This window comes from Carex rostrata, chromosome 15, assembly GCF_964058835.1.
Source record: "Carex rostrata chromosome 15, lpCarRost1.2, whole genome shotgun sequence".
Taxonomy (NCBI): Eukaryota; Viridiplantae; Streptophyta; class Magnoliopsida; order Poales; family Cyperaceae; genus Carex; species Carex rostrata.
This window is the reverse complement of record NC_135932.1, coordinates 1455957-1528045: the sequence shown is the minus strand read 5'-3', so window position 1 is coordinate 1528045 and position 72089 is coordinate 1455957. Positions and strand designations below refer to the sequence as shown.

At 34.5% G+C, this 72089-nt stretch overlaps 4 protein-coding genes and 1 long non-coding RNA gene across 17 annotated transcripts in view; 4 read left to right on the top strand and 1 right to left on the bottom strand.

Moving 5' to 3' along the window:
* The window catches only part of LOC144566319 (putative pectin methyltransferase QUA2), a 5345-nt gene extending 38 nt beyond the window's left edge, over nucleotides 1-5307 (top strand). Inside the window, exons 1-9 of the mRNA XM_078316320.1 lie at nucleotides 1-126; nucleotides 410-1044; nucleotides 1129-1258; nucleotides 1695-1935; nucleotides 2256-2481; nucleotides 3272-3441; nucleotides 3975-4278; nucleotides 4561-4687; nucleotides 4771-5307. The exon at nucleotides 1-126 is cut by the window's left edge and continues 38 nt beyond it. Coding sequence (XP_078172446.1) covers nucleotides 443-1044; nucleotides 1129-1258; nucleotides 1695-1935; nucleotides 2256-2481; nucleotides 3272-3441; nucleotides 3975-4278; nucleotides 4561-4687; nucleotides 4771-4932 — 1962 coding nt within the window. The 5' untranslated portion in view covers nucleotides 1-126; nucleotides 410-442 and the 3' untranslated portion in view covers nucleotides 4933-5307. The remainder of the gene's footprint in view (nucleotides 127-409; nucleotides 1045-1128; nucleotides 1259-1694; nucleotides 1936-2255; nucleotides 2482-3271; nucleotides 3442-3974; nucleotides 4279-4560; nucleotides 4688-4770) is intronic.
* An 8693-nt stretch (nucleotides 5308-14000) lies between these two features.
* APRL4 (APR-like 4) lies at nucleotides 14001-16839 on the top strand. Its single transcript, XM_078316337.1, has 4 exons — nucleotides 14001-14388; nucleotides 15187-15374; nucleotides 15458-15582; nucleotides 16098-16839. Exons 1-4 carry the CDS (start codon nucleotides 14215-14217, stop codon nucleotides 16538-16540), a joined length of 930 nt encoding a protein of 309 aa, XP_078172463.1. The 5' UTR covers nucleotides 14001-14214; the 3' UTR covers nucleotides 16541-16839.
* Nucleotides 16840-18116: 1277 nt separating this feature from the next.
* Nucleotides 18117-21472, bottom strand: LOC144566325 (1,8-cineole synthase). The gene is made up of 2 exons (XM_078316336.1): nucleotides 20742-21472; nucleotides 18117-18584 (listed from the first exon to the last, which is right to left on the bottom strand). The coding sequence occupies exons 1-2, from the start codon at nucleotides 21433-21435 to the stop codon at nucleotides 18235-18237; spliced, it is 1044 nt and encodes a 347-aa protein (XP_078172462.1). The 5' UTR covers nucleotides 21436-21472; the 3' UTR covers nucleotides 18117-18234.
* Nucleotides 21473-31998: 10526 nt separating this feature from the next.
* Nucleotides 31999-41060, top strand: LOC144566321 (LRR receptor kinase SERK2-like). 13 transcript variants are annotated; one of them, XM_078316327.1, is made up of 13 exons: nucleotides 32004-32258; nucleotides 32991-33127; nucleotides 33767-33896; nucleotides 33999-34070; nucleotides 34283-34426; nucleotides 34582-34653; nucleotides 34774-34839; nucleotides 34974-35050; nucleotides 35146-35289; nucleotides 35389-35736; nucleotides 39448-39671; nucleotides 40152-40313; nucleotides 40575-41060. In XM_078316327.1, exons 2-13 carry the CDS (start codon nucleotides 33061-33063, stop codon nucleotides 40899-40901), a joined length of 1833 nt encoding a protein of 610 aa, XP_078172453.1. In that variant the 5' UTR covers nucleotides 32004-32258; nucleotides 32991-33060; the 3' UTR covers nucleotides 40902-41060. The 13 variants fall into 13 exon arrangements, with proteins under 13 accessions (XP_078172459.1, XP_078172453.1, XP_078172452.1 ...); XM_078316326.1 differs by having other exon boundaries at nucleotides 39448-39674; XM_078316325.1 differs by having other exon boundaries at nucleotides 35128-35289.
* Nucleotides 41061-60858: 19798 nt separating this feature from the next.
* LOC144566329 (uncharacterized) lies at nucleotides 60859-62461 on the top strand. Its single transcript, XR_013515173.1, has 2 exons — nucleotides 60859-61826; nucleotides 61937-62461. It is a non-coding gene; the product is annotated as an uncharacterized LOC144566329 (long non-coding RNA).
* Nucleotides 62462-72089: the final 9628 nt, after the last annotated feature.

Below are 72089 nucleotides of genomic sequence, written 5' to 3'. Positions count from 1 at the left end.
AGAGAGGTGGTGTTCTTGTGGAGTTCTTCCTCTGAGAATTTCTTCCTACCAGAGAAATTTGTCTTTCAGGTGGTGTTGCTCATGAGAACAATTATTTGAACTAGAATAATTTTAGAAAATTTTCAGGTACTTTTAGAAAATATACCTCCTTCCTTTGCTTTATCTGCCTCCTTTTTCTTCTCCTTATAACTTCAAATGATGCATTTGCTTGTCAATTGTCAGATGTGCATGTTTGCTTAGTTAATATATGTACCCAATTTGGATTTGAAAAGCGAATAGTTTTCAAATTTTACCAAACATGCAAAAGGAGAAACCAGTAATGCACCGCTTCTTAGTCTAGTTACAAGGACATCATTTAACTCCTCCATTAATGCTCAATTTATTATCTTCAATTCTCATATATTTTCAGAAAGAAAAGAAAATAAAATAAAATAAAAAGGAAATGTCAAGACCGCTCTATAGGGGCATCTCTGGTGGCTCCAGCTTCACCAATGGTGGACATAACCTATTCGATCGGTGTCAAGGAGATAACGGGCATGAACTCTCAAACCCAATTGGCATTACCCGGACCCGGAAAGGCCTCCCCGTTCTTTTTCTTAAATTCAGTCTAGTTCTCACCTTACTGACACTCATGGGCTCACTCTATTGGTCAATCTCAATCTCTCTCTCCAACACATCCTCACAAAATCGCATTTTGCAAATGCGGCACCGTCGTCTCCAAGAACAACTGATAGATAATTTGCTAGACATTGGCCAAATCTCTGTTCACAACGGAAAATCGGGTATGTCGGAATTTTGTTTGCAAGACTATGAAAATTATGTGCCATGCTACTACAATGTAACGGAGATTTTGGAAGCAGAAGAATTGGGGTTAACACTTGAACTTGAGAGAAATTGCGGCAAAGCAAAGAAAATTGATTGCCTAATTTTGCCACCAAGGAACTACCGAATTCCTCTAAGGTGGCCAAGAGGGAGAGATGTTATATGGAAAGAGAATGTTAAAATAACTGGACAAGATTTCTCATCTGGTAGCTTGACCAAAAGGTAGATGATTTACAAAATCTAGTTTGGATTATGTTTTAATCTAATTTTGGGAATTTAATGCCCACTTTTTTGGTATTTTGGAAGGATGATGGTAGAAGAAGAACAAATTTCTTTCAAATCCGACTCGTTGATGGTTGATGGAATAGAAGATTATTCCCACCAAATAGCAGAAATGATTTGTTTAAGAAATGAGTCTAATTTCAATGAAGCTGGGGTACACGCCCTTTCTATTTTTTTAGAGCAAATTACATAAAAGTATTATCTGTTTCTTATTTTGGTTCCTGAAATTCTAAAATTCTATTTTTTGTTCTTAAAAATTGTAATGTATAACATTTTGGCCATTACCATTATTTCCTAAATAAAAGCTGGATTGGAAATTTTAGTCAGCATTCATGTTTTTTGGGTCTGAAATTGGGTAATTAGGTTCAAAGCAAACCAAAACATAATTTGTAATATGGAAAACTGAATTTGAAGATCATTTGAGATATTTGGTAATGTTTTCTTATCCAAACTAATATTTCAGTATTTGAGGCCATATCTTGACTACTACCAGTGAAATGTAAACCTGTACTGCTTTCAATATGGCTGTATTACAATAATTGCTTTGATTTTTATACATAAATCCATATCGAAAATGCATGTTGTGTCAGATCAGGACAGTTTTAGACATTGGCTGTGGATATGGCAGCTTTGGGGCTCACCTTTTCTCCAAAGAAGTTATTACGATGTGTATTGCCAATTACGAGGCATCAGGTAGCCAGGTCCAGTTAACTCTTGAGAGAGGCATCCCTGCCATGATTGGTTCCTTCGCAAAAATGCAACTACCTATCCCCTTCCTTTCTTTTGATATGGTGCATTGTGCCTTCTGTGGCATCAACTGGGCCAAAGAAGGTATGATTCCGTTTTGAGATTTGGTTTAGTAATTTCAGTTCATATGTTTGTTCTTTAGGAAAGTTTGTTTTTGTAATTATATAGCTTTCTGAGGTTAAAACTGTAAAAGTTAGCTTGGATGCTTTAGATTGTAATTCTGTTGGCTGGTACCGATTTGTAAGACTTCATAGTTTCTAATGGAAACTGGTCAGCATTTTACCTCACTTTAATCAAGAAAGAAAAAGTGTTTGTTCTTGATTTGCATAATTAGAAAAAATTGAAAAAGGAACAGAAATCTTTTAGGGTTCAAATTGCTTATATTTTTTGTGACCTGTTTTTAGATGGACTTTTTCTCTTGGTTGAAGTCGACCGGCTTCTTAGACCCGGTGGTTATTTTGTCTACACATCCCCCATGAATACACATAAATCTCTCCGTGATAAAGAAAATATGAAGAAATGGGAGCTGATTCGTGGATTTACTGAAAAGCTTTGTTGGGAGATGCTTTCCCAGCAGGATGAAACAGTTGTCTGGAAAAAAACAATCGAAAAGAAATGCTACCATTCTAGGTACACAACAAAAATCAACTTTTTTTAATTCTGTGTGAAAATTTGAAGGTTTTTTTAATTTAAAAATAAGGTGGTATGGTGTACCAGTGTACCAAAGCATTTTATACCCAACAATTTGCTTTTTCACCTTCCTCATTTAGCATGTCATTATTCACATACAAACACACAGACATAATCAGTAAAACATTATATGCAGCACTATCCTCTCTGTAAACCATAATGCAAATACAATTTTACCAATCAACCCCTGTAAAATTCCAATTTTATGTTATCTTCACCCTCTCCTGATTCCCCTGAAAAGAACAAGACCCCTTATCTCCGTTCTTCTGATGTACTATTCTGGTACTTGTACTAAAATAATCAGATTTGAAACCAGTGCATCTGCAGCATCGTACTGAATATTCCAAATCCTAATCTGGGTATCTCTCCTCTTTATATTTAATAAACAAAATGTATAAGCTGAAAATGGTTAGATGATTTGTAATTATTTGAGGGATCCAATCCATCCCCTAATAAATCCTATGAAATGTTTCTAGAAAATTTTGAAGTCAAAGAAACTGAGATATTCTAATTCAAGAAAAATCAAATTGAAAAATGCTATTACCAATTTCATGTACAATCCTATGAAATTTCTATAAAATTTTCAAATCAAAGAAACTGAGATATTATAATTCAAGAAAAATCAAATTGAAAAATGCTATGCCAATTTCAAGTATGAGGCAAACAACCTGACCAATATATAACTTGTTGTGCAAGCAAGACATGAATCAGAATACTGCTTTTATTGTAGGAAGGACGGCCTGGATGTATGTGGCAAAAGCCATGATATGGAGTCCCCATACTATCGACTTCTCAATCCATGCATAGCAGGCACGAGAAGCAAGCGTTGGGTCCCACTTGAAAGCCGCAGATCTTGGCCTCCTTTGGCTCGACTTAATTCTGCAGAGCTAGAGATGCATGGTAAAGTAAATACAGTATGCTTTCTTATTGGTCCAATGTTTTCTCACTTTCACATGTAATGTGGAAATAAAACTATTTGCTTGGGTATACTTGAAAAAGAATACACATTATTTGAATTTGGATGCAGAAACCATTAATTCCAACATATTTGCAATTAGCATTGAATACTTTATTTAGTATTGGATTTTTCTTTCCTTTTTTGATCAAAATTAGTATTGGATTTTTCCGTTACATATCCAATTATTTTGGATATTTCATTGAAAGTTAGCATAGTTGTTCCTATCTCTAATAATTTTTATATTAATGCCTAAAAGAAAACTAAAAAAACCCAACACAGATTTGGATGTTGGGCATCAATTTTACATAAACTAACTATGGCAAAAGATCACGGACAAGTTACACATGCTTCGCTTAACTTTGATTGCCATCCACTAATCCACTTGCATAACATGCTAGGTCTTACTTGCAATATGCAGAGTATTTGGTGCCTTTTTTAATGATCTTTTAAAAATAATATATTTTCTTGCAAATAGGTGTTCACCCAGATGATTTTTCTGAAGATGCCGACAGTTGGCACTTGGCGGTACAAAACTACTGGTCACTTCTCTCTCCTCTTATTTTTTCAGACCATCCAAAGAGACCTGGTGACGACGATCCGCATCCGCCTTATAACATGCTAAGGAATGTTCTAGATATGAATGCCAGATTTGGTGGGTTTAACAATGCTTTGTTAGAAACCAGGAAATCTGTGTGGGTGATGAATGTTGTGCCCACAGTTGGGGATAATTATCTGCCTCTAATCTTTGATCGTGGATTCATTGGCGTGCTACATAACTGGTAAGTACATGTCTTAGGATATTTGATGTTCTAATTTGGTATAATAATACTGCGGTACTATTTATACTCTCAACGGTCCCATCAAATTGAGGAAATTGTCAATTAGTCCAACAGAATTTAAAATGATGGGAGAAAATTATTTCACAAGAAAAAATCAAGTTAAATGGGAACTTAAAACTTCAAGCATTTGAACATATGGACAGGTAATTTTCTATCTTCCAAAATTTTGAATGTATATTGTGTTATATTTTGTTTTACTAAGCTTCAATTTGATAAACTTAGGTGTGAAGCATTTCCAACTTACCCGAGAACGTACGATATGGTACATGCCTCAGGGTTGCTATCTGTCAAGCACAGATGCTCAACCCTCGATATATTCCTGGAAGTCGATCGAATTCTTAGACCTGAGGTAATTATTACTTCAAAAGAATTGTTTACAAATTTTAAAATAAAAATCGGAGTAAAGTTGTTTTCTACATTTTATGAATGTAGGGGTGGATAATATTACATGATAAAGCCCCATTAATTGAAGCCGTTAGATCAATCACAGCACAGCTCAAATGGGATGCACGAATGATGGATGTGGATTTGAACAGCGATGAGAAGCTTCTAATTTGCCAAAAACCCTCTTTCAGAAAACCTCAATTGTGGTAACTTATTTAAAATTTGGGACCTGATCTGCTAATTGAAATTATTTTTTTGAAGGTCACTAATTGGAAATTTAATTATGTCATATTGTTATACATTGATCATGGAAGCATCTTACTGAGGTGGTTTTCTAATTATGAAAATTACCCCAATAATGATCATATATGGAGTTTTGAAACCACTTAAAAGTTAAGTGGATATTTTGATTAATTTTGTTTCTGCATTCCTCTGAAGCTGCAATGCTTAAATGGAGATGTAATTAGGTACACTCGAAATCAAAATGTAATATGATCCTCGTTAGGATATGTAATATCTAAAAGAGATGATATGTATATAGGCATGAATCATGAATGCCTTATTAATTCTTTTCTTTGTTCCTAATTATTTTTCCCTATATGGATAACTAGTAAATGTAATCCTGGTCATCAGACAATTCTATTTAAAAAAAGAAAAAAAAGTTAAAACAAATATATAATTATTGCAAAAGGAAGCGTCTAATTGTCCACAGCCTTTTGTCCACCATTTGTCCACAGCTTTGACTTGTGCGAATACTATAAAATTACTTCTACATGCTCTATAATTATACAATATATCACATAAAATATATCAGTTAATCACAAAATATTCAGCAACTATTTGAAGTGGTCTCATGATAGTTAGAAAAAGATTGCAACGAGAAAAGAAATGTACTTTCAAACTGTACTTTCGAAAATTACAGTTATAGGAAAATATTGGCAGTTAGAGTTAGTTATTAGCGGTTATTAGCGGTTATTGGCAGTTAGAGTTAGTTATTAGCGTCTGCACTGGGTTGAATCTTGTATACTGTAAAATTGAATCTTGTATATAGTAAAATTGTCGATTGAATCTTGTATACTGTAAAATTGAATCTTGTATACAGTAAAATTGTTGATTGAATCTTGTATACTGTAAAATTGAATCTTGTATACAGTAAAATTTTCAATTGAATCTTGTATACTGTAAAATTTTCCAATAATACTGTAAATTTTCAATTGAATCTTGTATACTGTAAAATTTCTAAATCTAAACCATAAAATAATACCATGTATACTGTAAGATAAAATGTAAAAAATGCTACATTTCAGCTTAAACTACAACCTGCAAAGAATCATGTATACTGTAAAATTTCAAAATATAAACCATAAAATAGTACCATGTATACTGTAAAATTTCTAAATCTACACATTCATCCATCATCTATTCAACAAAAATCTGTTCACCACACACAAAATCTGTTCACCACAATGTTTGACTCTGCTGATTCTTCAATTCCTACATCTCCCACAATATCGGGTTTGGCATTTAAATTGATTTCTACAATCCTAATTTCTGCAACACTATTCACGCTTGAATTTTCACTTGTCAAATATTCATTCAAATCAAAAGTCATTGGGGCAAAACTGTAAAAATCAATACTAAAGAATGTTAGACACAAAAAAAAAATATAATGATGTACATCAAAATGTATTCATAACACTGTCTTTGTATGTCTTATATACTGTAAATTATTTAATATAAAATGTAACATACACATATCATAAAAAAAAAATACAAAGTGCATATCAAAACATTACTTATATACTGTAAAATTTTTCACCTATACCGTAAACCAAACCCATTTATAACATAAAATGATATATATAACATTTAAAAAATAACAATATATATCATGTAAAACTAACTTGCGCCAATCCTGTAAAATTTATAATTCAAAACTGTAACCTATGTAAAATAATCTAATAACAATTTTCAAACATAAAGAAAAAGTGTTATTTCACTTGCACCAATCCTGTAAAATTCATCATTCAATGCTATAACTTAAATAACAAATCTTATAAAAAATGTCATTCAAATTTTCAAACATCCAGAAACTTTCATAACTGATTGCAAAATGCACAATTTCACAAAACTAACAGTACAATATTAAAACATTTCAATATGCACCAATACTGTAAAATTCATCATTCAATGTTGTAACTTAAATAACAAATCCTATAAAAAATGTAATTCACATTTTTAAAATATCAAAATCACAAATCTAAACTGGAAAATCACAAAATCGTAACATTTCAGAAAGAAAATTTTCAAAATATCATAAATCTACAGAAAATTATAAAAATAAGTGTAACCTTGAGTATTTTTCTAATTAATTTTTGTTCAAAAGGATTTGAAATCACTCTTAGTTGATCCACCGGTTCAGCGATGACACGGTTACCTGATCAAACAATGGCACAGAGATGACACGATTGCCTGATCAAACATTAAATCTGGACTAACCAATTTACTGGTCCATTGCTCACTTCGCTCTTCAATGCTTCCAACCTTAAAAACTTGTTCTTGTTGCCAACTTAATATTAAATGGAGAAATTTCTAACAACCTAGGAACTAGGATCATTGGATTGATAATCTAAACCTTGATTTACAACCTTAAAAAAAACTGATTTAGGTTGGAACAAATTTGAATCCGGTGAATGAAGTTTTCTGTCTTCCCTGGCCAATTGCAAAAGATTACGGTTTCTCTATTTATTGGGTAATTACCAACCGCCTCATTGGAATTTACCGAATACTATTGAAATCTCACCACAGAGCTTGAAATTTTATTGAAGGAGCTTGTGACTGCAGACATGGCAGTGGAGGTTGGAGTTGTAACCGGAGAGGTGCTTGAGAGTGGCAAGAGGGGATCGATGGGGAGTGGGAAGTCAGCAAGTGTTGATTCTAATTTACGAAAGATGAAGGATATCAAACGATGAAAGAAATCGGTTTGAAAATCAGTCTCCAATCAATCTCTCTCTCTCTCGATCAATCTGATAAGTATTGCGATCTCTCGAGATCAATTTCTGATCGGATTCAAAGAGAAGAGAAGATGAGGCGATTAGTTTTGAGAATTATAGTTTGAGGGATCGAGTGTTTAAATAGCAAGACGAAGTCGTTAGAAGAAAGTGGGGACCGACAGTTAGAGCGGGAGTTGGATAAGGTTGTGGACAGATGGTGGACAAAATCCAGTGGACAGAAACCTTTTCTCATTGCAAAATTACTATCAAGTTTAATAATTTTGTCTGCACTAATTAATTATTACACAGCTTTTTTACCTTCTGGATCTATTTATATTTTATAGCGCTTGTGGTAAAATTTGAAGCATGGCATTTCATACGATTTAACTAATTTAGCAATCTCACATAAAACGGAAGAATAAATGTCACTCTCACATCTAAACAATTTATTTGCTTTAATATATTCCCTTTAATCATTAAGTGTCTGCGTCAGTATGCACTTTCATTAAAACTTAAAATTTATTTTTTCATCAAAACGAAAGAAAAATTGAATTGATACCTCTTTAGTGGCGGTCCCTCTTGTTACAAGTTTAAAAAAACCTGAAATGCGTTTGCTCATATCATATCCAGACAGACCCAGGTTTAAATGTTTTCATTTTTTATGTAGATTTGGGTCAGTAAGAATAGTGAGTTAACATAATTTTTAGTTATGTTAAAAGAATAATATGCTAATCTACAAAAAAAGAAAAACAAAACAAAGAATAGTCTATTTTTGTTAATTTAAACACATCCAAATACATAATAGTAGTTCAAAATAGCCGTTAATCCAAATTAGCACTATTCTTTGCATTGTCCAAATACACCCTATGTCTTCATTTTTATAACTTTAATAAATTATAATTTAAAAATAAAATATCAAAATAAAATCATTTGATATGATTTATATCATTTTCTTTGCATACATTTAAAAGCTAAAGACGTGTAACTTTATGTTGATTGTTATCAATAACTTGTAAAATTAAATTAATGTGGAAAATCTAAATTAACGTATTGATTCATATAAAAAAAAACTTTATTTTTTTATATGAATATAGAGAAATATATATCACATTTAATGATTCTATTTTGACATAAACTTAAAAAATTTGTTAATTAAAAATTTGAAAATAATAACATGATGAAAACGAAAAAGAATAAAGCATTTGAATTAGCTAACAGAATTTAGATTAGAATAATTATTTTAGTACCCACGCTACAGTACCTGCACTGTACTCACGCTACAGTATTCGTACTTAGAGGAATAATGTATTATGGTCCCCATTAATTATATTGTGTCCACTAATTATTATTCTAGAAAAATATTATATAGTCTCAACTAATTATTATTCTAAAATCCTAGCAGCACCCTTTCTCTATGGTCCTCACTTATTATATGCACCCCTTTCAAAGTCCCGCCACTAATTTCACGTCAATCTTTCTTTAACAAAAATAGTCGACTTCATAAAAATAAATATTTCAGTACATAGATATAAATACTTTCAATCTTAGATATTAATACTTTCAGTGTCATATGTAAAAAAATACTTAGATATTTATACCTTCGTAAATATAAATACTTAGAAGATAAGATATTAGCACTTAAAAAAATAAGATATTAATACTTTGATGCATAACTTGTTATGATAATCTCTTTTCGAGTACCCTAATCATTTTCGTGTCAATCTTCCTCTAACAAACATAGTTGACCTCATAGATATAAACACTTCAGTGTATAAGTATAAATACTTTCAATACTTAGATACTAATACTTTCAGTGGCATATGTAAAAAATACTTGCAAGTGTAGGTATAAATACTTATACGGCGAGGTATAAACATTTGCGTGATGACGAGCCTGAAAGTACGTCATTATAGATCTCATTTGAAAGAGGAAATTGCATAGATTTTAATATGTTAGAAAAAATTCAAATTGTGGAGTTTTTACGGTTTCCGTAGAAAGTTATATTTATGCATTTACTTTTTGGTGGTCCCCGAGTACTTTAGCACAGTACAGTGCGGATACTGTAGCGCGGGTATTGTTATCTTCACGCTTTAAGAATCCACACAATAAATAATTATTCACATCATAAGTATAAATACTTCCTTTCATAGGTACTAATACTTTAGGAAAAACAATTCAAATTGTACATTTTTTTGTGATCCCTACAAAAATTATATTTTTTACATTTAATTTTCGATGGTCCCCTAAAGATACAGTGAATATTCAGTTGTCCCGTGAAGATACAGTGCGAGTATTGTAGTGCACGTACTATCAGCTAAATTATTGCAACGCCAGGTCGGTCATATTCAAAGTTAAACAATGATCAACATAACAACATTAGTACATTACTATACATGCAAATAAACCCAGTTCCAAGTTGGTCTTACAATGATGAATTGATGATGCGGATCTCCTGCACTGAAGGGCACAAGAGTCAAGACAACTATACAAACGTACGAGTACGTATCCTCTGAGATATCTCATAATTTGCGTGACCAACGTATCCGGTGCCTATTTGGAGTGACGTAGGGGGGGCACTGGGGCAGTATTATTTGAGCTTTGAGATTCGCGCAGAACGTATTGCAACGGTTTAGATTTTCCAAAAAAGTCACGCAAAATATGAGATATCACAGAGGATACGAATTCCAAACGTACTAATTACCCTTTATTGCGTTGCTGGACACTGGGGCCCACCTCTATTGTCTATTGCATAATTCGTCGAACGGTCGAACCAAAATCAGTAACGTATTTATTATTTTCTCAATCATGATATTGCAGCTCTACAAAGACACTCCTTAAGTCCTTGTGCCTTTTTTTTTTTTTTAATTGTGTATTCGAATCTTATGTAATGTTCCTTTGCCTACGGGCTTTGAAAAAGAAAAACCTAGTGGATTGCTCTCGGATAGGGTATAGGTACCTCGGGTAAATCCGGGACGGGTAACGGATAGGGCGGGTACGGGTAGTCGGGTAGAACGGGTACGGGTAAGTCGGGTAATTTTTTAAAAGGGTGTATCCTACTCGTTTCATACCCGTGCCCGTCTCGGGTAACGGGTTCGGGTACCTCGGGTACGGGTAACGGGTACCTCGGGTAGGGTACGGGTATTTTTTTTTTTTAGTTTTTTTCGTTTTTTAATACTGTTTTTTCTGTTTTTTAGTTTTTTTTTCTGTTTTTAATATTATTTTTTCCGGCAACAAAATAATTTTGAATTTTGAATTTAAAAAAAACGGGTAAACGGGTAAAATTGTTCGGGTAAATGGGTGCGGGTACGGGTACAACGGGTGCGGGTAGGCAGGTTTTGGGTACGGATTGAACGGATTTTTTTCTCAAATATTGGTACCCTACCCGTCTCAAACCCGTACCCGTGTACCCGTTTACCTGCCTATACCCGGGCACGGGTACGTACGGGTACCTCGGGTAATGGATACGAGCCGGGCAAAACGGGTAATACCCGTTCGGGTAAAAGCAAACCTCTATGAAAAACCAAACAAAAAAGGTTCTATATACAGAGACGATTGACTGCACACCATCATGCACCATTTCTGTTCGCATAGAATTTGACGCACTTACGTATTTTCTCCGTAGTTAGATTAAAAAATTTTGAGTTTGTTGTTAGAAGATCGACCAAACTAATTAAAATAAAAAAAATATAATGATTGAGTTTGACTGACTAATTAAAATAATATTTATTTAATTCTAGTTTTATGTTAGAAGATCGGGTTTTCGGATTTAACGGATTTCATTAAAAAAAACTTGTTTAAAAAGAAAAACACAAGTAATAATAAGTTATAATTTAAAAAGTTTCAAGTTAAAGTATGATATATCCTAACTAACATTAACTTAATGAAAGTATTACATAAAAAAATAAAATTAACAATATCCACGTTATTTTGTAATGAAACTAATATCATGAATTATGTTACGGTGTTTTATAAAGTAGACACACTTCACTATTTTGACTTCAAATTTAATTTCCGGAGTTTGACGATCGATTTGAGTCGCTCAATGCGAGTATAAATCTTGTAGGATATCAACTTTTATTATTTTAAGCTTTCTTACTTTTTTTAAGATTTTAAAATATTACTCTAAATTATAAAATTAAAAATATTCCTAACAGGATATCTGTCAAGTCTGATTTGAATTGCATATCAAATATGATCATTTTCAAAAGTGAAAGAGTTCTAAAAATAATAAAAATTGTATCCTATAAAATTTTCATATCTACGCCGTATGAGTGACACCCTATTTGAACTTCGTGTTTTTTTTTAATATCCAGCGATTTAAATCTGTCACTAGTCACTTCCAAGTTCCAACCAGTGTAGGTACCGTTGCACAAGTCGAGAGCGATGGCTGTCTGATCCAAACCATTGGACTTTAAGAGCATTACATGGATCATTTCAGGGGCAGAATCAGGATTTGAATTTGAGAGGGGGGGGGGGGGAGCCGCCGAAAGAAGTAGAAGATAGAAAGGATTCAAAATGAATAAATTGAAATTCGTAATGGAACGATTTTGTCTTTTTTCCATTCCGAATTATTGATTCTGACCTCGATACTTAGGTCATTCTATTGGACTTTTCAATGCAAAAAAAGGAGTAATCGGCTGTGATAAGTGAAAAAAAAAGGATTGTCAAAAAAAGGGTTTGTACTGTGATTGTCATTAGATAATATTTGACATACGATTTTTTTTTTCAAATATATTAGATAGTATTTGTGATATAGTTGTTATAAAATATTTTGATGCATAACCGTCAATTTTGATGATTTAATCATTTGAGATGAGTTCAAAATCAATTAAAAAACATATATATATTACTGGAGTTATTTTTTACGTAAAAATCGGTATGTACATTCGAAGTTGCTCTGTTAATAACTTGTAAACGTTTCACATATTATTTGAGGTAAAACTGTCAGTTCTAGTGATTGTATCACTTTAATGTGTCCATAATTAAACAAAAGCATTAAATATGTATGTAGTTTGCTGCATATGAATTACATAGCTTTTGGTTCAACGTTCGTTTTTTTTTTTTTTAAATTGCTCTAATAATTATTTGTGCACGTACTTATATTCGAAAATAATTGTCAATTTGATGTTTTAATCAATCACTTGAAATGATTCAAGAATTAGTAGAAACATCTATTATACGTGCAATTTGAAAAAATATTGCTCTACTAGACCTATTTTTTACCGTAAAAATTGGCATGTACTTTCGAAATTGGTCTCATAATAATTTGTGAAAATTTTAAATATAATTTGGAGCACAACTGTCATTTTCGATGATTCAATAATTTTAAATGTGTTCAGAATTAACGAAAACATCTCAATAGGCATGTCATATTTGGTGATTTAATCATTTCAAATTGCTCTAGTAATTATTTGTGCATGTATTAAATAATATCTAAAGTATAATTGTTAATTGTGCTGGCATAATCACTTAAAATAACTTCATAATTAATAAAAAAAGACATTTATTACTTGTGTAATTTGCAATAAAATACTTTACTAGTTCTATTCTTGATGTAAACATTGACATATTTTTTTTTTCAAATTTGCTCTAATTATAATTTGTGTAATATATTATTTGTAGCAAAATTGTCATTTCCTACTATTTAATCATTTAAAATTTGTCTAGGGTTAAACAGAAATATCTATATTACATACCCCCATAGTCTTTGTTTGCATAAAACTTGATGTATTCTTTCAAAATTGCTGTAATAATTGTTTGTACAAGTATTAGATATATTTGAGATATAATGGTCAATCTTAGTTATTTAATCGTTTGAAATGACTTGAATTAATAAAAACATCTATTATGCATATAATTTGCTAAAAAATGCTATAACAAATATATATTTTTGGGATAAACATTGATATTTTTGAAATTGCTTTTATGATAATTTGTGCAAGTTTTATAAATGCTATACTAAATATAATTTGCTATAAATGTATTAATGATTCAATCATTTAAAATATATATAGAATTAAACGGAAAATTTACTATGCTTTTAAAATATTATAATTCTTGCTTGGATAAAAATAAATTTAAAGTTACCTAAATTTCATGCGGAAAGGGGTAACGAAGAAAAATAATGGAAAAATGAACGAGAAATAGTCGATCGGTATTCAGACAGACCGCGTGGTTCTGACCAATTGAATAGTTTATTTTCTACAGAACCGAGATTCAACTTTTCAACCAGGCGATCGGAAACAAACGGTCTGGATTCGATCTAATCCAGATAAAATCCGCCATACAATAATTCTTCTTCATCATTTGCCAAGCTGCTCCGGCTCCCCCTTTTCGACAGATATAGCTCCATCGCCATGGCTACCTACCTCTGCGCGCATCTCTAAAAAATGCGCCGCGCCTGCGCTCCTGCTATCCTGCGCCTCCAATCCGAACCCTCAACTTAGGTTGTCGTATATTTTCTCTCTCTTTCTCTTTATCTGACAATCTCAGTGGAGACATGAGGAGGATAGCTTGGCTGGCGGCGGCGGTTTTCTTGATCGCCTCCGGAGATGTCTTCTTTGCGGTGGCTAACGAGGTCTGCCCCATGCCATCTGATGTGGATTTTATTATCCGGATCCCTGCCACGTGCTCGATTTGGGATTATTCTGAGTTCCCAATTGCAGTTGTCGAGGTTAGTTAATACGACCTTTAGATGAGTGTGGCGTTATTAATTTTTCCACGTCTCTAAAATTTCTTGTTGAATGTGATTGTTTTGGTTTGCCCCAATATTATCCTCTTTGTGAGGGTAATTTGTTCTACGAAATGATAGAAATTTAGTATTATCTTTTTTTTAATTTTTGTGTTTTCTAGCGTTCTTAAACTCAGTACTTTTCATTTTCTACTGTTATATTAAAACTCAGTTCATAAAACTGTAACGGATTTATAATTGATCCCCATGAGAAGATATTAACTGTCAGAGTTAAACTTGATCTCTTATGATTAGCTTATTTACTTCAACCGTGTCATTGACCGATTTGATTGGGTTTAGGAACTGATATATTTATTTAACAAAAAACTGACAATGAATTCAAAATCTTTGAATTAGTTCTACTTGTATCTTTGAAAATTATGTTTTCTCATTGTTGAATCTGATGTTGGACCACAAAATCATGATTCAAACTGCTTTGTTTTCCCAAATAAATATGTAGTTGGAGTATGTTGCTGAAATCACATAATTTCTCTACTGGCTTTTACTCTTTTAATCCTTGGTAGGCATCCTTTTCTTCTTTTGGCAAACATGTATAGGATTTATTGTATACTCCTTGTGGACAGGTTATATTTGGTTTCTACAACCATACTAATTTGATGACATGCTCATACTCCATAACTACATTACAACTTCACACGAGAAATTACAATTTGGAGAACATGATTACTTTCTACTTCTTTCTACCCTTGATGTATCTCTTATTTTTATTTTTCCTGCCAGGGAGATGAAGCAACATTGCTAAGAGCAGTTAATCTGGTACACAAAAACCACGAGGAGTACATCTCTATACTATTCTATGCATCGTGGTGTCCTTTCTCCAAGATATGCAAGCCAAATTTTCATAAACTCTCCACTGTATTCCCAAGCATTCAGCATTTCGCATTCGAAGAGTCTGTTATTAGGCCGAGGTTTGTTTTTTTATATGTCGATCATATCTAACTACTGCTCTGAGTTCATTTACTGAAATTACAGTTCTTGGCATTTACTGTAGCATACTGGCGAGATATGGGGTACATGGTTTTCCCACTCTCTTCCTCCTGAATTCAACTATGCGAGTTCGGTATCGTGGGCCCCGCACTCTCACTTCTCTCGTTGCTTTCTACAACAATGTTACCAGTGAGTTTTTCTTCCTTCCTATGGTTAAGAAAAATGTGCTGTGGTTATATATCATATTTGTATATTTTAGGTTTTTTATGTCGTTGACACATAAGACCCAATATTTATCATATTGGGTTTCAACCCAACTGTCAGGTTCTTGTTACTAATATTTTGTCAAATATTGATAACACTGCCCCTAGCTCTAAGAGTTTCTTATGATTCTAAATCAAAACCCAAATTTGACGTTAATAAACTAAATAAATCAGACTTTAGGTTCAACTTACTTCAAATTGTTTATGAAATTTTTACAAGTTGATATTGAAAAAAAAAGGTTCACAGTAATAGGTCAATTCCAATTGCCTTTTAGCTTTTAGGTATCAATACTACTGGGAAATAGCCATAAAATATCTGGTGTTAACAAGAACGAGGAATGCAGGAAATGTTCAATATCATTATGAATATAACAAAAAAAAATTGTAATATGCAAACTCTCATATGCTTAACTTTATGTTGCTGATTCATAATTCCTGAAGGTGTTAACCCAGCATCGGTCAACTCACTGTCAGTAGAGGAGACGGTTGACCCATCAGACCTGAGCAATCTGGCAGAAGAATCTGAGCCGGAGTACTGTCCCTTCTCATGGGCCCGCTCACCAGAGAAGCTTCTACAACAAGACACCTACCTACTACTTGCCATCTCCTTCCTGCTACTGCGGCTGATCTGTTTCCTCTTTCCAAGGATGAAAGCATGTGCAACCTGGATCTGGAGCCGGCACATGCGATTTGCAACTTTTGGTAACTTAGAAGATTACCTGCGTGCATATGTGGATCAGGCTAAACAAGGGTTTGGCCGGTTGAATCCATGCAAAAGAGGTAATTTGCATGGAGCTCGAGCTTGGGCTTCCAAGTCGCTTGTATCGGTGTCTATTGGAGAATCTAGTTCGGCACGGAGCCACTCAGCTAGTGAGAGGAGGTAGAAAAGGTAACACTTTTAATTTAAGGTGGTTTGTATAGTTTGATTTTAGATATGAAAGTATTTGATTTCAAGTCTTGTTCCTTTTTGTCATATTATGATGGGCTGTGATAATTCCTTGCTGCCATAAAAGCCTTTCTATAGCAGCAACAGATGCCAATTTTTTTTCCTCTTTTTTGTTATTTCTTGCTAGGCATTTAGTATAACTTCATGTTCCTAAAGAAAATATTCCTTATGGTGCGTTCATTATAACTTCTTGTTCGTAAAGGAAGTATGTGAGACTTGCTGCGTTCTGGAGTTAAATCTACCTTTGAATTTCGCCCCAGGCCGTATATCTGTACTGTATTGATCCTCCTCATGGTAACTTTATTGTAACTTCTTTTTCGTAAAGGAAATATGCGAGACTTGCTATCTTCTGGTGTTAAATCTACCTTTGAATTTCATCCCAGGCCAAATATCTGTACTTTTTTGATCCTCCTTAAGGTGATTTTATTATAACTTCTTGTTGGTAAAGGAAATATGCGAGATTTGCTACGTTCTGGTGTTAAATCTACCTTTGAATTTCATCCCAGACCGTGTATCTGTACTGTATTGATACTGGCATATAGGATTTTATCCTTTTCTTGTCTTTTCATTTTTCATTTAGTTTTTAAAGAAAGATGGGTGGAGATTGGAGCATGAGTATCTTTTTCAGTTGAGATGGTCCTTCCTAAACATAGAAATTTGAAATGTATATTATTTTCTATCTACCTATTGGCCTATTGGGGGCACAGATCATAGAAAATGTGATAATAAAATAATTGCACAGATCTATCCATCACTTTTGGAGATGCAGCAATATCACCATGGATTTTTAAACATGATTCGGTCTATTCTAATCAACTTAATTGGCACGCAACGTAAGGTCAACGCTTGCTTTCCAAATTCCGATGTGCCAATATAAGAGTCAAACGGGACAATTCATGCTGTGTCAAAAAATCAGTCAAAATGCATGAATTATTTGCTGTTTAATACTGGAAAAATCCAGTCCGAATACATGAATGGGCTCACAATTGACCAAGAATTAATTGGTGTTTAAAGAATCTTCTGGACTTGGATTTAACAGTTCGGATCTCCCGTTGAGTTTGGATACAGACTGTCCAATCAGAATCTGCACAAATATTAAAATGATCCCATGAATTCTAACTTGAGCCGATTGACCCGAATTCTGATCGGACGGTCTGGATTTGAATTCAAATTTTGAGTTACTTTAGGAGATCTGGATTCTGGATTTAGTAGAAACCAGGAGCTATTAGTATAAGCAGATCCATCATTAGTAATCTGTTATAAACAAGGGTAAAAGTTTCTTCTTGAAAATATTAATTCACCAAATTAAGAGAGGCAAAACTGTTTTAGGGAAACTTTAATTACGTAAGATGACGCTTTTGGAAAATTTGCCTTTGATTTAAAATCAAGAACGTTCTTTTAAATAAATGGTCTATACTCTTTGTTAATGCAAAGTGATTAATACATAGTAAGCACGGTTGATTTGTAATTTCTGTAATATAACTTGCCTCTGTTAATTTGGTCAATTTGAACTTTAGAACATATTTTTTTCATAAATAAGAGAATAGTTACATCCATTGAAGAATAAATCCCCCAGCAACAATATTTTGCAATTTAGTTCTTCTAACATATGTTGAAATTACAACCTATCTATTAACTTATAAGGAGTTTACGTGAATCAGAGTACCACTGTGCATAATAAGACTCAAGATTTGGCCAATCTGAGTCAGGGAACGCAGCGAAATGATGCAACCAAAGCGCCAACACCTCCTCTTGTTGTTCCCAGCTAAGCTTTGCAATCAACTCCTCTAACACTCTCACAGTCTCGGTCTTCTCTCTGCTGTTCAATGTCGGGCTGTCTGTGCCGTTGCTTGCTCGGCAGAGCAACGGCAGCCATGATTTCAGAATTGCCATGTGGATATGACTGATGTTTTTTTCTTGTTCTTCAGCTGCTCCTTTAGCTTCTTCAGATTGCATCAAGTTTGCATGCCGGAGCAAGAATACTGCATTATAAATCCTCATTAGTAAAAGGGGATTGCTATTGTTTATTAGCTGTGAAGCCTTCAGGCTAGGTCTGATCGTGACCGTGTAGAATATTCACAGTCGGATCAAAATCAATGCGGTACCCATTTGTAATATAGGACGCGTCATGAGTATTGTGTCAGCTTATAACGGAAGACTCAGATCTCATTCTCCACGGTCAAGTATTGCACTTGATCTGAATTATGATCTCAGTACTTTCTAGTTCTGGTCTAGTTGGGTTTATATAAGTTCATGATATTTGTCTACAAATAGAAAATTCTAATTATTGTTGAGATCGGTCCTTGTCATCAGAACATAATTAATTTGATTATAGTTGATAGATCTAATTAAATTATCATGTTGGACGGTTCCAACACACATATTGCTAATCTGCTCGAAGTAGGTTCAAGTTTGAATGGGTTAGTACAATCGGAGAGTCCGCATCCAATATCATCATTGTAATGACAGCAGATCTACACAATTTATTATTTTATTTAATAAATATTTTATATCTTTTAAAATCATGGGATCAAATATTATAAGAAGGATCCAATTACACTATTTTTTGGTGATACCAGATTACAATCTATATTTTCAAAGTCCAAACAGTCGATTCAAACTGTTCAACATGATGAATATGTTAAAATGTACTTGCAGATCAAATTTTATTTTTTTTTTGAATTTTTTTTACTATTAATTAAGATGGATACAAAAATTCAATAGTCTAAATATAGCGATTTTGTTAAATACTTAATAAATAGTAAAAAAAAAAAATCCAAAAATGTAAAATTTGATCTGCAAGCACATTTAATATATACATTATGTTAGACAGTTTGGATCGACTATTTAAACTTTGAAAACTTTGAAAATCGAGAGTATAATTCGGTGTCACCAAAAAAGGTGTAATTGGATCCCTCCTCATATATTATAAATGGAATAATAAAAGTTATAATTTTTTATATATAGATATTCGGTACATAATGTATTTAATTTTAATATATATATTTTTTACATTAAATTACATATGTTATCATTAGTTAATTATTGTTATTCGTTTCGATACTCGTTATTTTCATATGTAATATGATATTTGTTATCTTAACGAGTAAGGTAGAGAATTAATAAGTTAATTTTTAATAAATAAAGGTAAAGTATAGGTAAGATTAATTTTAAATAGTTATAAATTTGAAATACCTACGGGTCCATACCTTACTCAAAGAAATTGGAAACGGATGACCTAGAATCGTTCTTTAAACTGGGCACAAATCTCAAAGCACAAATAATACTGACCCTGCGCCATTCCTAAATAGTCACTGTTTAGAGTTAGTGCCGTCCGTTTCAATTTGCTAGAGTCGGGTACCTGGGAGGATTTGGAAACCGAATCGTCTGCTCCCGGGTGCAGGAAATTCCTGTCCCCAGAGTTACTGCGGGGTGGGATCAGTTACTGTTTAAGAGTTTAACTGTTGTTACTGTTTTTAAATGGGGCTCCATCCGCAAAGACTCTGGGAGCAGGAATTTCCTGCCTTCGGAGGGCAGACGATTCGGTCTCGAGGATTCGGATTCTAGTCATTGACGCCCCTAGGTTGGAATCGTTGGATACTACCGGCTGAGTCATCTGCGAATGGATTGAAAATTTAGACTTCCAATGTGAAACAGCGTGCCACGCGGTGAGGAGGATTAAATTATTGACCAAACCAAACAGGAAACATCCAATGGTTTTCATATCTCAAGTCCTGGAGGGTTAACCCAACAGTTGTACCACTTATCGAATGCACCAGAATATTCGCTTAATGGAACAAAAAAAATAGTTCACAACTGCAACTTCGACAATTAGTCAATTACCCAATAATAAACGTCTCAGTTGGTCGTTAGTTCACGCCTCCTTTGCCTCACTAACATACAATTTATTTCAATTTTTCCCAAATTTACTTTAATATCAAATTCTTGACCACATTCGAACTTAAAATTATTCATGTACAAGCAAAAAGACGATGACAATTATATTCGGATGAACAACGTATTTGTTTAATTTACAGATTGAATCAAAACATGGATTATATATGTTCATTTTAATACGAGTGTAGATCATACTTGATTAAGATAAAAATTGAGCAAAATTTAAAAGTTAAAAGCATTACCGGTAACACGAACCAAAGCAACCTGGAGCCGGGCATCTGCTGCAACTGCTCTGTGGCCGAGCCCGGTCGCCGCACCCCATCTTACCACCGCTTCTCCAACTGCACCACACGCAGCCATCTTCTCTCCAATCCAAACCAACTCTGATGCTAGCTTCTCTGCCTTGGCCCCGTCAAATGCTTCCTCTCCTGCCATATTGCTCACCATCACGGCTGGCCACCACCTCTTCATCCCCTTCTTCACTGCTGCACCAACCATCCCCCATTCGTCAGCAGAAACCGTGGCCTCGAGGCGGTGAACAGTTTGCGAGAATGCATCTGCTAACACGCTCTGGTTCAACTCTGCATCGAACCGCAAGTTCTCATCTAGTAAACGATCCGCAAGAGAGCGAACGATCTCATACTTGCGGGAGGAGACCGGGAGGAGGGAGACAACAGATAGCACATGAGAGAGGACACGGGAGGCGCACGTGCTCCCTGGAGAGGAGTGTGTTGTGGTTGGGATTGGAATGGGGAGCACAGGGGATGGGAGGACAGAGAAGAGGAGGAAGAAGAGAGAAAGAAAGACTTGGAGTAAGGATAGGAGGGATCGCCGGAGGAGGTCGGAGGCGCCAGCGCTTAGGGGAAGTAAGAGCAAGGCAGAGGCGGCGGCGCTGAGCAGAGAGGCCCGATTGGATTTGGCGCCTTCTTTGTACATTTGGAAATGAATGGAAGAGGAAATGGAAAAGGTACGGGGTAATGATGTATGGGGTTAGCCCGTTAAATTTTGAGTCCTCTTGTGAGTCGGGATCCACTGGAGTAACTCAAATTTTGAGTTTAGATTCTGACCGTCCGATAAGAATCCGGATTATTCCAGTCCAAGGAACATATTAGGGGTGCAAACGGGTCGGATATTATCCGATCCGTATCCGAAAATTTGATATGGATATCTGATATCCGAATATCCATACGGATATAGATACAGATATAGTTTTAAATTTTAATTTTTTGTATCCGAATAGTAGATATATATCATATAATTTATCATAAATTATAAAAATATTTATACATATATCTACAGATATCCCATATCCAATCCGTATCCGTATATATCCGTCTAATATCCGATCCGTATCCGTATCCGAATATTAAAAGCGGATACGGATATGGTTTTACCACTATCCTTTAATATTCATGCAATAACAAATCTGACGGTTCAAATTGAAACTCAATATTTAAGTTACTTTAGGTTATATAATTGATTGATTGAGATAATCAGACAAAAATTGAGGCAATTTTCAGTAGTTAATTCATGCTTTTGTCGTGACGGCTCTGTCACTGTGAGACGGTTGGTTCATTAATTCATGTTGAATTTTTGTGAGGGTGAAAATGAACTTCGTGAATTGGAAATTTTTGTGAGGGTGAAATTTTTAGTGCCTATCAGATGACAACATTTTTTCGTTTTTTAACTTGCGTGACAATTTTATGTGTATTTTTCTTACACGTATGATTTATGGAATGCACATGTCCATATATTTTTTTTTAATCTATTAATATGTTCATTTTTACTTGAGTCCAAAAATACAAGTGCTTGAACTTATGCTTTTGCAACAAAAAAAAATGATAACAGGCATAGGGTCCCTCGTGTTAAATAATAACATAAATAGGACTTTGTTGCAACTTTTATAGTTGGACACAACAAGCATTTTGAAAAAAGTACCTCAATTTAAGATATTTTTATTATTTTAAAATAATATATTTTTTTATAAAATTTCTTGAGTCCGGCCACTGAGAAATAAAAGAAATATACAAAAGTTCCGGAACAGAATAGAACAAAAAACATTTGTTACAATATATTCTTTATATTATCTTATTAATATCAGCTGAAGCAATTAAATTTCCGTGAATCTAACAAATAAGGGACATGCATATATAGGTATATATATTTTTTGTCTAATTTATTTCGAACAGAAAAAAAAAGGATAACTTTTTTATTTGGCAACGTGCATGTCCATAAAAATAGAAATATGTACGGAAAAACATGGGTTACAATATTTTTCTATTTAATATTATTACTAGTATAAAAGTGAATGCAACGTTGTCTTAATGTTACTCTAAAATCAAAAGACTTTTACAATTCGAGGAGTTCAAATAAAAAAGGAACCATCAAACATTAAAGCGGAGTAGGTTTGATGTCCGAATTTTACAAATTTGAGAAGTTCAAATAAGAAAAAGAAAAAAACAATAGAACCATTAGCTGATTAGAGCGGAGTAGGACATTAAATCTGCTTTTAGAATTGATAGGATTCAAAACCGTTCAGTTGACTTTAAAATCTGTACACACAAATATTAAAAAAGACTAAAAGAGTACATAGATCTTTAAAGCGAAAATGACCTTTAATCCTATCAAATCTAACGTAAATCTGATAGACATCGATCTAGACTGACTTCAATGAAACAAGAATTGAGTATTGAGTCGTATGGCCCCGAAACGTATCCAATCAACATTAAGCTCGGTTATACCGACAATCTCCCATCGATAGCATTTTGGGACCAACATATATATATATATAGGACTTGGCTACGGTGCTATGGGTAGCTAAGAGGCCTCCCGTGCTACGGCTCAATATTCGACTTTTCAAAATCTTAACGGTCGATCCGAACCGTTCATCTTGTTCTACATATTAATATGTGTTTGGAGACCAAATTTTACATTTTTTGGAAATTTTTTACTATTTTTTTAGATTTATTGAAAATCGCTGTTTTTCAGACAAATCTGGATCATAAAAAACAGCAATATTCAATAAATCTAAAAAAATAGTAAAAAATTTCCAAAAAATGTAAAATTTGGTCTCCAAACACATATTAATATGTAGAACAAGATGAACGGTTCGGATCGACCGTTAAGATTTTGAAAAGTCGAATATTGAGCCGTAGCACGGGAGGCCTCTTAGCTACCCATAGCATATTAGCCAAATCCTATATATATATATATATAGAGTTAGGCTGGGGTGCTATGGATAGCATAGTGGCCTCTATGCTACGGCTCAATATTCGAGTTTCCAAAATCCAAACGGTCGATCCGAACCGTTCATCTTATTCTCCATATTAATATCTGCTTGGAGACCAAATTTTATAATTTTCTGAATTTATTTACTATTTATTAAGCCACTTTGAAAATCGCTAATCCAACGGTTTTACTGTTTTGTGCAGCCACCGTTGGATCAACAATTTTGTAAAATACTTAATAAATAGTAAAAAAATTCAGAAAAATGTAAAATTTGGTCTCCAAGCAGATATTAATATGGAGAATAAGATGAACGGTTCAGATCGACCGTTTGGATTTTGAAAACTTGAATATTGAGCCGTAGCATAGAGGCCTCTATGCTATCCATAGCACCCCAGCCTAACTCTATATATATATATATATATATACACGAGGAGGGATCAAGTAACAATAATTTTTGACTTATAATAAATTATTATAATTATTTTCTACATTTTTAAAGTTTAAATCGTCAATTCAAACCATTCAACATGATCTCTACAATAAAATGTGCTTTCATATCAAATTTTACATTTTTTGAAATTTTTTTTACTATTTATCAATGGTTTAAATAGCGTTTATCGCGAAATAGCGTACGGGTTAAAAAAATCGCGCTATGCTCAAATAGCGGCGCTATTTGGACATAGCGCCATAGCTTTTTTGGTCGGAAAACGCTATAGCGGCGCTATAGCGCCGCTATAGCGCGCTATTTAAAACACTGCTATTTATTAAGATGGATACAAAATTCAATGGTCTGAATTTGACTAGTTTTTGTACCCATCTTAATAAATAGTAAAAAAATTCAAAAAAAATGTAAACTTTGGTCTCCAAACACATTTTATTGTAGAGATCATATCTAACGGTTTGGATCGACGATTTCGACTTTGAAAATGTAGAAAATAGTTGTGGTAACTTGTTGTAACTCAAAAATTATTGTAACTTGATCCCTCCTCTATATATATATCTCCATTCCATTATTAAGCACGTTGGATGTCCGATCCGCCAACGGCTACGATTGAAAGATGAAACTTCAGATTTAATCTCAGTCCTCCAATTATATAATTTGTCTTATTTTGATTAAATGTATCTGTTTTATGTATAAAAGTCTAAATTTAGTTAAAAACATACTCACTACATGTGCTGCCACACGATACGTTACATTTAAAATTGAATAGACTCTGAAATTTAGCCATATATTTCTCTGTTTCCTTATTTCTTTGTTTCCATATTTATCCTCTTCAATTGAGTATACTTCACCTTCCATTTTCTTATTTCTTTGTTTCCTTACTTCTTCTTCATTTCTATACGGATCACAATGGAAAGCAATTTTTTTTTTTTATTTCTCTTTCTTTGTTTATATATATATTGTTGTGGGAGATTTAGAATATATTTTCAATACATAATATATCAATGTGTGTGTGTGTGTATTCTAAATTGAAAACAAAGAAGAAGAATAATATAAATTGGACATGTGTGTGTAGATATATTTTTCTTATAATATGTGTGTGTGTATGTATTTATGTTTTCTGATATCATATTATATGTCAATGTTGAATTGTTGTACGATACTTGATATTAGATTTGAATCGAGCTATTATTTGATATCATTGGTACTTAAAAATAAAGAATTATCACATCATCAAATTATTATCAGAGATAACGATTCAAGTTAATTAAAAATATAGAATCATATAAATTCTCTACTAACATGTCTCTTAATTTTTGGATAATTATTATTTTCATTGATATATTTTTTTATAAATTTTTTTCTTATAATATGTCCCCGTTGCAACGAACGGACACTATACTAGTATATATATATATGCTAGCATGCTACACATAGCATAGCTCCCCTTTGTGCAACAGCTCAATATTCGACTTTTCAAAATCCTAACGGTCGATCCGAACTGTTCATCTTGTTCTCCATATTAATATGTGTTTGGAGACCAAATTTTACATTTTTTGAAATTTTTTTACTATTTTTTTAGATTTATTGAAAATCGCTGTTTTTAGCAAATCTGGACCATAAAAATAGCGATTTTCAATAAATCTAAAAAAATAGTAAAAAAAATTCAAAAAATGTAAAATTTGGTCTCCAAACACATATTAATATGGAGAACAAGATGAACGGTTTTGATCGACCGTTAGGATTTTAAAAAGTCGAATATTGAGCCGTTGCACGAAGGGGAGCTATGCTACGTGTAGCATGCTAGCATATTCACACACACACACACACACACACACAAATATATATAGAGGTGGGCTACGGTGAGTTGCGAAGTAAAACGTGTTTCTACTTCACGCCGTATTTTTAATTTGAAAGTCCAAATGACCAATCCGAACCGTTAGATGTTTAATCCATATTGAAATGTTCTTGGAGACCAAATTTTACATTTTTTGGAATTTTTTTGCTATTTATTAAGCATTTTTGAAAATTGCTGTTTTGCTGTGAACAGTAAAAAAACAGTAAAATTTTCTGGACCATCAGATTAGCGACTTTCAAAATTGCTTAATAAATAGTAAATTTTTTTCCAAAATATGTAAAATTTGGTCTCCAAGCACATTTCAATATGGAGAACAAGATGAACGGTTCAGATCAACGTTTTGAACTTTAAAATCGCAAAATATGAGCGTGATGTAAAATAGTCGCTTTACTTCGCAACTCACCGTAGCCTAGCTCTATATATATATATATAGAGAGAGAGAGAGAGAGAGAGAGTGGCTAATATGCATTCGGTTGCATATGGACCGAAGTGCTTACGGTCCAAATTTGATTTTTCAAAATCCAAACGATCGATCTGAACCGTTCATCTTGTTCTCCATATTAATATGTGCTTGGAGACCAAATTTTATATTTTTCTGAATTTTTTTACTATTTATTAAGTATTTTACCAAATTGTTGATCCAACGGTAGCTGCTGATTTTACTATTTTGTTAAGCTACCGTTGGATCAACAATTTTGTAAAATACTTAATAAATAGTAAAAAAATTCATAAAAATATAAAATTTGGTCTCCAAGCACATATTAATATGGAGAACAAGATGAACGGTTCAGATCGACCGTTTGGATTTTGAAAAATCAAATTTGGACCGTAAGCACTTCGGTCCATATGCAACCGAATGCATATTAGCCACACTCTCTCTCTCTCTCTCTCTCTATATATATATATATATATATATATATGAGGAGGGTTCAAATGCACCCAAAATTTTGTGCACCCAAATGCACCCTATCTTTCAAATCATTTTTCTCTATTTTCAGAGTCGGAATAGTCAATCCAAACCGTTAGATGCGATATATATATTAAGATGTGCTTGGAGACCAAATTTTACATTTTTTGGAACTTTTTTACTATTTATTAAACCACTTTGAAAATCACTGATCCAATGGTCCAGAAAATATAAAATTAGTGATTTTCAAAGTGGTTTAATAAATAGTAAAAAAGTTCCAAAAAATGTAAAATTTGGTCTCCAAGCACATCTTAATATATAGATCGCATCTAACGGTTTGGATTGACTATTCCGACTCTGAAAACAGAGAAAAATGATTTGAAAGATAGGGTGCATTTGGGTGCATTTGAACCCTCCTATATATATATATATATAGAGAGAGAGAGAGAGGAGGGATCGGATGACACCGTTTTTTGGTGACATTGGATAACATCGTACATTTTTAAAGTTTTCAAAGTCCAAAGAGTCGATCCAAACCGTTCAACTTGATGGATATGTTGCGTGCAGATCAAATTTTACATTTTTTTACTATTTATTAAGTATTTAACAAAATCGCTATATTCAGACCGTTGAATTTTTGCACCCATCCTGATAAATAGTAAAAAAATTCAGAAAAATATAAAATTTGATCTACAAGCACATTTTAACATATCCATCAAGTTGAACGGTTTGGATCGACTCTTTAGACTTTGAAAATGCACAGTGTCATCTGATATCACCAAAAAACGGTGTCATCAGATCCTTCCTCATATATATATATATATATATAGAGAGAGAGAGAGAGAGAGAGAGAGATAGGCTAATGTGCTTCCATAAGCACTTGGCCCGAAGTGCTGCCACCCCATTTTCGATTTTTCAAAATCCAAACAGTCGATCCGAACCGTTCATCTTGTTCTCCATATTAATATCTGCTTGGAGACCAAATTTTACATTTTTTGGAATTTTTTTGCTATTTATTAAGCCACTTTGAAAATCGCTGATCCAACGGTGAACCCCTGATTTTACTGTTTGGCAAGCCATCGTTGGATCAGCGATTTTCAAAGTGGCTTAATAAATAGCAAAAAAATTCCAAAAAATATAAAATTTGGTCTCCAAGCAGATATTAATATGGAGAACAAGATGAACGGTTCGGATCGACTTTTTGGATTTTGAAAAATCGAAAATGGAGTGGCAGCACTTCGGGCCAAGTGCTTATGGAAGCACATTAGCCTATCTCTCTCTCTCTCTCTCTATATATATATATATATATATTTATATAATAGGAGGAGGGTTAAAATGCACCTAGAGGTGCTACTTTTATCTGATTATCCGGATCCGATCTGAATCCAATTAATGAAACATACTCACTTTTGTCAAAAAAAAAAAAAAAACTTTTATATGGCTTGTGTTCAAATATGCCAATGAATTCCACGTGTTGAAGAGCCTGCCGTATATAACTACCGATCAAATTTTGCTGTAGTGTTCATAACATCTTCTTTGGAGCTTTTATGAGACTAAGGAGTCTTAAATTTGTTAAATACTTACTTTTTTTGTAAAATTTAAAATCACTTCCTTAAAACTCTTATTGTCTACTTTTTTAAGTTTGTTTCAATTTTTAAGCCACCATTTTACGTGTCTTAAGCAATTGAGTCTTCTTAAGAAAGTTAAATATATATTTTTTTTTTCTAAATTTCTCTTATCAAATACATCTTCCTTAGTGGAGCTTAAAATTTAAGTCTAACCAATATATCGAACACTCTCGCTTTTTGTACAGTCTTCAATAAGTACACTCTTGTCTCATAGCCTCATAGCATAGTAACACCATTCACGAATAAAACATTTTTTTTTTATGTTTTTGAACATAACAACGAATAAAACATGAAAAAACATATTATACAAATTATTGGCAAATAAAACATTTCTTTACAACTTATTCGTGAAAAAACGCAATTTTTTTTTTTGCTCTCTTGTTGGACCAAATCAATTATGAATTATACCTGAATTGTTTTCACGAATTTTTAAATCCCGCCGAACCGAATCCTAATAATTCATTTGTCATTATCTCTCAATCTCTCATAATGTATTTCAACTTTCAACAACTCAATAATACCAGGTGATCCACAGAAGATCTACCATGCCACGTCCCCATGAGAAGCGTTGAATGGACTGACAACGTTCAAATAATTCATATTGAATTTTGCATTTAGATCCGGACCGTTATATTTACTCTGGCGCGAATATTAATTTTTTTTTTGCGTATATATCTCGGATTGAACTAGTTTGAATTTTGACCGGGCGGTCCAAATTTAAACTCAAAATTTGAGTTATTACAGAGGATCCGCACTTTGACGTTAAAGGGGAGCAGTGAGCTCACAAATTTTGATCCTTCAAACTTTTAAGTATAGATAAGAACCGTTCCATCATAATCTGCACAAATATTAAAGGAAATCCGTAAACTCTAATCTTGGATTGGCCTTAGTTCTTATCGGATGATCTGAATCCAAACTTTGAGTTTAAAGACTTTGAGATTTGAGACTAAATGGCCTTAGTTCAAAGACTTTTGGGATTTAAGAACTAAGACCAATCTTATCGGATGATCTGAATCCAAACTTTGAGAAAGCAATGCATTATAATTAGCAACACTTTTGAACTTGAACACAAAACAAAAAGAGCACATGCATTGCTTTCTCAAGAAAGCATTACCCGGCCATTTAGTCGAATCAAATTATTTCACAAAAGTCAAAGGTATTTTTATATATTTCAATTAGAAACCAATCATTAATGAGCCAACCTTTGCCTTTGACTCAGTCAAGGGTTGTAGGGTCCTACGATTCTAAATCCAACCTTTCATTTGTTTTGAGATTCGTTCATAAAAAGCAATATCTATTAAGATCCGGATAGCTCAAAAAATTAAAGGTTGGATTTAGAATCGTAGGACCCTACAATCCCTCAGGATCGTAGCAGATTTATTTCCCAGTCAAGGTGCCATCCCGGAAATTATTGATGGATTTACTCTCTACATTCAAAAAAAGATTGTGTTTAAAAGTGAAAGTACATGTAAACCCTAGACCACGGCTTCCAGTCAACAAACAGAGAGGACTAAACCCCGACTTTCTTCGAGTCAGCTATTGTTTCAATAACAATTCCGCAAGTAGTAGGCCCCAGGGGTCTCATCTTGGGGTCCGGATCCTCTAAAGTAACTTAATCTTTGGATTTTGAATAGGACCGTTCAATTCGAATCCGTTGCTCGAGATTACTTTACAATTCAAATTCATCTCTCGAGATGTGTGTTCTCTACTTCGGATAAATTATTGCGAATTCGAATCGGATGGTCCCGATTTAAAATCTAAAGATTAGATTATTTTACTGAATTTGAATTCTTCATCCTGAGAGTTGAGATAAAGGATTTGGATCTCTCACACTTTATTTGGATGGAGAGTAGAGGAAGCGAAGCCAGGTGAAGAATTGAAATGAATAAAATAGAATATGAAGGAAGATTAACATATTTAATTTTTTGTGTTTGGATAATTAATGAAAACAAATAAATTTATTTTTTTATCTTATTTTTTGTTTGGTTAAATTTAGAAGGTTAATTACAAATTCGGTGGTTGTTGTTAGTTTGTGACAAAAAAACTTGAATAAAAATTATATATGTAAAATGTAGAATTAGATATTTTGTCATTTTTTTTTAAATATTTACAATAATTTTTTCTCATCTGTTACATCTCAAATTAGAAGGGAAATCAATCTTATTAATTACAAAATATAATGTTAAACCTTTTCTCTTCTCTATCTTTCACATATGATATTATTTTGTCAACCAAATACAATGTGAGGAATTTTCTTTTCTTCTTTCCATTCCCTTCCTTTCTATACTTTCTGTTCAAACACTTTGGAGGTGTTTGACATCATATGAGGGATTAAATTTTAAATGGATCTAAAGAACACCTATTCGGTAGAATTGGATTAAGAAAAAGATACTAAGTGAGTAAAAAAAGTGCTAAAGAGGTTTAATTCAAAAGAAATAGTGCATTGAGAATTAGAACAAGAAATTTAAAAATTTGAACAAAATGAACAAAAATTAATCCTCACTAAGGAGAGATTGTTCGGACATATTAAGCTTCTAACGAGTCTAAAGAAAATATAAAATATCTTAAGTACAACACCAATTCGAGTTTGCATTCGGACCGTACAATCAGAAATCGAATTAAGTGGCTGTTAAGAGTCTGGTTCTCAGTCTAGTGTATTAATACAAGGGCGGGTACGGGTAGGACGGGTACAAGGGTATACGGATACGGGTATGGCGGGTATATTTTTCAAAAACCATACCCTACCCGTCCTATACCCGTACCCGTGTACCCTTGACGGGTAAGGCGGGTACGGGTACGGGTACGGGTATTTTATTTATTTATTTATTTTTTTTTTTCTGTTATTTTTTTTTCTTTTATTTTTTTTCTGTTATTTTTTTTTGTGTTATTTTTTTTTGTGTTATTTTTTTTTCTGTATTTTTTCTTTTTTTCTTTAACCGGGTGGGGGGAAAATCAAATTTTGGGTTTGAATTTGAATTAAAGTGGGTCGGGTATAAGGGTACGGGTACGGATAAGGGTAGACGGGTATCCGGGTAGGATAAAGTCGGGTACGGGTAAGGTCGGGTACGGGTATGGTCGGGTACGGGTAAGGTCGGGTACGGGTATGGTTGGGTAGGGTATGGTCGGGTATGGGTCCAAAAAACCCCGTCCGGTCCGTTTTTTGCCCGTACCCGCGTACCCGACCCATACCCGGGCTCGGGCATGGGTACCCCGGGCGGCGGGCATGGGTGGGTATGGTCGGGTATACCCGACCCGGGTTTTATTAAACCTCTATCTCAGTCTCAGGCTCAGCTTCCACTTTAGAGTGGATTTTGTTTCCCCGAGACGGATCCTAATTTTAGTCAGACCCGACCCGCTTGTGTGGCGCTACAAAAGGAGGGATGCGCAAATGGACGATTTATTTTTCATTTCTGTGTATCGAATCGAATGCTTGACTGCACCGCCATAGAAAAAAATGATAAATAAATTGCGGTATCTCCAAGTCATAGTCCGTCGACTTGACTCCACTCCTATAAGTGAGATATTTTCAGATGTAAAATCACCTCTCCAGTGTTGCATTTACCAGAGAAACTCTGGTGTTAGATTTCAAATTTGAGCTGAATTTTCAATAACCATAAATCTGTAAGAAATCCCTTCTCTGGTTCCGTATTTCCACAAATGAATCGCTCAGGAATCAGGATGCGGTTGTTTAACTAGGTAAGTTTATTGTTTCTACTTTCTTTTTTGGTGTTGAAGTCCCAGCAGCTTGACTTAAATTTTTTATACTATTAATGTTTGAGCAGTACCTGACATCAATTTTCTTTCTATTTTGAGAATGAATTTGTCTTCATTTTAGTGGAGAAGGTTTTATATATTGATTTGGTATATTGGTCGAGCCACTCTGAGCATGCTCCAGTAACCAATTTCTGTGATGGTTTGTCTTCATTTTTAATTATTTCTCCCCTACCTTAGTCATAATTATTTATCCTATGTAATATGAACGCAGTAATTTCTATTTGTATAAAGTTGGTATAAGGAGTGTGTCACTTTCTGTAGGAGGTATTATGGAAGGAATATTGGAAGGTGACATCAATTTTTTCTGTGTAGATAGTAGAGTTTTCTAAAATAAGAGGAGATTTCTCCATGCAGTTTTAGTAAATTTGTAAAAAGTTAAGGGGACCTCAAGTTTTAGTACAGATAAGGTGCTTAATCCATTTTGTGTGATCTCTGTGTGTAAACTGATGGTAAGATGCAACCTTTAGAGTTCCTATTATGATGGAAATAATATACTTTTTTCACACCCAAATATCTAATATTTGACAAGAAAAATGTTGAGGGGCAATTTGTTTTAACCGTGAATGTCTAAAATTGCATGCCAGTTTGTAGCACAACTTATTCATTTTTATACTGGTGCTCTTTTCTAATGTTTCGATTAATATTATATTTCAGTTCTTTGGTTACAACAGGCATTAATCTTTCACAAAACCTTGGACATCATGAAATAAATTTAAGACAAGCTATGAAGTTTGTAATTGCGCTGCTTTTATTATCATGCTTGAGTTATAATGCTCAATCTAATCTGGAAGGTAATAACATCTTTTCTGGATTGGCTTTTCTATTTTATATAGGGCTTTAGCAAAAAAAAAACATCTAAGAACTAATAATTGCAGAAAGGTACAAAGAATATCGGTATTTGCGCAGATTTTTAATTGACAAGGAATATTCTAGCAGAATATTTCAATTATTTTGTCTCACTGAGTAAGTTTGGCCCTTCATTTATATTAAAGGTTGGCCCTTCATCAAATGAATAAAGAGAAATACGAGTTTGGCCCTTCATCAAATGAATCATTCACTTTAATTTTATCATTAAATAAATAATTAGGATTAGTCTTAGGAAATACGGGAGAATAAAGAGAAAAGATGGAATTATTATAAGGAGAGGAATCCACTTCAGAGGAGGATATTTTTATTAGCCTTAATGTGTAACTAGGTAGAAATTATATTAGTTTTATCCAGACCAAGTGGGGTTTGGGACTAGTACCATGTTAGTTCAGGGTGTTTTATGCACGGGAACTCTATAATATTTGAATTCGGTGCAAATACAGACAAATCAAGCAAATCTCTTTCCATGAACTGGCACGGCTGTTATTGTGCTTTTTTTTTTTGGTTAAATTCAAGCTGGTGCTACTTAAGTTTTAAAATTTAATAACTCTTATGTACATCAGTGGGAGCATTGGTTGAAATAAAGAAGCAGCTAAATGACACTCAGAATCAACTCTATAACTGGTTTCCAAATCTAGTCAATCCTTGCCAATTCACCTGTGTCAATTGTGAAAATGATCGTGTTACTACATTGTAAGTTACTTTTACAATTCAATCCAAACAAACAATAAATTAAAAATTGGAAAACAAATTTTATTATTTTACTTACAACTCCTTTTTTTCCCTCTCTTTCAGAGCATTAAATTCTAAGGGATTTACTGGTACTTTATCTCCAGCTTTAGCAAATCTGACATACTTGAATGCGTTGTACGTTGTTCTCATATATACATATTTTTTTGTTTGTTACTTATACAAGCATAAAGTTACAATGTGGTACTTAGACCGCATTATACTATCAATAGTTGCTCTTAATCTGTTAGTTCAATAGTGGTCAAAATTGAATCTGTGTGCAGAACTAGTAATACTGTTACATTATTAATGTTATATCTTCTTAACTGTGTTTATTTGAATTTGTGCAGAAATTTGGGGGATAATAAAATAATAGGTGAGATTCCTGAGCAGCTCGGAAATTTATCTAGCTTGAATGTTTTGAATTTACGAAATAACCTCTTGACTGGAGCAATTCCTACATCTCTTGGAAGACTATCGGAACTTCAGAAGCTGTGAGCTTTATATGTTTCATATAAATTCATGCTATTCTTGTGGACATTTTTGTGTTTAATTCGTTCCAATTACTGCATGTTTAAGGGACAATGGGATTGAACCCCCAAATATTTAACCTTATAGTTTCATATTTAATTCTCTTGATTTTGGGTAGAATCTTGAGTGGAAACAATCTTAGTGGATCGATCCCTGAATCTGTATCAAATCTTACAAGCCTAAATGACATGTAAGCATGCTAATTTTACAAGTTCTTGTCAACATCTCTTTTTTTTTAAAATATAATTAGGGTAAAGACTATAAAGTTGACCTTTTGTTTTTGTTTATTTTTGTCTTTTAAATTTTACAGCGAGCTTGCTTTCAACAACCTCTCGGGTCAGATACCAGAACCACTGTTTCGTGTTGTCACTTACAAGTAATCCCCCCTCCATGCTCACAAAACAGTAAAACACCTAACAAAGAAAAGGAGAAGCACTTGACTGCACACATCTCATTATATATTATATTTTTTATGAGTTGTAAATACTTTTATTTTTAATTTTGTTTCAGCTTCACAAATAATTTCTTAGACTGTGGAGACAACTTCCCGCCTTATTGTGCGTCTGCTTATTCTATTCCAACTAATGGTACTCTTTTCAAATATGTTCAATCAATTATTTTTCCTCAAGATGGTCAATTAATCTGGCTAAATATTGTTGATAAGATCTCAAACTTATGGCAGGTGAGTCCCATACACCCAACATCGGGGTTATCTTGGGAGGCATCTTTGGTGTGCTAGCTCTGCTTGCTTTGGTTGTGGGTTTTGTTCTTTGCAAGTTTATGAGAAACAAATACTACAATAATGAGGTTTTTCAGGATGTAGAAGGTATGAATTCTACTACTTTTTTTTTGTCCATCAACCCCTCCTCTTTTTTTTGTTATTTTTTTTTCTGGTCTATGTTTCACGTTTTAATTTATATGCCAGGTGAAAATGAGTGTAGGATATCACTTGGGCAATTAATAAAGTTTCCGTTTCATCAACTAAAGGCGGCAACCAATGATTTCAGCGAAATTTTAGGGGAGGGGGGTTTTGGGAAAGTATACAAGGGGATCCTTGATGATCAAGAGGGAAAACCTATAAAGGTTGCGGTAAAGCGGTTAACTAATGTAGAAAGGCAAGGGGATCAAGAGGCATTTCAAAGAGAGGTTGAACTCATTAGTGTAGCAGTTCACCGAAACATCTTAAGGTTGCTTGGGTTTTGTGTGACACCAACAGAGCGACTTCTTGTCTACCCATTTATGGAGAACTTGAGTGTTGCCCACTGTCTAAGAGGTACCTCCAATTTAATCATATATTTTGATAAAGCATCAAATGTTAAATATTTGTTGAAAACAGAAAAAGGGCTGTGCCGCTGTGGTTCTCCATATGCTCAGCAGGAGCAGACCTAGGAATTGGACTAGTAGGCAAAAAATGAGTTAAGCTAGAAAAAAATGAGTTGGGCTGGGAAGATTGGGAAGAAAATAAATTTGGCCCAGAGGTAGGCAAACCTGTTCACCATGGGTAGGCAATAGCCGAAAAATACACGGGCCAAAATTATTTTCCAAAATTTAGGGAAAGGCAACTGCCTACTACTGGGCCTTACTAGGTCCGTCCCTGATGCTCAGCCCATACTATTTGCTCATTTTAGGTTCCCTCCATAGTGGGGGTTGCTTTGGGGATGGTTAGTATTGTTGTCATTTTTGGAAAAATTGGGAAAAAGTAACTACGGAAAGAAGAGTACATGTAAGGTTTTCTGAACTGCATATATATAAATTTTTTATTTTGCAGTACTAAATCAGATATTAAACTACATAAAAGACTGCCCTCTGTTACAAGTCTTTTGTGAATGTTTCCAATAGCTATTATATTTTGCAAAGGCAAAAGATGCTCATGGTTGCTATTAAAATCAATAATCTGTTGGGTTTAAAGCAAGTACCGCCCATTAATTAAAATCAAGGTTAACTCAAGTGAAGCATTGTTAAACACTTGTAGTTCGGAAATCTGAAGTTGTTATGTTCTTGCAATTTGGAATTAAAAATCTAAAACATTTTTGCTTAATCTTAGTTCAATTCATTCTTAGGGAAGAAAAACTTAGCAAAGATCAGGGCAAAATATCACACTGAGTTAGTTGTTATTTGTTTATTAATTTATTGTTATTGAATGAAGAAGTTTCAACGATTATTTTGTTGGAACTCATCCTAGCACCATGCAAAAGTTAGCCGTCTACCATAATTGAGCCAACTATTCAGTTATCGCAAATTTTTGGGTGTAGTTACTGTTGAGTTTAGGCCCAAATTAGACCCAGCCCAATAATCCACTTCAGCTCCTCTCTTTATATCTCTTTGACCTATGCCAAAAGTGGTGATGGTTGAGGCGGCTCCTTGAGCAAAACAGAAAGAGAGAGAGGAAGAGAGATAGTGAGATAGAGTGATTGTTTGTGCTAATTATAACTCATTGTAATCTCTTGTTTAATAGTGAAGTTTGTCAGTTGGTTGCCTCTCGGTGGAGTAGGCTCGACTGAACCATCTTACCTCCTGTGTGCTTTCTCTTGTGTGCTTGTTGGATTCGATCTATCTCGCAGTAACATCTTTCCTCTATTGTTGTTGGTTTTAGTTGCATGCAAGTTGTATTTGTTTCTAATTGCTCGGATCTTGTTGGTATACGGTATATTGGGTCTTTTGCGAGTTTCTTGTAGTTGGTACCTGTGTACCGGTATTCCGCATTTCTAGAATAACCCTAACAAGTAGTATCAGAGTTTCGGGTTATTTAGTACGGTTTCCAACATGAACAAGAATATGAGAAACTCTAATATTGCATCCGTATTTGGGATCGAGAAATTTGATGGGAGACAATTTTGCATTGTGGCAAGATTCAGTTTGGGATGCTCTTGTGGTTCAGGGTTTGGACGATGCCTTTAATGATACCAAACCAAAGGACATGGATGATGGTAAGTGGAAAACGATGTGTGGTAAAGCTCTTAGTATAGTCCGGTTTTTTGTTTGTCAGACGAAGTTAAAGCCCCGTTCATGGCCGAAACTTCTCCGAATGAGTTGTGGAAGAAACTGGAGGGTATGTACCTGTTTCAGTCCTTGGCAAGTCAGACGGCTTTGAAAAAGCGGTTGTACCAGCTTAGGATGGAGGAGGGTATGGATCTGAGGGCCCACCTTGGTGCGTTTAACACTATGATACAAGATGTGTTCAATGCGGGTGGAAAGATCGAGGAAGAAGATCAAGCTTGTTTGTTTATGACATCCCTACCAAAGTCGTATGATTCGATTACGATGCCTTTGCTAGGGTTGAAGAGCGAGCTCACTATGGTGAAAGTGACTGTCGTACTTTTGGATTCCGAGTCCTTGAGGCAGCGTGAGGAGTTCTCTAGCGTGCTTGTGATTGCATCGGATTGGCAGTGACGGAAGAAGTCCGACCGTGGAACATGCCATAAGTGTGGCAAACCTGGTCACTTTCGACGCGATTGTCCTGAGTTACAGCTGGACCGTCCACCTACACCTGGAGCCGGTCACACGGCAGTTGCGGTCGGTCATAACGGTGATGTCATTGTGTGTACAGGTGAGGGGGATGTCTATGAGGTTGTTGGTGATGGGGCATGTAGTGGTAGCGGTGGCGTCTGTGGTAGTTGGGTGATAGATTCTGGGAGTACACTCCATATTTGTACACGGAGGGTGTGCTTTGATTCCTTTCGTGACTTGTCCGGTGGTACTGTGACTTTGGCTGATGGATCGACTTTGTGGGTTGTCGGAGTTGGTTTGGTTAGGTTTTGGATATGGGATGGTGTGATTCGCATGATTACCGGTGTTCGGTATGCACCTGTTATTCGACGGGGTATTGTGTCACTCAGTGAGTTAAACTCACGCGGGTATGAGCTACGGATTTGCGACGGATCCATTGATGCACTTTGAGGTGACATGGTTGTCATTCGGGGTATCAGACACGGTGATCTCTATGAGATGCTTGGTATGGTGGAGTCCGCGTCCATTGTCGTACAAACCGGCACTTCTACAGGCAATGTATGGCTTGACGGGGCGAGCGGTACGGTCTTCGTCGGGACTGTGCCTGTGCTTGCTGGCGGCTGTTGTACAGTGGCTTTGTGCGAGGCCACGAGGAGCGGAGCTGTAGGAGGTGACGACGTGACACGTTGCGGAGCATGCCATTGGATAGCGACCTGGTCGAAGGCGAGCCGGTGGAGGCAGGCGTGGATATGTGGTGACTGACGCTGCATGGGGCATTGGACCTGGGCGGCCATGGGTCGTGAACTCAAGTTTGATGCGGTAGTCTCTGGACTTGGAGGCTTGAGTGAGGCGATGTGATACTGATAGACAGCTATTGGGCTATGACGGTTGGCAATAGAGTAAGTTGTCGATTTGAGCTTACAGTGGAGATTGTTGAGTTTAGGCCCATATTAGGCCCAGCCCAATAGTCCACTTCAGCTCCTCTCTTTATATCTCTTTGACCTACGTCAAAAGTGGTGATGGTTGAGGCGGCTCCTTGAGCAAAACAGAAAGAGAGAGATAGGAAGAGAGATAGTGAGATAGAATGATTGTTTGTGCTAACAATTGGAACACTCTTGTAACTCCTTGTAATTTTATGTTTAATAGTGAAGTTTGTCGGTTGGTTGCCTCCCTGTGGGGTAGGCTCGACCGAACCACCTTACATCTTGTGTGCTTTCTCTTGTATGCTTTATCTTGTGTGATTGTTGGATTCGATCTATCTCACGGTAACATCTTTTCTCTATTGTTGTTGGTTGTGGTTGTATGCAAGTTGTATTTGTCTCTAATTGTTCGGATCTTGTTGGTATACGGTATATTGGGTCTTTTGCTGATTTCTTGTAGTTGGTACCTGTGTACCGGTATTCTGCATTTCTAGAATAACCCCAATAGTTACAAGCATGACAAATGTTAATTCCTTTATTGCAGATATCAGAAATTTATTTGTTGCAAAAGAAGAACCTAGATTTTAATACTGCATATCTATACTTGGTTCTTGTAGTCTGGAAACCTGGTGAGCAGGTGTTAGATTGGCCCACAAGAATAAGGATTGCTTTGGGAACTGCCCAAGGTTTGGAGTACCTGCATGAGCACTGTGACCCCAAAATCATACATCGTGATGTCAAGGCTGCAAATGTGATGCTTAATGCGGATTTTGAGGCAGTTGTAGGAGACTTTGGCCTCGCTCAGTTGGTCGATACTCAAAAGACCTCTGTTACCACTGTGGCGGTGCGTTAAATTTTATTTGAAGTTCTTATGTGTCATTATAATACCTAATTAATGCACATACATCTGTGAATGAAATTTTAGACCCAGGAAGGTGGTACAGGTCAGGTATATACACTTTTATCTTTTATCTTGTTGCAATAGGTTTAATTTGGCACGAGGGGGAAGGTTGTTACACTTGTGGCGGAATGCATTGTTTTGCAGGTTATAACTGATGCTCTGACATTATGCAGGGGTAAAAATGGAAATTTTCCATTTAATTTTTAAACCTATTGCAGGAATACACGTAGAGGAACAACTAAGAAATATGATGAAACTAAACTAAACTAAGCTAAAGACCCAGGAAGGTGGTAAAGGCCAAGAAAAGAAGATATATGATGAAACTAAACTAAGATCTAGCTGGTACCAAGCAAGTAGCTGGCAATGCATAATACACGTAGAGGAACAACTAATTCACAAAATTGATGAATTTTTTAACAGGTGCGTGGGACCCAGGGCCACATTGCACCTGAATATTTGAAAACGGGGAGGTCATCAGAGAAAACTGATGTGTTTGGTTATGGGATCATGCTTCTTGAGCTTGTCACAGGACGGCGTGCCATATCCTTTGAAGAAGAGGATGATATTCTCTTGCTTGACCATGTAAGACATACCATTGCATATACATAATATAATATTTATCTTTATCTAGATATGGGATGCACCTTTATCTAACAAAAGTACCAAACATATCACTTTTACTTGTACATTACTTATTTATGTATTAAGCTCATACCGAGATAACTTTCAGCACTCAACAGCCAATACTTGACTTAATTAATGTTTATCAAAATAAGACATAATTTTATGAGAAGCTTTGATAGTTAATATGAATGGTTGGTCAAATATATTGCAATGTAAAAGGTGATTAAGCTTCTTCCGAGAGAGAATAGGCTGCAAGCAATCATCGATCCCAAATTAAACGGCATGTACGACGACCAGGGTGCTGAAATGCTTATCCAGGTGGCATTGCGTTGCACACAAACCTCACCCGAGCGGCGGCCGGCCATGTCAGAGGTGGTGCGCAGGCTGCAAGGGGAGGGATTGGCGGAAAATTGGGAGGAGCTGCAGGAAGTGCAAGTTACACATAGAATGGCTTTCGAAATAGATCAGCGGAGAAGAAATTGTTTAATAAATGGCGACGTGTCTTTGTATGTCCCAGATGCAATTGAGCTCTCGTACGGTAGATAAGATTTTGTGGGTGATTAATATGGATTGTATATTTAGCAGAGATATATGTGAATAAATAATTAAGGTAGAGGATGTACTTTTCATGTGGTTGATATGTCAAATTAACTGGATATCATGAACCATGCAATCTTCATACGTGAATATTCTTAGAAAATGATATGTATTATTTTTAGTTTAGCCCATTAATGGTATGAAAAGAATAATGGTTCAAAAATGAATTGTATTGATTCCTTTATTCTTTTGGGTCTATATAGACGTTATATTTTCATTCGAGTCCCTAAATCAAGAGTGGCTGAAATGAATCTTTTCGTTTGTGGCTTGAAGACAAAAGTAGTTAGGAGTTAAAACTATGCAGATTTATAATTTTAATGCTTTCAGATAGAGGTTTACATGCTTGCGAGTAACATTGTAAAACATTATAAACATAGCTTTAAATGTTTTGATATTAAAGTTGGAAATGAAAGTTAGACAACATTGGAAGTTTTTTCTATTAAACTACTTGGGGGGACGCGCTCAGGTATGATGTTAAACTACTTAATTTTTTTTTTTGTAATAATGTTGCTGTTACTCAAAATAAAAAGATACCATCATTCTAACTTGGCAACAGTTTTCCTAGGATTAAGTAACTTTATTTGCTAAACAATTACTCTTTATCTTTTTTTCTTTTTCTTTTGTCTTGAAGTAAAGGTAGATTAACAAGTTAATTCGTTTATTGTTTAAAGCACTTGATTTAATACAAAATAAAATCAGAAAATATAAAATTTTACGAGGACTCATCAATAATGAAAATAAATAAGATCAATATAAAATAAGGAGTGAGTCTACGTTACTATGCATCAGTGTTGTAAATAACGGTATGCGGTCGTCGGACGGACATGATACCACCAAGCGATTAAACGAGAATAATGGCCATAATCAGAAATAATCGGTCAATTAGTTGAAAAATTCCATAACGGTTTGGTTACCACCAACGACTAATTGGCGGATTAATCGGCCTAAACAGTTTTTTTTTACAACACTGCTATGTATAGCGCAGATCGCAGATCAATTATATTTATATTTTAAAAATTTTAATATAAAAATATCAAAAGAAAAACAAAATAAAAATTTGTACTTTTGGGTTTAGGTAGAGTTGGGACTTTGGATTAATAACGGTCACGGTTGTTTCATATTATGGTCAGATTGAATTTGGATTGTCTTGGTCGATTTAATAAATTTCGTGTCGAATTGAGTCATTTTAATTTGACACGTGATAATAGTTCCTCAGATTAAATCTTTCAACTCTAATTAATTTTGACCAGAGCCCACTTTTTAGAAGATGGTCAATAAATTTACAGTTGGTACATACAAATGTTAATGTATAATATATAAAATACTTTTACCTAACATATCAAGTTTTTTTTTTTTAAATTTGAACATATAATCTCTTTATGGCAAATGTTAATGTATAATATATAAAATACTTTTACCTAACATATCAATTTAAAAAAAAAAATCGAACATATCATCTCTTTATGAAGATTATGCAGCCGGCGTTAGTTGACTTAAATTAAACTAAAATCTTATTTATGTATCCAAAATAAAATAACTAATGTAAACTAATAAAAATATTAATTTTAAACTTTTCCACTCTGTTCAAAAATTATTAAGTGTTTACATATAAACATATCAAACATTTATATCTCACATATTATGCACATTAAGTATCAATTAAATCTATATACTTTTTAAGTTTTATATTTAAAACTTTCAAGTATTTATACTTAACATATTAAGTCTTTATACATTGTATATCCAGAAGAAAAATAATAATAGAATGAATAGACCCTGAAAGTATTTTAATATAGATCTTATTTGAAAAAAAATGAAGAACAAGATTTTTGTAGTTTTAGTTTCGGAAGAAATGACCGGAATAATTTCTCTCTGTTTTTTTTTAAATCAATAACCCAAAATTCGGCTGATGATCGTAAATCTACATATGATCTGAATCTAAACAATATAAAATCTAACCTATCCGAAAAATGATTTCAAGTAAGATGACTTGAAATCCAACCCCTCATGGCCTCATCCGACCCATAACGATTCGAGAATAGAGACTCGCAATAATTTGAACTGAACAACTCTTAACCAAGACGACTCAAAACCCGCGGCCATTTTGATTTGAATAATTTTGTGAAAAAAAAGTTTTCTTATTTAGAGTATATGTCAAAAAATAAAATATTTGATATATTTACGAAGTGATGTCGTAAATTTGTATAACTTTGATTTTTTTATTTTTTTTGATGAACTTTGATTTTATTTGTCAGTTTGATATCACAAGTCTAAATATAACACTAATTAAGAACTTGACCTTTATTATGGTTTTTATAATATATGTATAATATATACATATACACATATACATATACATATACATACACATATACATATACATATACATATACATACACATATATATATATATACATATACATATACATGTACTAGTATTTTGATTTAAATAATTTTGTGAAGAAATTTTTTTTCTTGTTTAGAGTGTATGCCAAAAAATAAAACATTTGGATATATTTATGAAGTGATGTCGTAAATTCATATAATATGCAATAAATTTTTTTTTACGAAATTGATTTTTAGTGGTTCGTATAAAAGTTATACAGATTCAATTAATTTTATGTATAAATATTTTCTTATAATTTTGAACGAAAATTTTAACTGAGAATTTTTATTGTTTATTATGTATGCACATATATGTTGATGAATGTCATTTGGAGATGCAATATGTTGGAGATCTTTAACCAAGAGACATCATGTCATGGATCACATGCATACTTTTTTTTTGATATGTTGGATCTAATACGCCATAGTTTGTATGAAATTTCGGTCCAAACTTGCCGAATTTTGGGCCAAAGCTTGATCATGTGGTTACTAAGTGGTAATGATATAACTTTTATACAAACATTGTATTGGATCCTGATGAGTATATGTTATGTTTTATTACATGAGATTGCATGTACAAAAGACTTTGTATATATATATATATATATATAGAGTATGGCTAACGCGCTTCCTCTAGCATATGGGCCGAAATGCTTCCGGTGGAAATTTGAAATTTCAAAATCCAAAAAGTCGATATGAACCGTTCATCTCCTTCTCCATATTAATATCTGCTTGGAGACCAAATTTTACATTTTTCTGAAATTTTTTACTATTTATTAAGCCACTTTAAAAATCGCTGATCCAACGGTGGCTTAACAAAACAGTAAAACCATTGGATCAGCGATTTTCAAAGTGGCTTAATAAATAGTAAAAAATTTCAGAAAAATGTAAAATTTGGTCTCCAAGCAGATATTAATATGGAGAAGGAGATGAACGGTTCAGATCGACTTTTTGGATTTTGAAATTTCAAATTTCTACCGGAAGCATTTCGGCCCATATGCTAGAGGAAGCGCGTTAGCCGTACTCTATATATATATATATATATGTTGCATGAATTGTAATCTTCTACCTTTTTTTGTTACTAACTAATATCAAATTATAATTGTAGTATGGACCAAAGCAAAAGTGTATGTGTATATGTATATGTGTATATGTATACTAATATTATTTGTTAGTTGGATATCACAAGTCTAAATATAACACTAATTAAGGACTTGACCTTTATTCAAAATAGTAGTTTAGAGCTACTAAAAAAGTATGTGTATATATGTAGTTTTGTATATGTATATGTATATATGTATATGTATATATATGTATATGTATATGTGTATATGTGTATGTGTATGTATATATCCAACTGACAAATAAAATCAAAGTTCACCAAAAAAAAAAAAAAAAAAAAAAATCAAAGTTATACAAATTTATGACATCACTTCGTAAATATATCAAATATTTTATTTTTTTGGCATACACTATAAATAAGAAAACTTTTTTTTCACAAAATTATTCAAATCAAAATACTAAGATCTCTAAAAAAAAAAAAAAAAAAAAGACCGTGGGGCGCCCCAGTCACGGGCAGTCCTCTTGTGTTTTGGGCTGCCCGTGGGCCTAGCGGTTGAGGCATTTTTAATAAAAAAATTCAATGTAAGGTTATTTTTAAAACAATAATACATATTAAGGATATTAATAAAAATGGCCGCAAAACCCGCCGCATTTTATTATGCAAATGCACGATATGATATACGCAAATTTTATTCTCAGCAATTGACGGGATATGTTTTCTTGGGCAACTTTCGTCCCAATTAACTCGTTGGTCAAAACATAGCTAAAAATAAATTAAATACATGAGTTCTATACAAGATTTAAATTTATTCAGATTTATAATTATTCAAATAATTTATAAGAAGTCAATTTGCTTTTAATTAATTCTAGAGAGATTCAAAGTGATTAAACGATCAAAATTTATAGTCGTACCTCAAATATTACCATATACTTGCACAAATTATGATTAGACTATTTTTTAAATTAATATAAAAATTTTTACACAAAAATGCTACAATAATGCATATTAGATGTTTTCGTTTAATTCTGGATATATTTGAAATTAGTAAATCGCCAAAACTGACAGTGATATTGCAAAAAAAACAAAAATACTTAGAACTTGCAGAAATTATAGAAATTATCATTATAGTATTTAAAACAATATATAAACTTTTATGTGGATATATATATATCGCTTATACATTTGCATATGTTTATGTAAAATAATATAAGATGTGAAAGAGTACATGCATTATATATTCAGTGATAAACTATTTTTTAATTTTTTAATTGAGTCATCATATAAATTAAATTTTATTATCAAACAGTACAATGATATATCTTTTAATTCGATAATCTATGGTAATATATCACTATTTTTGGAATATATTCGATCTCAACTCATACCCAGTATGAGTTCGGATCTTTCCGCACACTGAGTATGAGTTCGGATCCGTCCGCACACTGGGTCTGTGAGTTCGTGGTAGAATCTGAATTTGAAATAAACGGGTGGTAATGATTTAATTTTGATTTATTAGGATGGTAAGAAAAGAAATTTCGGGTTGGCATGAATATTTGAAGTTATGTATTATAAAAATCGGTGATGTAATGATATAAATTATAAAAATAAAATATGAGTCAGTAACCTTTTAAGTTCACACGTGACACGTGGCAGGGAGCTCACGTAACCAAACCCAATTAAATCAACAAAAAGATACAATTACCGGCCAATTGACCGTTTGTGTGTTCACAAATCACAAATGACATCACTGCTTTCGTCCCAGTATTATAAATTGAGTAAAGCTAGCGTGTGACATGCTCACCAAGAAAGTTTGGTGAGCATAACTCCAAAAGTATATCGGATCGACGTCAAATATCAAATCCAAACCGTTGAAATCCATGTACTTCATGAGTGATGCATATACATGCAAAATTTTGAAAGTTTCGAGTTTATTTGCTACACGGTCAAGTGGTCAAAGAAATAATAAAAATTGAATATATAAAATAACTTATAATAAAATGTTTATTTCTTTGACCACTTGATCGTGTAGCAAATAAACTCGAAACTTTCAAAAGTTTGCATATATATGCATCACTCATGAAGTACATGGATTTCAACGGTTTGGATTTGGCATTTGATGTCGATCCGATATACTTTTGAAGTTATGCTCACCAAACTTTCTTGGTGAGCATGTCACACGCTAGCTTTACTCTTATAAATTTATAATTAATACTGTTTATTGCTGGTCGTGAGCCGCATGATCTATTTATTAATGCTGTAATAACGACATTTGTTTTGCGTCTCCCAAATATCGTAGTTTAAATGTTTACTATGGCTTTTAAAAAGAGTAACATATCGCTAGCTATTGTATTTATTTTTATTTATTTTTGTTAATTTGCTTCATTTGAAAAATTTCTTGTTCATTACGAATTATAGAATAAATATGTTTATCCTCAAACCCATACAATTTGTAGCGTGTAACTCAAAATTTTGAGTTGCTGTAGAAAAAAAATCTGGACCGTCCGTTTTAAAGTGACACTAATATTAAGGGCCTGTTCGGACGAATCACTGTTCACGTGGGAAAAAAAAAATTCAGTTCAACTGATTTTTTTTTTCCCACGGGAACAGTGTTTTTCAATTCAATTCCCGTGCCCAAGTCCATTCTCATTTGTCGGCCGAACAGGCCCTAATGGAGTTCCATGAACAAACTGGTCTGAGTTCTGATCAGACGCTTCATATTTCAAACTTAAATTTTAAGTCACTATAGAGGATACAAATTCCTGGCCGATGTCCCCATTTCCTGTCCCAACAAAATTGTTGTTCATTACGAATACATGAATACAATTGTTGCAAATCACCTTAACACGTGAGAAAAATTTTAAATTCTGCTTGGTATAATATATATATATATATATATATATATATATAGTCTCATTCCTGTATCTCAAAAATATACATCTCAAAATTTACTTTTTTCTTAATGAGTTGTATAACACTGTATTAAAAAAGATGACTGAATACACATTGGTTCTGACCAATTGTCAGATTTTGTACATGCTAACTATAAAATTGTAGAAAAAGTTAATAACTTAATATATCGATAGATCCTGATTGGCTGATGCTACAAATAGATATATTTGAGCACAGCTAAATAAATATCGATCACTAATTTAATTATATTTTACAATAGCAAATTGAACTTATTGATTGTAAGACAAATAATTGTCTATAAGTTAAAAAAAAAAAAAAACTAAGCTCAATATAAAAGTATATTGCTAAGATTTTTCAGATACTTACTATCAAGAATATAAACCCATAAAATTAATATAGTTTATTCGATGGAGATGAATTTAACATAGGCATTGAAGAATATAAATTCTTTGATCGGATTAAAGAGAGAAATTCATTTCTAAAAAATCTATAATACCCCTCAGTGTTGTGATAAATTTCTCACAATCACAAGTTACGAATCTAGAATTTGAAGGTGATGAAGACACAACACAAAATTTAAATTGAATTATAGAGATACGATATATATAGTCGTCGGAGGAAATTATCCTTTAAAAATAATTTTAGTAAATTTTGAAAATTTCTCATTTTTAATCCTAAATTTCTTGTCTTCACAAAATAATTATCTTATTATTTCATTCAAATCAATTGATGAAGAATCATATAACCGTGCGCTCACGTTGGCTGTTACTTTTAAGCATTTTTGTTAGTACATTATATATGTTCCGTGAGAAATCAACAATTTTTATTTTAGTTTAATTATAGTGTTTTCATTCGTTTATTTATAATTACTATCAACTACTTTGATCAATCATTTTTTTTATTAGTTAATACTTAAACGTTCTACCTCTTTCCCGCCAGTACGTACTCTCCGATGGTGCTCCGATGAACTACTCAATTGAGCTCCAACGAACTTCAAACGGTGCCCCAACAAAGTTCTGACAAAAAATATTCAAGTTGAAGTGTTGAACAATAAAGCACACAAATTGAATACAAGAACATTTAAATCATACAATATAATTAATGCGTCGGGCCGTCAAAAAGAATACTAAATGTTGAAGTTACAAGCTAATACGTACAACAAAGTCCACATCCGATCTAGAAGAAAATGAAGAAGGAAATCATATATTCTTGGTTTATACGGCTGGACCAAAATGTTATATATTTCCTTTATTTGTCATGATTGATTGGTGTGTAATTTATTTCTAAGTTTATATTGGATTATGATTTGTTTCTAAAGAGGTGAACTTTGCTATAAAACATTCTTTGTAACAGAGAGAAAAACATGTAAGAAAAACAAATATTTGATTGAAATAAACAAAGGGAGGGAAGGGAGATTCATGGGAGTGATTGTGTTCTTGTTCTTTGTTATATTATTCTAATAATTTTGACATGGTATCAGAGCAGTGATCGATCCGAAAACCTCAATATTCCAAAACCTCACCAATAATCTCTCCCTTTTATCATGAGTGAACCTGAAGCTAGTTCTTACTCCTCACGAGATGAGAACACAACAACATTGTTGGAAAAATTAACCCAACTTGTTGCACTACAACAAACCCAAATTATGGCCATTCAACTCGGTGGTGTGAATTCGGCTCAACCAGAAACAGGTTTTCAGTAAGGGATTCATGGTGCAGTTCAAGCCAAAACCAGCTATTGGTCTGGATCTATTGCCCTTCATGCTGCAGGTAGTTCCAGCAACTCAGGTAACAAAGAATGGGTCATTGACTCAGGAGCTTCCGACCACATGACATATTCTGAAAAAGATTTTATGGTGAGAAAGAAAACCAAAAAGGATGGTATTTTTAATGCGAATGGAATCGCTTATCCGGTAAACGGGGCAGGAGATGTACAGATTTCTAAAACTCTTACTCTTAAAAACACCTTGCTAGTGCCATCTTTATCTACAAAATTGATTTCTATTGGACAGTTAACAGAAGAACAAAATTGTGTAGCTCTCATGTTTCCCAATCATTGTATTTTTCAGGATATCCTCACCAAGGAGATCATTGCCCGTGGTACTAAACGAGATGGATTGTATTACTTGGAGGAGATGAAGACTGGAAACTCATTTATGTTAAAAAATGATTCAAAACAACTGAGAGAGCAAGTTTTGTTATGGCATAGGATATTAGGGCATCCCTCATTTGGGTACATGAGAAAACTCTCACCTCATTTATTTTCTGGTTTAAATGAACAATTAGTTTGTGAAACTTGTATTAAGGCTAAAAGTCATCGTACAACTTATCTTGATAGTTATCATAAAAACCTTCTTCCTTTTGATTTAGTTCATACTGATGTTTGGGGACCATCCCCGGTTGTCTCAAAGTCTGGTTGTCGATGGTTTATTCTTTTTACCGATCATTGTACACGGATGACATGGCTTTATTTACTCAAAACTAAGGATGAAGTAACGAAAGTATTTCAAGATTTTTTTAACATGATAAAAATTCAGTTTGAAAAAGAGATAAAAGTTGTCAGAAGTGATAATGGGACAGAATATGTAAATAAAAATGTGCATAATTACTTTAAAGATAAAGGGATTATACATGAGACCTCGTGTGTGGGAACCCCCCAACAAAATGGAATAGCAGAGAGAAAAAATAGGCATATTCTCGAAACTGCTCGGTCAATATTGTTTGAGAGTAATATGCCCCTGAATTTTTGGGATAATGCTGTGTCTTTTGCAATTTACGTAATTAATCGTACACCAACCCGAGTACATGATTACAAAACTCCTCTTCAAATGTTATCCTCTCATATCATAATTCTGTCTGTTTTAAATTTACCTCCTAAAATTTTCGGATGCATTGCATATGTGCATGTTCAAAAGAATTTTCGGTCCAAATTAGAACCTTGTGCACAAAAATGTGTTTTTTTGGGATTCGGTACACATCAAAAAGGATATAAATGTTATAATCCAAACACGAGAAAATTCTTTACAACTATGGATGTCACATTTTTAGAAGGTGAATATTTTTTGAAACAAATCGAAAGTCCAATTCAGGAGGAGAATCAGGTAGAATTGGATTTCTCTGATTTACATTTCTTAAGCTCTCCTGTCGAAAATTCACCTACTGCCAAAAATGATCCACCTATTACCGAAAATAGGGCTATTGTCGAAAATAATCCACCTAATATACATCCTGCCGAAAATATTGGAAATGAACCTGTTGCCGAAAATTTGGAAATTGAGATAAATCCATATCTTACCAAATTAGGAAATGTACCTGCTGCCGGAAATGAAATAAATTCATATCCAATAGAATTTGGAAATAAGTCAAATCAAGATCATGCCAAAAATGCAAACCAGTCAAATCAGAGCCATGACCCAATTCAGGTCATCCAAACAGATCCAATTCGGGTCATCCAATCTTACCCAATTCGGGTCATCCAATCTGAACCGAATTTCAGGATAGACCTAAATGATGCAGTAATACAATCCGACCAAGTATCACAAGGGCCAAGATCTCCTGAGGATATTCCCGAGGTAAGTGCTACTAATACTCTCCGTAAATTACCATCTAGAAATAACCGAGGAAAACCACCAAAACGGTACATTCCGGAGGATGGAACAAGTGAGGAAGTAAGATACCCTATTGCTAATTATACAACCACTGAAAAATTGTCAGAACCTTTGAAAGCCTTTGTGAACCAAATATCTTCAGTAAATGTACCAGAAAAAACAGAAGAAGCCTTGAAAGACCATAATTGGGTAAAAGCAATGAAAGAAGAAATGAATGCATTAGAGAAGAATGGTACATGGAAATTAGTAACATTACCAGAAGGGAAGAAAACAGTCGGGTGCAAATGAGTATATATTATAAAATACAATGCAGAGGGAAAAATTGAGAGATATAAAGCAAGATTAGTTGCAAAAGGATATACACAAACGTATGGTGTTGATTTTCAGGAAACATTCTCACCTGTTGCAAAATTAAATTCTGTCTGGGTTCTCTTATCTCTTGCAGCAAATCTAGACTAGCCACTACATCAATTTGATGTTAAAAATGCATTTTTGCATGGTGATCTGAAGGAAGAGATTTACATGGATATCCCACCTGGATATTGGTACCCAGAAACAACTATGAAAGTGCGTAAGTTGGAGAGAGCACTCTATGGGTTGAAACAATCACCAAGAGCATGGTTCGGACGATTTTGTCAAGCAATGAAAGGTTATGGGTACACCCAGAGTGAATCTGACCACACGATGTTCTTTAAGAAATGTCGAGGTAAGATATCTGTGTTAATAATTTATGTTGATGATATGATTATTACAGGAGATGATCATATGGAGATAAAAGAATTAGAAGCTAGATTGTCAAAAGAATTTGAAATGAAAAATTTGGGTGGTTTGAAATATTTTCTTGGAATAGAAGTATCACGAAACAAAAAAGGTATCTTTCTCTCTCAAAGAAAATACATACTTGATCTTCTAACTGAAGTTGGAATGATAGATTGTAAGCCAGCAGATACACCCATGGTTCAAAATTTAAAACTGGACATAGACCCAGATGGAAAATCTGAAGATAAGGAAAGGTATCAAAAATTGGTTGGAAAATTGATTTATTTATCTCATACTAGACCTGACATAGCTTATATAGTGAGTGTTGTTAGTAGATTTATGCATTCTCCAAGCAGAGAGCACATGGAGGCAGTAGTAAGAATCCTGAGGTATCTGAAGGGTGCACCTGGAAGAGGAATCTCTTTTCAGAAAAACCAACACATGAATATAACCGGTTACTGGGACGCTGACTGGGCTGGATGTGTGGTTGATAGGAAATCTACCGCGGGATATTTTACCTTTGTAGGTGGAAACTTGGTAACCTGGAAGAGTAAAAAATAAAATGTAGTGACACTCTCCAGTGCTGAGGCTGAATTTTGAGGAATGGTAAAAGGTATTTGTGAATTGTTGTGGTTGAGAAAACTATTAACATAATTAGGCTTTGAGCCCCGTGCTGAAATGAAACTTTTTTGTGATAATAAAGCTGCTATAGATATATCTCATAATCCAGTGCAGCATGACAGAACAAAGCATATTGAAGTGGATAGACATTTTATCAAAGAGAAATTGGACTCCAAGATTATTTCCATGCCATTCGTGAGATCACACGAACAATTGATAGATATGCTCACAAAGGCGGTATCAAGCAAGGCATTTGAGGAATCTCTATCTAAACTCGGTATGACAGATATCTACGTATGAGCTTGAAGGAGGGTGTTGAAGTTACAAGCTAATACGTACAACAAAGTCCACATCCGATCTAGAAGAAAATGAAGAAGGAAATCATATATTCTTGGTTTATACGGCTGGACCAAAATGTTCTATATTTCCTTTATTTGTCATGATTGATTGGTGTGTAATTTATTTCCAAGTTTAGATTGGATTATGATTTGTTTCTAAAGAGGTGAACTTTGCTATAAAACATTCTTTGTAACAGAGAGAAAAGCATGGAAGAAAAACAAATATTTAATTGAAATAAACAAAGGGAGGGAAGGGAGATTCATGGGAGTGATTGTGTTCTTGTTCTTTGTTATATTATTCTAATAATTTTGACACTAAATGATCGAAACTCATCAATAAATCATATATATAGACTGAATACTAAAATCACAAGAGATGCAGATTGCACACTAATAAGTAATAATGTATTACTATTAATGTCTTATCATTAATGGGGTATTGTAAAAGGGGTGTTGGACAAGGAGATCCATTATCTCCATTCTTGTACATTTTAGTGGCCCATACACTTAGCAAGATTTTTAACAAAGGGAGACGAGCGAATAGTATTCAAGGGTTAGACCCTCCTTGTGTAGATAGCCCATACCAATTGTTATTATGCGGACGATACTATACTCTTCTTGGCTGCCACTGAGGAGAACGTCGAGTCCGCGTGGTGGGCAATGATGGGTTTTGAGGCCTTATCTGGTATTAGAATGAACCTTGAAAAAACTGAAATATATCCTCTGAACATTGACCCCAACGTCTCTACTCTTAACCATACATTTGGGTGTAGATTGAGAGAATTCTCAATTAAGTATTTAGGTTTACCTTTGCATAACCAGAAACTTACAGGCTGATTGGAAATTCTTAGTTGATAAAATAGAAGCTAGATTACCTAATTGGCAGAGACAACTCTTATCAATAGGCGGTAGGGTTACTTTAATAAATTCAGTACTTTGCTCTATCCCATTATATGCTTTGTCGGTTTACCAAATACCCCTTACTGTTATCTATAAAATAGATAAAATTAGGCATAGATTCTTATGGAAAGGTACTGAAAAAAAAAATATGCTCTAGTGGCATGGGAGAATGTCTGTATAGCAAAACAATATGGCGGTATAGGAATATTAGATCTTAAGGAAATGAACATCTTTTTACTGTTAAAACGATGGTGGAAATTGAAAAATGACACATACTATGGTACTTTAAAGGATATTATAATTTACAAATACATTACCCATCATCATACTCCCTCTCCCTTTTGGCAAACAATTTGTATTTTAGAACAAATCAGATCTATTAGTGTAAGGTACATCACAGGTACTTCATCTAATTGTAGCTTCTGGAACGATATTTGGTTTTTAGATTGCTCTTTAGCTACTAGATATCCCATTATATACAAAAAATGTAGGAATAAACATGTACTACTTAGGGAGGTTATAGAATCACAGGGTTTGATAGTCTTATGTAGGAATAAACAGCTCGATCCATTATTTTTTTAATCAAATAATCTTTACTTTGTTATTGGGCAGGGAACACTTCCGAGGTAGTGCAAATGGAGGTGGGTGCTTGGATGCCAATTCTGGAGGATGCAATCCCTTTAAACCAGTTTATGCCTTTGGAGATAGTGGTGTACCAACCACTTGAGTCTACTCCGCAGATATGAAGACAGTGCCACTCAATTTTGAACTTAACTTTCCTTAGCCTCTTAAAGTGTGGCTTAGTAATAGCTAATCTAGATTACTTTTAGTCACTAGACTCCTCTTTAGTTTGGTATATGACTTGTTTGGTATGTATCTTATATTGCAATTGGATAGTATCAATATTGCTGATTTTGTTTTGCTGGTATATTGCAAGGGTTGGCGTACCACTGTGGGTACTTTGGTATTAAACGGGTGGTGTAATATATTTCCTGTGGAATGGTGGAATGGGCCTTTGGCCTTTTTAAAAAAATAAAAATAAAATAAGTAATAATGTATTAAACTGAACAATAAAACAAATAGATAGAATCTAGTTAGGGCATTTAAATGGTAAATAAGTCCACGCACTTTCATTATTTGGTATTGCAGCGACGCTGTTATTCCAAATAAACCCATTTTTTTTCTTTTTGATAGTTAGTTGGCAACTTCTACAAGACAATAAGAAATGTAATTGTTAATAGTTAATAATGTTCACTAGTCAAAACACAATGTTCACTAATCAAATTATCTGATAGCAATTCATGATGGTGATAATAATAATAATATTCGTGTGATATATCCATTTATAAAATTACGCTGATATATCCCATATATTATTGCGGCCACTGTAATGTTCATATCTAATTAAAATTAAGAAACAGAGCACGTACGTTATTCACATATATATGAGAGACCCAAAGAATTAACAACCTAAGAGAGTGGTTGTTGAGATTCATGTATGTTTATTGCATTAATAGTAACTATAGGGTTATATTGGTAAGAAAGTAATTATATAGAAAACTGCAGGGTTATGATTGTAATATGTGATGCTTATATATGCTCAAGAGAACAAAGGAAGAAACAATTCATTTTTGAACCATTAGTCTTTTTGGTATCAGAGCTTAAAAACAACACCCTAGTTTTTTTTTTCCGATTACTGTAGCGCGAGCTACAGTACCCGTCGCCCAAGGCAGAGAGGAGCCTTTTCCCTCCGCCAGGACCACTGAGAGTCGTCGGAGCGCCGCCTACCTCCGCCTGGGTCGCTGCTGGCCTGTGCAGCCGCTTAGGATGCCCTAGGTCGGATCAGCTCCGCCCAGATCTGGTCAGCTCCGTCCAGATCCACACTGCTTCGCCCCGATCTTAGCAGCTCCGCCCTGGATCTGCGGCCTCCGCCCTGCTCTTGCTCCGCCTCTCCTTCCCTTGATCGCTGATCCGAGCTCTGCCACCCCAGTAGCTTCACTTACTGCAGCTCCTGTTACAGTAACTCCAGTTACAGCAGGTTCAGTTACTGCAGCTCCTGTTACAGTAACTCCAGTTACAGCAGCTCCAGTTACAGCAGCTTCGGTTACAGCAGGTCATTTTTTTTTCTTCTTCTAGGCCAAACCAAAGGTACGAAAGGTTGTTCTTTGCTTGATTTGGCCGGCGTGGGGGGCCTACACCCCACGATACCCGAGATGCGGGTTTAGATCGAGTTTTCGATTGAGTTTGGGCTCGAATCTTGATGAGATAGATCAAGATCGCGTCAAAGAAGAGAAGAAAAAAAGGGGAGATGGTTTAGATCTGTCTTGAGGTGCAAGATCGAGCCTTTACGTGTGTTTGAGAATGTCAGGAGATGGTATGGGAGGTACATGATTGGAATGTCTAGGCAAGATCGATCCTGAGGTTCTGAAGGTCTTGGTCGGGCTCATACAGGGAGCTAGTGCCTCGACCAAGACTGCGGTCTCAGCACCTGCTCTGGTGCAGGTGAAGCTAGATCTTCAGAATGTGGAGCTGAAACTTGATGGATCAGCCACGTATTTGAGCTGGTCGCGTCGGGTTAAGAGGGCTCTATCAGGAAGGAACCTTGAGGGGTATCTGACAGGTGAGAAGGGGGAACCAGCGAAGGACTCGGTTGAGCACAATGAGTGGAAGACTACTCATAGCCTGCTGCATACTTGGCTTCTGAACTCAATGGTTGCATCTATTGCTGTCACGGTGGATGGCATAGAGGCCGTGAGTGATGTCTGGGGGAAGCTGCAGAGGATCTATGCAGGAGCCGACAACAACTTGAGAGTGTTCCAGATTGAGTGGGAGATAGAGGCAGTGGCACAGAGAGAGAGATCGATCCAGGAGTATGCCGCAGATCTGAAGTGACTGTGGGCAGACTATGATCATTTCTCACCACCCGCGAGCTGCAAGGACCCCGAGTGTAAGAAAGGAGATGATAGAGTACAGAGAAGGACTATGCACTTTATGAGGGGGTTGAACCCGGCATTTGAGCCAAGGTGTGCGGTGCTACTAGCTCAGCCGAAGATTCCCTCACTGGATGAGACAATCTCGGCTATGATACAGGAGGAGAGCCGGATGGGACTGCAGGCTGGGGCAGGAGGACTTCCACAGGTGAAGTCAGCTCTAGCAGCCTCCAACTTAGGTAACACAGGGTACAGAGGCGAGACTCGACAGTGCTACAACTGTGGTGAGGTAGGTCACCTGAAGCAAGCTTGTCCTAAGCCACCCAAGGAGAGAGACATAGGTGGGAGGGGGCAATTTGGGAGTCGTGGACGTGGTCATGGGGGCCGAAGAGGTGGAAGAGGAGGCAATCGGGCAAATATGATGGTTGCAGAGGAGGAGGAAGCTATTGTGGGGTTATCCGAGGAGGATTTGATCATGGAGATAGTCAGGAGGAGGCAGAAAGGAACAAGTGAGAAAAGTGTAGTCGATGATGCATCCACCTCATCTTCTGTCAGGGGTAACTTTGCTTCTGTTGCTTACACAACCACAGGTGCGTGTGATACACTTGCTCTTACCTCTATATCCACCACTAGATCACCGGATTGGATAGTCGATTCTGGTGCATCTCGCCATGTGACTGGTGCTGCTAGGGAGTTTTCTTTCTATACTCATCTAGCGGTTCCAGAGAGCATCCGGACAGCCGATGGTACGGCCCAGCCGGTGGTTGGTACGGGTACGGTGAAATGTACCAACACTCTGACTTTGTCTAATGTTTTGCATGCTCCTTCTTTTCCTGTGAATCTCCTATCTATAAGTGCCATTATCTCACAACTAAATTGTGTTGTTTTGTTTGATAATCCCAAGGTGATCTTCCGAGAGAAGGGGATGGGCAAGGTACTCGGGACTGGGACACTGCATAAAGGCCTGTGGTACATGGATAAGGAGGGTATGGGCTCGGCCCTCTCATCCATCGTAGAGAAAGCTAGAAGAGCTGAGAGAAGTGTGGAAGACTTACTGCTGCTCCATCATAGGCGCCTAGGTCACTCTTCATTTCCGGTTTTGAGTAGGTTGTATCCGTCTTTATTTGAAAAAGCCAATAAGGAGAAGTTAGTGTGTGATGCATGTGAGTTAGGCAAACATACCAGAAGCTCTTATGCTAGCTCTGGTAGTAGGAGATCTTGTAATTTCGATTTGATTCACTCGGATGTATGGGGACCTTGTCCCATAACTACTTTGAATGGTTTTAGATATTTTGTGTCTTTTATTGATTGTTTTTCTCGTTTGACTTGGCTTTACTTGATGAAAAACAAGAGTGATGTGCTTGTGTGTTTCAAAGATTTTCACAAAATGGTTCAGACTCAATACGGTGCAGTTGTGAAGGTATTGAGGTCTGACAATGGGACAGAGTACACGAATAAGGCGTTTGGAGAGTACTTGTCATCCCAGGGGATACAGCATCAAACCACGTGTCCATACACACCAGAGCAGAATGGGGTAGCAGAACGGAAGAACAGGCATCTCCTTGAGGTAACTCGGAGTATGATGATTTCGATGAAAGTTCCAAAGCACTTGTGGGGGCAAGCAGTTATGACAGCAGCTTACTTGATCAACAGGATGCCCTCGCGGGTATTAGATTGGAGGTCTCCAATTGAGATGCTGACAGGTAAGAATGGAGATATTCTTCCTCTCAAAACCTTTGGGTGTGTGTGTTTTGTACATGGCAACAGGCCAAATGTGGGAAAACTTGATCCAAGGGCTGTGAGGTGTATCTTTGTGGGGTACTCAGCCACTCAAAAGGGGTATGCGTGCTGGAGCCCGGTTGAGAGGCGAATGTTTGTGAGTATGGATGTTACTTTTCACGAGCTCGAATCATACTACTCCTCAGAAACGACATCACCATTTGAAGACTCGCTCGATACAGGAGGTATGAGACGAAAGGGGAGTAGTAGTGATGGTGAGAGGAGAATGGCAAGCATAGGTGATGTTGGTTGCCCAATTGTTATTGAGAATTCGGCTGTGGTTGAGCCGGAACAGGAGAATTCGGCTAGGATCGAGCCGGAAGTTGAGAGGATTGAGCCTGAAGGTGGTAGAACTCAGGTTCAGGGGGAGTCGAGATATGGTGAAGTGTATGTGAGGAGAAATAAGCAGAATGAGGGAGCCTTACCTATAGTGCCATTTGTGCCGAGTCCCTTGTCCTTGCCTACTCCGACTCTTGAGACACCTTCACTATCCACCTCAGACCCAGAATACACAGGTGATATGATTCCTCTCTCTACTCCTCCCACTCTCCCATCGGTAAGGAGGACTTCTCGCGAGAATGCAGGCATTCCTCCTAACCGATATGGTTTTTCACATGACATTGCCAAATTTGTCTCTTACTCACACATATCACCTGTATATGGAGCATTCATTGCATCATTAGACACTGTCTCTATCCCTAAGTGTTGGCAGGTTGCTAAAGGAGATCCGAAGTGGCAAGCAGCCATGCTAGAAGAGCTCAGTGCCCTTCGCAAGAACAAAACCTGGCAACTTGTGTCATTACCACCAGGCAAGAAGGCTGTTGGATGCAAGTGGGTCTTCACAGTAAAGCAGAATCCAGAGGGTCTGGTTGAGCGCTACAAGGCTCGGCTAGTAGCGAAGGGGTATCGTCAGACCTATGGCATTGACTATGATGAGACCTTTGCACCCGTGGCGAAGATGAGCACAGTGAGGACATTGGTTTCCATGGCAGTGAATAAGGGATGGCAGTTACACCAACTTGATGTGAAGAATGCCTTTCTTCATGGTGATTTGTTGGAGGAGGTGTACATGGAGGTTCCACCAGGGTTTGGCACGAACCAGACAGTGGATAAGGTGTGCAGGCTCAAGAAGTCGCTTTATGGGTTGAAGCAGTCTCCCCGGGCCTGGTTTGATAGGTTCAGGAAGGCTATGGTAGGCATGGGCTATCAGCAGATCAATGCTGATCACACGGTGTTTTCTCGACAACATGTTGGTCATATTACTATGCTGGCCATGTATGTCGATGATATGATAATTACCGGGGATGATGAGGGGGAGATTGCACAATTGAAGGCAAGATTGGGAAAAGAATTTGAGGTGAAGGATCTGGGACAGCTTAGGTACTTTCTTGGGATTGAGGTGGTTCGTGGAGCAGAGGGGATTGTTCTATCTCAAAGGAAGTATGTCCTAGACTTGCTCACTGAGACAGGCATGTTGGGGTGCAAGCCTGCAGTTTCTCCAATTGATGTGAAGGCCAAGATAAGTGCAGAGGCAGGAGAACAGGTTGATCGTGAGAGGTACCAGAGACTGGTAGGCAGATTGATCTATTTGACACATACACGTCCCGATATCTCATTTGCAGTGAGCGTGGTGAGCCGCTACATGCATGACCCTAGGAAGGGTCATATGGACGCAGTGTATCACATTCTGAGGTACCTGAAGAGTGCACCAGGGAGAGGCTTGTCTTTTAGGCAAAATGGACACATGAATATTGAGGGCTACTGTGACTCTGACTGGGCTAGTTGCCAAGATGACAGGAGATCCACAGCTGGCTATTGCATGTTCGTAGGGGGCAACTTGGTCTCTTGGAAGAGCAAGAAGCAACCAGTTGTTGCGAGATCGACAGCAGAAGCCGAGTACAGGGCTATGGCATTGGGAGTTGCTGAGATCATATGGTTGAAAAGGTTGTTGGAAGAGCTTAAGGTGGATCACGGAGCTCAAATGAAATTGTGGTGCGATAGCAAGTCAGCGATCAGTATTGCCAACAATCCTGTGCAGCATGACAGAACCAAGCATGTGGAGATCGATAGGTTCTTCATAAAGGAAAAGCTAGAAAGTGGACTATTGGAGCTGAGTCATGTAGCTACTGGAGATCAAGTAGCCGACTGCCTCACCAAATGACTTAACTCAATAGATCTAGATAGGTTTTGTGACAAGATGGGCTTAAGTGATATCTTTTGCCCATCTTGAGGGGGAGTGTTGAGATTCATGTATGTTTATTGCATTAATAGTAACTATAGGGTTATATTGGTAAGAAAGTAATTATAGAAAACTGCAGGGTTATGATTGTAATATGTGATGCTTATATATGCTCAAGAGAACAAAGGAAGAAACAATTCATTTTTGAACCATTAGTCTTTTGTGGTAAAATGTTTAACAGATCTGTATTGACTTCATGCAGCGCATGGACTGTAAAATCAAAACAGATCTGCATGAAGTTAAAATCGCTCTGTTAAATTATTTACCCCTAAAAGAGAGAAGTTTCATCTTATAGTAATGTGTACCGAGTAGTCTAAGAGAGAAGGCACAATCCCTATCATGCCAACGCGGCTCTATTTGACATCACATTTTTTTTATACTTTGGTATATACCTTACATGTTCCTATTATTATATCTCTCGTTGTCAATTACTTAATGTGTTCCTCGTGCTTTTCTTCCATCTCTTCACTTCTCTCTCTTCATATATATATCAACAAGTCTTCGTTCTATAGGAACAATAGAAAATCAAACAATTACAAAAGAAGAAGAGAAGAAAAAAAGGAGAAGAAGGAAATTATTATACAAGAAAAGGCAAGCTTCTAATTAATTAAGAGATATGGCTTTGGGAACTCAAGACATGCCTACAACCTTCGATACTCAATCGGAGGTCCTAAACGGATCTATGTCAATGCTTTCATTTCTACCCATTGGGGATAAAGAGAGTCCTGTGGACCCGGTGTTGTGGACTGATGAAGAGAGGATGAAAAGAGAGCTGGTGGCTTGGGCTAAAGTTGTGGCGGCCATGGCCGTGCATGCATCCTCCAAGTCGCAAGTTTCTAGTCATAGATAGCCCTATTTTTAGGTGGTTTTGCAACATCCCTTCCATTATAGATTCAAGTTTTTCGCTTGTGTGCCCTTGGGTGTGTAAGTTTCCTAGTTATATATTAGGAGGGAAGTTTCTTGATAGATTTTGTTATTTCATTTTGTTTTTGAAGGGGCTTGAACCTTCTATACATAAATTCGGGTTACTCCTATGTTCTTATTGATTGATCAAAGGTGGTTGTTCTGATACAGATAAATCAAGGGAAGATAGAATGGAAATTACATAAAATTTGTATATGATGTTTCATTTGATTTAAATGACAATTTTAGATTGTGTTTATTATTGTCACTTCTTTTTCTGGTAGTCGACGATCTACTTGTAAGTTGAACAGATCATCCCTATTTGGATCAAAGTGGATGGTTGATACAAGTAAATCTGAAGTAGGGTTCAAATGCCATGTCTTTCGTGCCTCATGTTCTTATCTTCGTTTACCCGACCCGTACCATATTTGATAAGACAGGTACGGGTAATATTATTATTTGTTTAGCTTATTGGGTACGGGTATGGATACGGCTAAGAGTATGAAAAAAATACTATTTCTTACCCGTCAAATATTTTGCAATGTAAAAGGTGATTAATTATCTTCCAAGATAGAATAGGCTGGAACCCATCATCGATCCCAAATTATACAGCATGTACGTGGGCCAGGATGCTGAAATTGTTATCCAGATGGCATTGTGTTGCACGCAAACCTCACCCAAGCGGTGGCCGGCCATGTCAGTCTGCAAGAGGAGGGATTGGCCGAAAGTTGGGAGGAGCGCCGGCATGCAAGAAGTGCAAGTTACACATAGACTCGCTTTCGAAATAGATCAGCGGAGAAGAAATTGTTTAATTAATAAATGACGACGAGTCTTTGTATGTACCAGGATGAAGTTGAGCATTTGAGCTCTCACACTGTGGATGAGATTTTGTGGGTGATTAATTTTGGATTGTATATTTAGAAGGGATAAATATATGTGAATAATTAATTAAGGTAGAGGATGTACTTTTTATAAGGTTGATATTTCAAATTAACTGATTGTCATGGAACATGCAATCTTCATCCTTGCATATTCTTACAAAATGGTATGTATTATTTTTAGTTTAGCCCATTAATGATATGTACTGGAAAATTTTCGGTGTATACAAAGGCATTTGTAAACCTGTTGATTACTGTTTAATTAATTTTTGTTTTATTAGTCATTTTAAAGCTATCTGAGAACAAGGTCTGAGTTAAGTTTTAAACAACAATATTATGAATTTATGACCATATAGGATAAATAGCTTTGTTCTTTTTTTTTTTTTTAAATTTAATAATACTGGTTAAGTTATAGCCAAAATAGCAATTTTTGGTTCTGAACTTTAACCCCAAATCCATTTTTGTCATCCTTTTCCAGTTCTTTATATACTTTTGAGTAACTTTCATACTTTATACTTTGAGAAAAGAGGGGAAATTAATAAAAGCTGCAATATTGAAGCTTTGTCTTGTCTATAAGAAAAATGGTTGCTGATACAGCAATACGTAATGCTTTAGTATGCAATTCTAACTAAAATTTATTGCAATTTTTTTATTAAAATAATAATATTTATGCTTGAGCATGTACAGTTGTCACCAAACAAGCTGTCCTATTCACAGCCAGAGATTTGAAATTTGAATATCTTGATAGTGTAATCATTGTGTAATGCAATTTAATTTATTTCAACAGTAATATGTGGTTGTTAGAGAAACAGATAAAAAAGTGTTTCGCTTTCCTAATAATTGCTCCAGCTTGACAAATTTGAAGATCTAATATATGGTGGTATTGATACTTACAAGGAACCATATATTTGATTTGGCATATACTGATTTTGAGGCTATAATTGTAGTATATTTGTAATAATGTCGCTGTTACATAATCTTGAATAAAAATATATATAATGTCATTGTTACTTGGCTTGGCAACAGTTTTCCTGGGATAAGTAATTTTGTCGGCCTAAACAATTATTTTTCCGGAAGCACAGGTAGCTAGTTAACAATTATTTGAGCACTTGATTTAATATAAAATGAAATTCAAAAACATAAACTTTTATGTGGACTCATCTTTAATGAAAATAAATAAGATCAAGATAATTAAGTACAAATGAAAAATAATCTTAAATCTAGCTATATATAAAAGATTATGTTTTTTTGTATGGAACATCACATATTTAAAAATTGAATGAGAATTCTTTATGAATATTAAACAGTTGGATGACCTGACTTCTAACTTTAATAAATAAAATGTAAATGACAAAGCATGATTATGACATTTTTGTAGCACTAAGAAATTATAATATTGGAACATTCATTCCTCTTAATTTATAGTTGATTTTATTTTTATTGAAAGTTAATCCGTGACTTCCTAGTTAGAATCATAATTGGTCTATGAATTTTACTTCCACCGTGTAGCCATTCCTCTTTTATTTTAATTTGGATATATACTAGGCCACTCTGCAAATTTCAAGAAATTCAACTTGCGGTCAAATTATTAATTATTTATCTAGTGAATATGACTACAATATATAATTTATACAAATTATTTTTGGAATCGTGTTGAGTATAGTTGGTTTAAGTTTTTTCTTTTTTCTTTTTTTAAAAATCTGCTTTATAGATTGATTGCGTGTAATTAATAGAAGAAAAGATATATATGGTAGTAGATATTTTGCATGTGATCAACTTGCATGTGAGGAGTATTCGAACTGATTTCTTCACAACAAGAAAGTGAAATCCAATTTAAATCCCAATATCTTAATTACACGATTGGAGAAATTAATTACATGTATCCGAACTGTCTTTATTACATGTTATATCATCTACGACTAGATAAAGATGTATATTGAACTTTTACAAAATATCTAAGAATTAATTCCTGCAGAATAAAATATTACGTATCAAAAACTCAAAAGATTTTACTGATTAACTTCTTATAAGGAAGGGATTGAGGGAAATAAATCTGCTACGATTCCAACAAGAATTGTAGGATCCTCATTTTTTAAATCTAACCATCAATATTTTAGAATGCACGAATTTCAAAAACAGTTGATTTTCATGCACGAATCTCTAAATAAATGAGTGGTTGGATTTGGAAAAGCAGGTTCCTACGATTCCTTAGAATCGTAGTCGATTTATTTCCAGGGATCGAGAGGAGGCGCTAGGCCTGAGGGAGGATAGAGCGACACAAAGGGGACCGAATCGTCTGCCCCCAGAGTCATTGCGGGTGGACCCAAATTTAAAAACAATAACAGTAATTGAACCCTTTAACCGTAACTGGTCTCATTCCGCAGTGACTCTGGGGGTAGGAATTTTCTACACCCCGGGGGGTAGGAGATTCGGTTCCGACACAAAGGGGTCAGCGAAGATGGTCGTGGATAAGAGGGTGGAGGCGAGAGAGCAGCTGGAGGAGAAAATCACCCAGACACGAATCTAAAAGCTCATTAATTATAGTTGAATTCTGATCAGCAACCTCATCAATAGCCATCAAATTACACGAATTTAAAAGCTCATTGAACTGTTCATGCGTATTACGGATCAATCTGTGCATGCTAGCTATGCATAGTACGTATCATAGACTCACTCATGCATGATTTTATGCAATCAAAATATATTTCTCTGGGCACAGCTGGATAGACTTAGCAGCCACTCACAAAGTTTTTTAAAAAATGTATATCGGTGTGGAAAGTGATATTTAGGTTGGTGCTATTTTAGTAATTTAATATTTTATATAATTAAGAAATTAACACTATATATATATTATGCCGACAAATACAATTCAACAATTAATATTTGCTTTATTCTAAATAGTTCGATTTTTTTTTTTGAAAAATAGTGATATATATCACCGATTTCATTTGAAATCATAGCATATTTTGATATAGTACCTAATTGGTTCCAAAGTCAAATATAATAAGTCTTATACAGCTGTTCAAAATAAATTAGAACTTTTTTCCACTATCCAGATTAGAACTTTTTATATACTACTTTCACACACGCTAATGTAAATAATACTTTGTCTGACCTAATTTTCCGCCGATTCAAACATACCTGAAAGCAATTGATATTAAAATGAATCGAGCAAAAGTACTAGTCTTGAATTTTTTTTTTTTTTTATTGATGTCTAGATCTAGATCGGATGGTCTAGATATAATATAATTCAACTGTCAAGCTCACAAGGATTTATCAGCATCATTTGAAAGGATTTTGCTGTGAATCCGATATGTCTGTTTTTCATCCAACGGTTCAACAAGTCAATATTTTTGCGCGATCGAGAACCATAATAATTAACAAAGGAAATTGTGTGAATATGATATTTCAATTGCATTTCATGCATGATATATCATGTGTTGAGTTTGACACATCGAAAGAACTAATATAACAAACATATTTTTATTATCGCAACATAATTAAGTACATGATATAACTAACACTTAACATTACAATTACTCAATTAACAATATAAATCATCTTTCAATACACATAGGTGATTATATATGGAGATGGTCAAATGATATTTAACATCTAGAATATTTGGTGAAATACTAAATTATCAAATATTTGTTGAAATAAATATCTTAAAAGATATTCCTAGATAATTTTTTGAAAAATTAAATATTTTGTTTCCAATATATAATTTTAAAATATTTAAATATATAAAAAGTATTTATTAATTTGGAAAATATTTAACTAAAACCATAAGCAAATGATATAATTAAATTTTCAACTTGTGTACCACGGTGATGAATCCGGACAATATAATGGAATGATATAAACTATAAACTATAAAATAAAATACGGTTTAGTCACCTTATAATTAGTTCACACGTGGCAGGGATCTCACGTAACCAAACCCAATTAAATCAACAAACAGATACAATTAATTTCTTACCAATTGACCTTTTCTGTTCTGTGTTCACAAATCACAAATGACATCACTGCTTTCGTCCCAGTATTATAAATTTATAATTAATTAATACTGTTTATTGCTGGTCGTGAGCCGCATGATCTATTTTATTAATGCTGTAATAACGACATTTGTTTTGCGTCTCCCAAATCAGAGGCGGAACTAGAATTTGCAGTGACTAAACATTATTTAAAAAAATATATATACTTTTAAAATTATAAAAAATATATTATTAAATTAAATGGCAACGTTTTACTAAAAGATTCATTTACTGCGTTTCAACAGAAAAAAAAAAAAAAACAAAATAATTGAATCAACACACCAAAAGAGTTGCTAGCATTGTGACAAGATACCCGAATTATACCCGAATTATACCCGTTTAATTCTTTTTTTGGGTGATGCCGAACCGAACACCGAATTATTCGGTTGACCGAACTTTGACCGAATTAAACCCGAATAATTCCAGAATTTTACGAACTTTTTCCGAATTTTACGAATTATTCACGAATTTTTCCTGAATTTTTCCAAGAACAATTATTTTTTTGGTTTTTTATTTTTTTGCTCCCTTGCAAGACTGAGATTTCTGATCCGGATAATTCCGAATCATTCCCGAATTATACCCGAATTATACCCGAATCACGAATTTTTGATCTCGCCGAACCGAACCCGAATAATTCATTTGTCACTATGGTTGCTAGTACATACTAAAAATAAAATAGAGAGCTAATACATGTAGAAAGAAAATTATTTAAATTTCATATATAAAAATTTAAAAATTATGGGAATAAGCACCTCCTAACTATAGTGAAGATCGTCTCGTGCCCCAAATATTGTTGTTTAAATGTTTAGGATGCTTACAAAAATAGTATATCGATCGCTAATTATTATTGCATTTCAAAAGGAAAAACAAATATTTGCTTATTTCGAAAAAAAAATTCATTACAAATATATGAATATAATGTGAGCACTAAAACATTTAGAAAAATAACGGGGGAATTTCATGTATATCCCTCAAAAATCTCAAAATTATGTATTTTTCCTTCTAAAATTTATAATATTATCCTTCTAAATTTTAATAACTCACAAATTTACTCAATTCATTGGATTTTCTATAAAACTCATTTTAAATTTATAAAGTACTTATTTTATCCTATATAATAAATATAAAATATTCAACTTGTTTAAGAGAAATATTTAGTCTTCTAATTGGTCGATTTTGAGACCAAATGGTTCATTTACTTGTGACGTAGACACAGATAAATATATATTGCCTAAATGTCATTGTGTATGCGTCACAAGTAGAGAAATAAAATATTTGTTCTCGAAATGAAATATTTTTTCTTACACTGACTACATATTTTTACATTTTAATAAAAATTAAAATGAGTATTTCTGTGAATTTTTGAAATTTAGAAGGGAAAAATATGATATTATGAATTTTAGAGGGAGAATTATGTAATTTTGAGGTTTTTGAGGGTATACATGAAATTCCCCTTTATCCCCAGCAAAAATTTTGTTCATTTACGAATACATGAATATAATTGTTGCAAATCATTTATTAAAATGCGAAGTACCTTTCAGAAAACCCTGTCAAAAATAATTATAAAATTTATGAATAATTGATAACTTAACATTAACATGCCTGTTAGATGGATAGACTTTTTTTGTGTGAAAGAATTAGAATAATTGCAGACAATAGAAAAATACATGGTTAGCACACTTGCTTGCAGTTGGATCACTAATTTATTTTTTCTATTGCGATAATTAATATATTCCATCATGATAAAGGAAGTATCGTATTGTTAAATCTAAAGAAATATTTATTTTCTCATGAGTTGTATAAGCATTAAAAAAGATGACTGAGTATATATACATCGAATCTGACCAAGTATCAGATTTTGATTAAGCTAAAATTAAAATTTTAAAATAAGTTAATATGTTGTTAGATTCTGATTGGCTAATGCTACAATGATATTCCAGCGTAATTACACAAATATCGATCACTAATTTAATTGTAATTTATAATGGCAAATTGAACGGAATATTATAAGATTAACAATATGTCTTTATATAATCTTTTTTCTTTGTAATTTTTTTAATTAATTTTAAAAATATTATTGTCAAGGATATCAACCCATAAAATTAATACTGTTTATTTAACCCCAAACTTAGCCCTTTTATTTTATATTAATTTTTAGTATAACCTCTTGAAGGAATGAAGCAAGATAATTTAATACGGTTCAATGAAGATGAGTTCAATAGAGTTCATTGAGGAATATAATATTTTTGATCCGAAATGAAGAGAAAAATGGATTTCTTAAAATCCATAACAACCTCAATGTTGTGATAAATTGCCCACACGCCATTGATCTAGGGTTTGAAGGAGATGAAAATACAACACAAATTTAAATTTTTCAAAAAAAATTGAAAAGGCGGCGGAGAAGACTAGACATACAATAGTTGTCGGAGGAAATTATCCGTGCCATTTTCAAATGTTGTTTTACAAAATTTTAAAAATTTTCATTTCTAGTCCTTAATTTCTTATTTTCTACAAAATAGTCCTCTCATTATTTTCATCCAAATCAGTGGATGGAGAATCATATAACCATGAGAACTCAATTAATGTTTTTAATTTTAGTCTACAATTAATACCGCCTTCATTCGTTTATTTATTAGTACTGTGCTCAGAGACAGGTGTACGTCAACACGGAGCCTATTCCAAATAATTAATGTGTTCTTAAAAATATTATTAACCGATATAAGATTTATAAATTTATTTACTAACTTGTTACAATACGTTTTGAATTTAAAGAAGACTGGCATTAATTAGAAGTAGGTGTGTGAACGTACGGATACGGTTAATCTGGATTATCCGTATTCGCTCCCTATCAAGTGATTATCTGAATTCGGATTAAACAGATACGGATAATTGCGGATACGGATACGGATATTTTTTGCATATGGTGAAATAATGACAGATATAGATATGGGTAATTTTATGAAGATGAATATCTATATCCATATCCACAATTATCCGGATCCGTAATTGCTCCCAACCGGTTCAGACTTTACTACTCCGGATATAAATTATTATATAATTATTTCATATTCATTTTAGTCTTGGTTGTGGGATAAATTATAATACGATATAGTTTTCAATTTAATTTTTTTTTTGCTGGTGATGGTGCTACAATAACGTTATTTTCTTTCATTTTTATCTCCATTTCTTTACTCTCCAGTCTCCATTCCATTCAAGACTTTAGCCCGTAAATGTGATATGTTTTTAGCCTCTGTTAAATAGGTTTTAACCATTGTTTCAAGACAACAATAAGGCACCCTTTTGTATCTTAAAGTGTATAACTCAATTATTTGTTTCGTATCTGTATTCAAATCTGTTTTCATAGATTATCTGCTCCGTGTCCATATCTGTTTAAGGCGGATTTAATTTTAAATTTTGATATCCATTTATTATCCGTATCCGCTAATTAAAAGACAGATACGGATATGGTATTAGTATTATCCGCTCCGTTTACACCCCTAATTAGAAGGGTGCATTTCCATCGTAGTGAATTGGGTAGGTATATCCAATATTTTGTGATTTAAGATATTTCTCCATAAAAATAAAAAAAAATCATTAATTTTGAATCTAAACTTACTTTTTTTTTATATATAGAAAAGTGGAGATCAAACTTACCAACTTCTATTTAATTATTCATAAAAAATTCCTCATTTCGATTTCACCAATTGTATCTCATGTATACGTTTGGGTAACACATGAATAGCGCTAACCCAGGAATAGCTGCTATTTCTGGTGAGCTATTCTCAACACAACGCGTTTGGATGAAAAAAACGCTATATATTCTCAACAAAGGAATAGCTCGGGTTAGCTGTTATTCCGCTATTTTTATGAAATGTTGGGTTAGTGACTCTTCCGAACCCAGGAATAGCTGCTATTCCGAGCTATTCCTTGATTATGTTTGGATGCAGTGAGAATAGCGAGAATAGCGAGAACAGCGAGAACAGCGCTATTCTCATCCATCCAAACGTACTCCCTAGAACAGCAAGAATAGCGCTGTTCTCGCTGTTCTCGCTATTCCTACAAAAACATGGAATAGCAAATGAACTATCTCAAAGCCTCAATCCCTACAGTAGCTATTCTAAATGTTCAATCCAAACAACTTCCGAATAGCTTTGAGTTAGCGCTATTCTTAAATAGTAGCTGTTCTCGCTATTTTTAATTTACTATTCTCAACAGTAGCTATTCTCGCTATTCTCTAGTGCATCCAAACGAATAGAGAACATGTGTTTTCACAAGGGTTCTAAATAGCTAGCTATAGTTATGCAGTAGTTGCGCTATAGCTTCTTCGGACCTTAAAAGCTATAACGTTATCAGTCGTTTTTCTTTTATTAGAGTTCTAAATAGCTAACTATAGCTACACAGTAGCTACGATATAGTTTTTTTAGACCTTAAAAGCGATAATTGCTATTTAGAACCTTGATCTTCACCCATTTACTTATTTTATTAATATCCGTATTTCTTAAATCAATTAAAAATATTATTTAATATTAGTAAAAAAAAATAAAATGACAAATTGATCCATATCTTCAAAATACTGAAATACTAAATATGTACTAAAGCAAATTAAAAATGGACCATAAAGCAAAAATACCAAAATACTAAATTATTTAAAACGAACAACAAAATACATAGACTAAAGCATTTAAACAAAGCAATAAAAAACAAATTAAGACCAAAATACTTAAATATTTAAATAAAAATACAGAACATAGTTGCTAAAACTAAGCATTTAAGGTGATCGATCTTCTCCGGTACCGACGTACCGTACGGTACTCACTCTCATAAATGAAAATTTGCTAAAACTGTAAAAAAATTGGAGCACCGGATAGTTGGCCACATCGATCACCGTCGAATACATTGGACCACTGCGGAGTTTGCCGGAGCACCGCTGAGTTTGTCAAACAATAACCGTCGGAGTTATGCAGTAATATATATGCTGACTTGTCAAACAAAATGTTCACATCATCTTATGTTGCTAGTCAAATTATTTGATAGCAATTAATGATTGTAATAATAATAATATTCGTGTAACATTTCTCAATTATAAAATTATGTTGGTCCTATATAATATTGTTGCAACTATATATATATATTGTTCATATCTAAAAAAAATAGAAAACTAAACATGCACGTTATTCACATATGAGAGCAATTAACCCAAAGAATTAACAACCTAACAAGAAAGAAGTCTTCATCTCATGATAGTACGTACACTGTGCACCGAGGGGAGAGGCTAAGGTCACAATCCCTATCATGCCAACGCGGCTCTATTTCACATCACATGTTTTTATTAGACTTTGGTATATACCTTACATGTTCCTATCATTATATATATCGATCTCTTGTTGTAAATTACTTAATGTGTTCCTCGTGCTTATTCAATCTCATCATATATATATTAACAAGTCTTCGTTCTATTGGCACAATAGAAAATCAAACAATCACAAAAGAAAGGAGAAAACAAGAAGAAGAAGAAGAAGAAGAAAGGAAAAAACAGAGAGAAGGAGAAGGAAATTACTATACAAACTTCTAACTAAGAGATATGGCATTGGGAACTCAAGACATTCCTAGAACCATTGATAGTCAATCGGAGGTCATAAACGGATCTATGTCAATGCTTTCGTTTCTACCCATTGGGGGTAAAGAGAGTCCCGTGGACCCAGTTTTGTGGACCGATGAAGACAGGATGAAAAGAGAGCTGGTGGCTTGGGCTAAAGCCGTGGCAGCCATGGCCGTGCATGCATCCTCC

Excerpts from the sequence above, each read along its gene's own strand:
- APRL4 (XM_078316337.1), top strand. The coding sequence starts at position 14,215 with ATGAGGAGGATAGCTTGGCTGGCGGCGGCGGTTTTCTTGATCGCCTCC. Across the intron at positions 14,389-15,186 it reads TCCCAATTGCAGTTGTCGAG|GGAGATGAAGCAACATTGCT; the intron begins GTTAGTTAATAC and ends TTTTCCTGCCAG. Across the intron at positions 15,375-15,457 it reads GAGTCTGTTATTAGGCCGAG|CATACTGGCGAGATATGGGG; the intron begins GTTTGTTTTTTT and ends CATTTACTGTAG.
- LOC144566321 (XM_078316321.1), top strand. The coding sequence starts at position 33,061 with ATGAAGTTTGTAATTGCGCTGCTTTTATTATCATGCTTGAGTTATAAT. Across the intron at positions 33,897-33,998 it reads AATGATCGTGTTACTACATT|AGCATTAAATTCTAAGGGAT; the intron begins GTAAGTTACTTT and ends CCTCTCTTTCAG. Across the intron at positions 35,051-35,127 it reads TTATTCTATTCCAACTAATG|ATCTCAAACTTATGGCAGGT; the intron begins GTACTCTTTTCA and ends ATTGTTGATAAG.
- LOC144566325 (XM_078316336.1), bottom strand. The coding sequence starts at position 21,435 with ATGTACAAAGAAGGCGCCAAATCCAATCGGGCCTCTCTGCTCAGCGCC. Across the intron at positions 18,585-20,741 it reads TGCTTTGGTTCGTGTTACCG|TATTCTTGCTCCGGCATGCA; the intron begins GTAATGCTTTTA and ends TTTATAATGCAG.